This window comes from Panicum virgatum, chromosome 5N, assembly GCF_016808335.1.
Source record: "Panicum virgatum strain AP13 chromosome 5N, P.virgatum_v5, whole genome shotgun sequence".
In the NCBI taxonomy this organism is placed as follows: domain Eukaryota; kingdom Viridiplantae; phylum Streptophyta; class Magnoliopsida; order Poales; family Poaceae; genus Panicum; species Panicum virgatum.
In genome coordinates this window covers 61877585-61947393 of record NC_053149.1, presented here as the reverse complement: position 1 = coordinate 61947393, position 69809 = coordinate 61877585, and the positions used below count along the sequence as shown (strand labels likewise).

At 47.9% G+C, this 69809-nt stretch overlaps 4 protein-coding genes, 2 long non-coding RNA genes and 1 pseudogene across 24 annotated transcripts; 5 read left to right on the top strand and 2 right to left on the bottom strand.

Moving 5' to 3' along the window:
* Window positions 1-13393: 13393 nt before the first annotated feature.
* Window positions 13394-14320, top strand: LOC120676204 (non-specific lipid-transfer protein 1-like). The gene is made up of 2 exons (XM_039957433.1): window positions 13394-13866; window positions 14027-14320. Exons 1-2 carry the CDS (start codon window positions 13508-13510, stop codon window positions 14034-14036), a joined length of 369 nt encoding a protein of 122 aa, XP_039813367.1. The 5' UTR covers window positions 13394-13507; the 3' UTR covers window positions 14037-14320.
* A 3558-nt stretch (window positions 14321-17878) lies between these two features.
* Window positions 17879-20821, bottom strand: LOC120673130. Of its 12 annotated transcripts, none has more exons than XR_005674522.1 (5): window positions 20399-20786; window positions 19838-19912; window positions 18417-19705; window positions 18249-18308; window positions 17879-18124 (listed from the first exon to the last, which is right to left on the bottom strand). It is a non-coding gene; the product is annotated as an uncharacterized LOC120673130 (long non-coding RNA). The 12 variants fall into 12 exon arrangements; XR_005674524.1 differs by having other exon boundaries at window positions 19895-19912; XR_005674520.1 differs by lacking the exon at window positions 20399-20786 and having other exon boundaries at window positions 18417-18554; window positions 18834-18909; window positions 19034-20392.
* Window positions 20822-38029: 17208 nt separating this feature from the next.
* On the bottom strand, window positions 38030-45169 carry LOC120675037 (annotated as a pseudogene).
* A 925-nt stretch (window positions 45170-46094) lies between these two features.
* LOC120676121 (RING-H2 finger protein ATL74-like) lies at window positions 46095-47533 on the top strand. The gene has a single exon (XM_039957345.1). The coding sequence runs from the start codon at window positions 46586-46588 to the stop codon at window positions 47180-47182; it is 597 nt and encodes a 198-aa protein (XP_039813279.1). The 5' UTR covers window positions 46095-46585; the 3' UTR covers window positions 47183-47533.
* A 9084-nt stretch (window positions 47534-56617) lies between these two features.
* On the top strand, window positions 56618-60674 carry LOC120673464 (probable serine/threonine-protein kinase PBL1). Of its 4 annotated transcripts, none has more exons than XM_039954308.1 (5): window positions 56618-56768; window positions 57609-58276; window positions 58969-59226; window positions 59355-59474; window positions 59791-60638. In XM_039954308.1, exons 2-5 carry the CDS (start codon window positions 57629-57631, stop codon window positions 60409-60411), a joined length of 1647 nt encoding a protein of 548 aa, XP_039810242.1. In that variant the 5' UTR covers window positions 56618-56768; window positions 57609-57628; the 3' UTR covers window positions 60412-60638. The 4 variants fall into 4 exon arrangements, with proteins under 4 accessions (XP_039810242.1, XP_039810240.1, XP_039810238.1 ...); XM_039954306.1 differs by having other exon boundaries at window positions 56629-56768; window positions 58966-59226; XM_039954304.1 differs by lacking the exon at window positions 56618-56768 and adding an exon at window positions 56915-57498 and having other exon boundaries at window positions 58966-59226; window positions 59791-60674.
* Window positions 60675-61461: 787 nt separating this feature from the next.
* On the top strand, window positions 61462-64497 carry LOC120674280. Of its 4 annotated transcripts, none has more exons than XR_005675038.1 (6): window positions 61462-61810; window positions 61926-62111; window positions 62221-63195; window positions 63288-63347; window positions 63997-64074; window positions 64174-64497. XR_005675038.1 is itself a non-coding variant. In XM_039955435.1 (6 exons), the coding sequence occupies exons 1-6, from the start codon at window positions 61714-61716 to the stop codon at window positions 64202-64204; spliced, it is 543 nt and encodes a 180-aa protein (XP_039811369.1). In that variant the 5' UTR covers window positions 61462-61713; the 3' UTR covers window positions 64205-64497. The 4 variants fall into 4 exon arrangements, 3 of the variants coding, with proteins under 3 accessions (XP_039811369.1, XP_039811371.1, XP_039811370.1); XM_039955435.1 differs by having other exon boundaries at window positions 63105-63195; XM_039955437.1 differs by having other exon boundaries at window positions 61462-61820; window positions 63105-63195.
* Window positions 64498-66377: 1880 nt separating this feature from the next.
* Window positions 66378-69433, top strand: LOC120676957. Of its 2 annotated transcripts, XR_005676050.1 has the most exons (4): window positions 66378-66765; window positions 67342-67442; window positions 67551-69086; window positions 69194-69433. It is a non-coding gene; the product is annotated as an uncharacterized LOC120676957 (long non-coding RNA). The 2 variants fall into 2 exon arrangements; XR_005676049.1 differs by having other exon boundaries at window positions 67551-69433.
* Window positions 69434-69809: the final 376 nt, after the last annotated feature.

The window sequence follows — 69809 nt, the reverse complement described above, 5'->3', positions numbered from 1 at the left end:
CTTTTTATTTGTCAAATTTATGTTGACGATATTATCTTTGGCTCAACTAATGATTTACTAAGCCATGAGTTTGCCACCATGATGTCTAGGGAATTCGAGATGTCCATGATTGGCGAATTGACCTTCTTCCTTGGTTTTCAAGTCAAACAAATAAAGGAAGGGACATTCATCCATCAAGAAAAATATACCAAAGATATCTTGAAGAAGTTCAAGATGGATGAGTGCAAGCCAATCAAGACACCCATGGCAACCAATGGGCATCTCGACTTGGATGTGGACGGTAAACCGGTTGATCAATCCCTCTATCGTTCTATGATAGGGTCTTTGCTTTACCTTACCGCATCTAGGCCCGATATAATGTTTAGTGTGTGCTTGTGTGCCCGCTTTCAAGCTAACCCAAAGGAGTCACACATTTCGGCTGTGAATAGGATCCTTCGGTATCTCAAGCACACTCCTAGCATAGGCTTGTGGTACCCCAAAGGCGCTAGTTTAGATCTCTTGGGATACTCGGATTCGGATTTTGCCGGAAGCCGTGTGGATCGCAAGAGTACCTCCGGGGGTTGCCACTTGCTTGGGCGTTCTCTAGTTTCTTGGTCGAGTAAGAAGCAGAATTCCGTGGCTTTGTCCACCGCGGAAGCGGAATATATAGCGGCCGGTGCATGTTGTGCCCAAATCCTATATATGAAGCAAACCCTTTTGGACTTTGGTGTGAAACTAGATAGGATCTCACTCCTTTGTGACAATGAAAGTGCCGTAAAAATTGCCAAGAATCCGGTTCAACACTCTCGCACAAAGCACATTGATATTCGCCATCACTTCTTGCGTGATCACGAAGCCAAGGGGGACATTTCCCTTCAAGGTGTGAGATCCGAGGAGCAATTGGCGGATATATTCACAAAACCTTTAGACGAGAGTACCTTTGTTAGGCTAAGGAATGAGCTTAATGTGTTAGATGCGGCAAACGTCATGTAAGTTGCCATGTCATATAGAAAAATGCATACATATAGGACACTTGTCTAACCATGGTAAGATAATGATGAGCAAGGGTTTAGCTAGAGGTGGTGGTCCTCTTGTTTTCCTCTAGGCTTGTAGAAAGGCTCATCATGAAGAAGCTTCCCGTGGGTTCAAACTTGACAAGTAGATCTTAAATTCTTGTTATGCATTTCTTGTCATATAGATGTGCACTTCATGTTTACTTTACTTTCGCATGTGGTTGTAGTTTGCATCATCATTGCATGCGTAAGGGTCACAAAGGAGATCACTTGATGAAAATGAGACTTGTTTTCATATACAAGATCTTAATTCATGAAAAGTGAAAAGAGCAAAGTGTTAGGTGCGTTATTGCCTAGTGAGCAATGTCATGATGAGTTTGAAGCTTTCTATCTTCAATATTCCTATGACATGGCTCATACATTTTATTTGGCGTTTTGTCTCTCTTGCGGCTTTTCCTTGTGTTTGAAAAGAAATTTATTTAAGCAAGTGTGCTATCCTATTTATTTTGAGGGGTAAAGTCGCCTATGCAAGTCCATTAACTTGAGTTTATTTGAATTTTATAAGTTTATTGGACTTAGCATAGAAGAGTGAGCTGAGTGTGGGGTTTTTGGCTTCACCGGTTAAACCGACGTTCAATAGAGCATCATCATCGGTTTAACCGGCGTTACTAAAGTTTGTCTCAGCTCAGTCAAGTTTCAGGCGTTCAACCGGCGTATACAAAAGTCACATCATCGGATCAACCGGTGATCATAAATGCAAATCAGACCTAGCAATCAACCGGTGTTTTGATCAATCAACCGACGAGGTCACTTTTGACAGCATCGGTTCAACCGGCGTTCAAAAACAGATCTGGTAGAGTCTCGGGTGAACTACACCGACGCAATCAACCGGCGCTCAAACCCTAGGCGTCGGATCGACCGGCGTTAAGAAAAATCGCGGGCCCACCTGTCATATATGTCTCTTGCCCGCGCTGACCGGCCTCTGTTTCGCCCGACTCCCTCCGCGCCGCCGCTTGCCCTCAACCTCGCGCCGCCGCTCGCCTGCACGTCGAGTCGCCGCCGCCGCGCCCTCGCGCTCGCCCAGCGCCGCCCGTGCGCGCCTGCGCCGCCCGCGCAAACACCCTGCGCCGCCGCCTGCGCGCGTAGCCGCCACCGCCGCCGCACCACGCCCTCACCGCCGCTCGTGCCTCCATCGCCAAGCGTCGCCGTGCTCCACGCCTTCCACGCCGCAGCCGGAGCACCACGCCGCAGCCGCAGCCCCACGCCGCAGCCGCAGTTCCACGCCGCAGCAGCACCCGATCAGCGCTCACCAGGTGCTCGACAAATTTGCTTGTTCGAGATGGGTCGCGAGAAGAGAAAGGGAAAGGAGGTCGTGGTCGAGAAGCCCGCTCGCAAGCGGACTCGTGCAGAGAAGGAGGCCGAGAAGGCCGAGATGGTGGCCAAGGCCGCCGAGGAGCAGGCATCAGGCCGCGCTCGTCCGTTCCAGATCAGGGAGGACCCCAGAGGCAGAGGCAGAGGCAGGGGCATGGGTAGAGTCAGAGGTGCCAGGGCCACCAGAGCCGCGACAGCAGCAGCAGCAGAGTCAGATCAGTCAGATACAGCTGCAGATTCAGATACAGAGGCAGAGCAGTCCGAGCAGTCTCAGGGGCAGAGCACACAGGAGTCACCGACTCTACGACGGTCTGGCCGCACTCGGCAGACATCCCCAGCAGCAGAGACTTCACCAGCGACCGAGCGTCGCACTGGACCGAGGACGCGAGGAGGTCACCAGCCACATGAGCCTCGCAGGTCCACAGCTGCAGCAGCAGCAGCTCGTAGAGCCGAGGCCCTAGAGGCCGAGCGCGCAGTGTTCCGTATGGACACTGTTGTGCGTCTGGAGCCTGGTGTGCTGCTCCAGAACTTGACCCGAGCCAATGCGGCCAAGGTCAAGAGACTCAGGTGGAGTGTTGACGAGGAGGTCTGGTTCCCGGTGACCCGAGACAGCAGAGTCGACAGGAGGTTCTGGACTTTGCTACAGGCCAGTTTCTACGAGACCTACCAGAGGCGGGGCCACCGGATCTTTCAGCACAGGGTTCTTGACTGGGTCTCACTGAGGACAGCCGCAGGGGGAGCAGATGTGAGAGCACACTTTGCTCACTTCAGAGGTCTGCCTAGACTGCTAGAGATGGAGCAGAACCGTTATATCGAGGACTGGGTCAGAGTGTTCTACGCTACAGCTTGGATAGCCCCCGAGCGCAGAGCTGTACACTTCATGTTTGGAGGGCAGGACTTTGGTTTGTCGAGGGCGACCATTGCTGGTATTCTTGGAGTTGACCTGGTCGACGTCTCGCTGCACGAGAGGGTTTACGGGGACTCAGATCCACCCCGCAGGGCGATGGTTGGCGGGATTGCTCCTTCTCACGAGGCGATCACTCAGTGTTTCCGCCAGCCGTTCCCAGCCTCTTACGCCAGAGTGCCGAGCTTGCTGACCCCAGAGGCTTACGCTGTTCACATGGCACTCCGGAGGACTCTGTTACCGAGGAGTGGCTACCCAGAGGGGTTTACGGGACTGCAGCAGCTCCTGCTTCTACACATCCTCACTCACGAGCCGTTTGACATAGTTGACTTTATTCTGGCTGAGATAGAGGATGTGATCACAGACGGGATGGGTGTGGTGCGACAGTTTCCCTATGCGCACTGGATCAGTTACATATGCTCTATGATAGTGCCAGCAGAGTCACCCATCAGTGCTCCTTACCGTCACGACGAGGCTCCCAGGTTCCCTGTCTACCGACCCACAGCTCCACAGGACAGGAGGAGGGGCAGACACGCAGATAGAGCAGCGATGGCTCGACTATCACCGGAGGTTCAGGCACGAGTGGCAGAGGAGGATGAGGCACTCCTAGCAGCAGAGGCACAGCTTCCCGGGGGAGATGATGAGATTCACTGGTCTGAGCTTGAGTCAGACTCCTCCGACGACGTTGAGTACTTTCCTTCAGCTGCCCCAGCCAGTCACGATCACGAGGCAGGAGGTTCAGGACAGCCAGCACCTCCGACTTCAGCAGCTGCTACAGTCTCTGAGTCTCAGGTGACTCAGCCGTCCGAGCTCACTTCACTACTACAGCAGCTCGTGACCCAGCAGAGAGAGGACATGCTTGCTCAGGAGGAGGCCAGCAGACCCCATGAGGCCCAGATTGCTGCTATACAGAGAGAGGCCGCCCGAGAGCGGGCTGCGACCGAGGAGCGTTTTGTCGGGCTTATCGACAGAGTTTCACAGAGGACAGACGCTCAGTTTCAGCAGATGCAGCAGGGGATGATGGCGATGTTCGGGATGATCTCACAGCTTTACTCTCACACCGGACTCGCCCCGCAGCAGCCAGGACAGTCAGGCCTTCAGGGTGTTGGAGCACCTCAGCTTGCCGTCACACCAGCTCCTCCTCCTCTAGCTCCTACTGCAGCTCCAGCTACCTCAGCGACACCGGAGACCACGTTCTCGATGTCAGCACTCTTTGGGTCTGCCGGTCGTCCGCTCTTTTCACCACTGCCGGCGACCACACTCTTTCAGGACTCACCGTCAGCGGTTCAGTCGGTCGCCCTCCCTTCCTCACTTCAGGCAGCACCTTCAGGGGGAGGAGCAGTAGAGGAGTCCCTGCTTCCACAGTCGACGCAGCCGGCAGCCTCAGCAGTCACCTCTTCAGATATTGATACTTCTTCTGCTGACCCGGTTACGACTTCTACGGATCCTCTACCAGGCAGTGCCAGCACGAGAGCCTCCACGACAGTTACTCCCCCAGTGAGCTCAGACCCAGACCAGCAGCTTCCGTCTGTCACCGAGGGTGAGAGTTCTCCGTCCGACGACGACGACCCGGACCGCTTCGTCGCCGTACCACGACAGCACGACCCGTAGCTCGCCTTTTGGTGCTTTGATGCCAAAGGGGGAGAGGTGTTAGGGGGAGCACCAGAGTTAGGGGGAGGGTAGAGCTAGAGAGAGCTCGTAGTTATCAGGACTTTGATTCTTTGTATCTCATTTGGTGTTAGTTCATGGATATGTACATTTGTCGCTTGAGTATGCCGTTCTTTGAGACATATCTATGGATTTCGTTTGAGCCTTTGAGCTCTTTGGTCCTGCTTTCGAGTTTGCTTGTGTTTATCCTATTTTATCTTTCTCGCTCTCTCGTTATTTATGTTTGTGTTGTCATCAATCACCAAAAAGGGGGAGATTGTAAGCATCTAGGCCCTCAAGGTATGTTTCGGTGATTAATGACAACCATTATTGTGACTAATGAGTTTGTGCAGCTTAAAAGATCATTATCGCTCATTTGGTCATATGTCAAAAGAGGCCCCTCAAATTTCATTATTCAAAAAGGCGATCTCGGTATTCAACTCAATTTTATGTCAAGGCTAAGGATCTTTCTAGTCCTAAGTGTCACAAGGTTGAGAAGGACACTTAGGTTAGTATAGGTTTTATAGTTTTGTAGTGATCGCACTATTAAGAGGGGTTAAAGCTTAGTAACTTGAGCATGGACATGGTCATTTGAAAATGGATGCACACTATGGTCACTCAGGTTTGTAGAAGTTCAAATAAGTGGTTCTCAAACTATATCTCAAGAATATTTGGATTTCATTCAAGACTCAAATCAGAAAAGACAAAATCAGAAAAAGTCTATACACCGGTTTAACCGACGCTCTCAATTTTCCATACGGCGGTTAAACGAAGTCAGCAGAGTCTGGACAAATTCAATACACCGGTTAAACCGACGTGTTTGAATTTAACGTCGGTGCATTGGTCCAGAGTTGGTTTTTCCAGGGAAATTCAAGTTCTATTCACCGGATTAACCGACGCTGTTTGAATCAAGACGTCGGTGCAATTGACCAGTGAAATGGTTTTTCAGAGGAATTCAAAAGTTGTACTCACCGGTTAAACCGACGATAGGTTTGAGTTAACGTCGGTGCAGTTGTCCAGAGACTTGATTTTTCAGTGGTTCAGTGGACAACTACACTCACCGGTTAAACCGATGCTACGTCGGTTAATCTGCCCCAGTTGTAACGGCTAGTTTTCAGAAGAGGCAGTTTACATTCACCGGTTAAACCGACGATGACAATGGGGGGTACGTCGGATTAACCGGCGCTACGCAGTTTTCTGGCAGCTTTTCTCCAACGGCTCTATTTGTGTGAGCTGCCTATATATACCCCTCCAATGGGTCATTTCGCCCACTCTTGACACCAGGCAACATCCAAACACTCATACCATAGTCAAGAGCCACCTTGAGCTTCATCATTCACATACTTGTGCATTCAATCAATCAAGAAGCAAGATTAAGGACTTGAGTAGAGAGAAGCTAGTGTGCATCCGCTCTTGGTGATCGGTTCTTGCTCAAGTGAAGGCCTTAGCTTGTTACTCTTGGTGATTGGCATCACCTAGGCGATCTTGGTGATCGAGGTGTTTTCTCGCGGAGCTTGCCAAGGATTGTGGGAGCCCGGAGAAGAAGATTGTACGTGGCTTGATCTCCACCACGCCGGGATGGTGAACGGAGACTCTTAGTGAGCGCCCTCGTCTCGGTGACTTGGGAGGTGACAAGACTCTTTGAGAGTGTCACAACGTGGATTAGGGGTGTGTGCCAACACATCGATACCACGGAAAAAATCCGGTTGTCTCTTGTCCACTCTTTATATTCAAGCATTTTCTTTCATGCAATTTATTCATGAGCTTGACTTAGAGATCATAACTTAGCTCTACCTTGCTAGGCTTTACTTTGTTTTTCTCTCTCTTAGCTTGTGTAGGTAGCTTAGTTATCCGGTTGGTGAATTGGTGCCCTACTAGCTTTGCATAGGTTAAGGTTGCCTTACTTTGTTTTAGAAATTGAAAAAGGCCCAATTCACCCCCCCTCTTGGTCCATCGATCCTTACACCTTGTCACAAGAAGAAGGGCCCTACGCCTCCGGCACCACCGCCTGCACCACCTGCAATGGGTGGATACTGCGGAGAAGGCTCAACGCAGTTTGCTACGTGGGGGTACGGCTACTAGGACTTCACTAGTGGTAGTGACATGCTGCATCGCTGTGTTTGTTCTGTTTTTTTATTGAATTTCCTAAGGCATGTTAGGTTAGTCCAGAATCTGTTTACCGTAGTTTGTAACGGGTTCTGACATGCCACTGCATGTGTGATGTGTTTTTCATTATCGTTGTATTATGATGTAAAATTTGGTGGTTCACATTACGTAATGCATTTCTTAGTTTTTATTTCTTATTTGTGTGATGTTTATTTGTAATGAGATAGCTGTGGACCACTTATTTATACACTTCAACGTTCGTCACTGATCACTCTCGTATTTTCCATTACATACAATAGATGGTATGTTTATACTTCGATGCTCCATTACGACTAAGTACGATTCAAACTCGATATTATGTACATGTCCAGTGAATGCAAGTTAGGTACGAGACATATATACAAGCATAATACAACATTAACAATACTAAATGCGAATACATCTTAAACCGATGAACATCATATGTTATAGATCATGGCATGAAATCATCTAGGTCGTCATCCCAGTTGACAGATGGTGGTGCTGCAGGTGTAGTATGGCTCGACGAACCTCTTGGCTTTCCCTTTCTCTCTTTTCTGGATCTACGTTCATGTACAGGGGGAGGAACATCATGTGTTGGAGGCCATGGTTTGGGGGGCATGAAGTCATCCATGTCGTCATCCCAGTTAACACAAGTTTGTGCTGCAGGTGGTGCAACATGACTTGACGAATCTTTTTGCCTTTCCCTTTGTATCCTTTCTGATTCTAGGTTCATGTACAGGGGGAGGAACATCATATGTTGGAGGCCATGGTTTGGGGGGCATGAAGTCATCCATGTCGTCATCCAAGTTAACACAAGTTGGTGGTTGAGGTGCTGAAGCATGACTCGACGAACCTCCGGGCATCTGTTCTTGCGCAGGCCAAGTACTATCACCCGAAGATCTTATCCACCTCCTTCGTCTAGTTTGCGGCATAAGTCCACCACCGAAGATACATACCAATTTACGGAAATTTGGTATCGTTTTGTTAATCAACTCCGTGTCCTCGGGGTAATCCTAGCATATAATTAAAAAACAATGTTACTGTTTCATAAATATTGATTCGAAATGACGGACGGGATTAGAACTGAATGAGAGTTACCTTAATGTGCATCTCATACACCTCTGGCCGCATCCATATCTTACAAGAACTTTGTAAGAATCCAATGATATTAGAATGATTTGCTAGTTCACATACTCTCATGTATATCTTCCGACGTTTTAGCAGGTGTCCCATTACATCTTGCGTCGTAATACCTCGAAATAATGTGAAATCTTTAAACTCTACTACTTTGGACAACACCATCTCTATCGTACCATCCGCTAACGGATCCAACTTCTTACTGATAACAAGATGGGTCATGATATCAAGTATTATACTAGATTTTTCTTCAGTCCATGAAAATCCTCCATAATTTGAGGTAGCCATTGCCTTATGCTGCAATATCAATAAGATACTGTCATAATTCTATTCTAATGTATAATTATTTTATTTGAAAAAGTCTGTAATAGTACTTAAATTGTAATACTAAACCAGTGTTCTAAAGCACCAAATCTAATTCAGCTAATCCACTAATTAAATTAAATTGTTATACAATATCAATGGATTCATACGGAAGTTACCTGTAGATTAGGAGTACGCAATTCGGCAGAGTTTCGCCGCTTTTCTTCTCCTCACCACTCTCTTTTTTCCTGAATTTTTAGGCTCAAATGACAAAGGGAATGACAGCAAATGGCGGCCAAGGCTTAAATAGAGGGGAAGGCCCTTGTCGCCCCCCCAACGGGCGACAGGGGCCTGTCGCCCGTTGGGGGGGCGACAGGCCCTCTCTTTTTTTTTCTCCAGAGACTTTGTTGCAAATTTGAAGAAGAAAAAAATTACATTTGAGCCCTGTCGCCCCTCATAGGGCGACCGGGGTATATTTTTGAAATTTTCCAAAACGGACATATATTTTTAAAATTTTATTTTTTTTAAATATAAAAAAGAAAAAACCGCGGTTCTCGCGGTGACGCTGTTTGCAGCACTGGAGGTACTATGCCAATGAACTCATGATGGGCTGCCACAAAGAGTTTCTCAAGGAGCCCAATGGCATTTTCGTGGAGACACTACTGGTGCAAAGGAGAGAGCTGCTTTGAAGGAAGTTTCTAGCCCAATAAGCCCGAACCTGGCCAACCGCGCACTAGAACTGGAGAACTGTCGGCCAGCTGAGCATTTGTCTCAGTACCCACTTAGCGGTACAGTGGGCCCGTAACACACGCAGCTCCCCGGGTTCCAGCCCAGTGTGCCAGATCATATCTGGGTCAGCCAGCACGACGTGATTTATGTTTTTTTTTGCGGGTAGTTTTTCTTTAGATTAAGTGAAAACCCAACCATCAGTGCGGGAGCCGGGTAGTGATTTATGGTTTGTTTGGAAGGATTATTCCGGTTTGGCTTCAGTTTTTCTACGCAGATCTAGCTAATAGCATAAAGTTATCTTCATATCTTAGTCTTAAAAAATGCATTACAAGCCGGACAAAATTAGTTTCTTTTTAACTTCTTCGCCTTTGGCCGTTTCGGGAGCGCTCTCTCAAACATCTTCTCCTTCTAATCCTCGAAAAACAGGCATCTCCTCCTCTCGTCGCGCTCTCCAACCATCCGTGCAGAGGCTACAGTGAGCGCACCTCCTGGTTGGCCGGGGCTGCGGCGTCAGGATCGAACACCCCTCGTCTCGAAATGAATGACGGTGCAGTTGGGGCAGTTAATTCTCCGCCCAGGCAGCTGCCAACGACCTGCGAACGACTGCCATTATATCAGGGCCATGTGTGGTGCTTGCACAATTCCGTCAGAATCGCCATTAGCGTCCGTCTAGAGCTCCACGATGGATCTAGGGCACGAAACGATAGATGCCAATGCCATGCGAGTTAAACGAAGAAGAAGAAGAAGAATTAGAGGCCCCAGGGCCGGCGGGGTTTCTGAAGCTACTAGCTAGAGAGAGATTGGCGCGCGCGAGGGCATGTAGGTCCCGGGGGCATTGACGGCGCCTGCCGCCCGTCCTCTGCCGACGGAGGCAGCGGAGCAGCAAGAGCCAGGCGCCGTAAATGGCGACGCAGCGGAGTGGCTCTCACATGGCTCCATAATCGCCGGCTGCCCCGTCCGTCCAAGCCTGAGATCGATGAGAAACACACAGCAGCAGTGTCCGCCCAACCTTGCCTGCGACCCCATTTACGCTCTAGCGCCGATCGAGACGATGCAGAGGCTGGTGCGCGCGACCGCAGCCGGCCGCCGGAAACCCGGCCCGGGCGACGAGGGAGCGATTCGGCCACAGACCGATCTAGAGAGAAAGGTAAAAAACGTGAGCCCCACCACTACCCAAATAAGCACCCTCCGAGGGAATAATTTTTTTCTAATCACCCTGTTTAAATATTTTTGGGTTAGACAACCCCAATCTAACTCTAACTCTAACTCATAGATCCAAACAAACTCTAACCCATAGATCCAAACAGAGCCAGTGGGTAGCTGTGCGGAGCCGCGGATTAGCGATGGATGGTTGGGGCCAAATCGCTATGGGATTATACCTGTGTCGGGCCGTCGCTCAATAGATAAAAGTTACTCTAGAGATAACAGGCTGATTTTCCCTAAGAGTCCACATTGACGGAAAGGTTTGCCATCTCGATGTTGGTTCTTCGCCAACTGGAGCTGTAGGTGGTTTCAACAGTTAGACTGTTGGTCCATTAATACGGTACGTGAGCTGGTTTCAGAACATGAGAGACTGCTTACTACGATCGTCTCGTCGTTTATTTAGAGTGGGTTAGTACTGGCGACACCCGTGGTAAAATGCCTCCCCCAAAGATGAAACCATGCTCGCGAGAAGTTCAAGGAATAGATTTAACACTCCCCCCAAAAGGTTCGACGAGCACTAGAGGTTGTGTTTAGTTCATGAAAAAATTTAATTTTAGTACTATAGTATATTTCATTGTTATTTAATAATTATAATATCCAATTATGAATTAATCAAATTTAAAAGATTTACGTTGGATGAAACAGTTAAACTGTATAATTAATTATTTCTTCAACTGCATTTAATGTTTCATACTTTCGAAGATTTAATGTAGAAAGATCTTAAGAAAAGCTAATCTCATCTTTACTTTAGTAAAGAAAAAGAGATGGGTACTATAATTTTTTTTGAAACTAGGACCTCGTTAGTTCCCAAAAATTTTCCAACAGTACCCGTCACATTAAATCTTTGAACACATGCATGAAGCAGTGGCGAAGCCAGCCCAAAAAATAACCTAGGGCGGAGTTCAATATCAAAATTTTCGCACGGCCAAAGTGATGCGCCAAAGATTGCTGCCCGGTTGCAAGCGCCCACGGTAGCGGTGCACGGGATCCGCTGACGCGGCTAGCGGGTGTCGAGTTGGGGTTGCAGGACAGACTGACGGACGGACGCGGAGCGCCATCATGCAACGACAGCAATGCGTCGGCGTGAGTGCCTGAGCGGGACTGCAGGCAGGGGGGTGGATGGTGAACTGCCAAAGTCGCCAGCAGCGTCTGATGGCAAGAAGACGCAGCGTTGGGCTGGGGCTAGGCTGAACCTCTTAAGAGGCTACAACCCACTCGACCGGACGGTCCACGAGATCACGAAGTCCTCTCGTGCAGTGCTCCATTGGCCCAATCTGAGTCTCGCAACTCTTGGCAGTAGATGACCGTCGTCCTCACATTCGGGGGAGGGGGCGTCATCGCACCGTCATGAGCCCCGATCGGAGTTGAGAACGGGGGATATTGTCAGCACCCACGAACCGGAGGAAGCATCTACCACTATGGACAGCCCCACCAGAAAGCTAGTGTTAGTTTTGGTGGCAGCGAATGGGTTCGCTAGATGTGCCTGCGCGCACGTATCAAGCCCAACCCATATAAATGCAAGAGAGTCGCTGGTTAAAATACCGAGTGCATACGAGGAGGAGTATCGAATAACTTATATGAACTCTTACTCTTTACTCAAGTAATTTGTCCTTTGAAAGTTAATTCCTTGTTCTCCTTTGTTCTTCTTATGTTTCTCAGATTCATCCTACTTCTTATTCTCCGCTACCTTTGTTGTTAACAGTATGCTCTAAATCTCGTCTAGAAGCACCTAGGGCGGCCGTCCGGCCTCGCCCTAGTGGTGGCTCCGCCACTGGCATGAAGCATTAAATGTAGTTGAAAAAATAACTAATTATGTAGTTCAACTGTAAATGACGAGACATATCTTTTAAGCCTAATTAGTCTATGATTAGACATTAATTGTCAAATAACAATGAAAATGCTACAGTATTTAAACCTAAAAATTTTCGCAAACTAAACAGCTTAACATGGATATGCGACAGCCTGAAACATGAAGCATATACAGCGTACGGGTTACGGTAAAAAGTCTCTGAAACTTTTTAGTATTTAGAAGTATTAAATAAATGTTAATTATAAAACTAACTGTAGAACTCTAGGGTTAAACTGCGAGATGAATCTAATGAGGTATATTAATCTATGATTAGCGAATCATTGCTATAGCATCACTGTAGCAAATTATGAATTAATTAGGCTCATTAGATTCGTCTCGCGAATTAGCACTCAGCTATCAAAAAACATTTATAAATAGATTTTATTTAATACTATAAAATAGTAAAAATCTTTTTGATGTAATAGGGACCTATGAAAAAAGTCTGGAAGCCAAACAGGGCCTAATAGTCCCAAATCGGCTGCCGGCTGGGAGGCTGCCAACGCACCGTTCGATGAAGGAGGTCCCACAGCTATTCAATGTAGCACTCCTCACCAAGCTAATAGCAGTGCGCACAAGCCTCTGCGCCGGCGGCGGAGAGCGAGCACGTAGCAAGTCGTCCGCCCGGCTTTCTCTCTCCGTTTCTCTCACCTCCACGTCGGATTTCGGCCGTATCTCACCCATTACTATACGCTCTTAGCTGGTTATTTCTCGCCCAATCCGGGGCAGCCAAGTAGTCGACCGGACCCAATCCGGAGTTCCGGACCGGGCCTTGCCACGAACCAGGCCTTGGCTGCCCGGCTCGCTCATCAGTCGAGGGCGTGTGGATCGTCATCGCACATGATGATGGGTTCTTTCTATTTCAGGGTTCTGTTTTCTGAAAATCTTTTCAAAGCACAGGTGCTAGAAGAGAGGCCAGGACCTATTTGAGCTACCCAAAAACAAGCCATGACCAGACGTTGCGAGACAGGTGCAGCACCGAATTGAAAGATGCTACAGCTTCTCGTAGTAATTTACCCCAGTGATGCATCTACCAGCGAACCACATCTTTAACTCCTCCCCTGAATGCACTCAACCATCCCCGTAATAGTAACATCCCCCTCCGCTATATAAACCCCTCCACGGAAACCCTCGTCTCCCCCACACCGCAAACCAGCCAATCACAGACCACACACCCCACTGCGCTCAGGCCATCTTCTTCTCGTACGAGTAGTGACCGAGGGAGCTAGAGAGCAGGCAGCAGCAGGGATGGCTGGACCGAGGCTCGCGACGCTGGCGCTGGCCGTGCTCCTGGCGGCGGCCGTGGCGGCTCCCCCGGCGGCGGTGCGCGCGGCCATTTCGTGCAGCACCGTGTACAACACCCTGATGCCGTGCCTGCCGTACGTGCAGATGGGCGGCGCGATGCCCCCGCAGCCGTGCTGCGGCGGCATCCGCAGCCTGCTGGCGCAGGCCAACAACACCCCCGACCGCCGCGCCATCTGCGGCTGCCTCAAGAACGTCGCCAACGGCGCCTCCGGCGGGCCCTACGTCACCCGCGCCGCCGCGCTGCCCAGCAAGTGCGGCGTTTCCCTGCCCTACAAGATCAGCACCGACGTCAACTGCAACACGTACGTGCCGCCGCGCCCGTGGGCACACCCACAAGCTGCTCTACGCCGCTATGCTGTCCTCATCTTGTTCTGAGATCGTCCTGCTATGTTGCTGCGTTTCTGACGTGCTAGTTGTGACTGACCTTTTGTTTTTCTTCCTTCCTCTCTGTGCATGATGCAGGATTAACTGAGGCGTCCGGTGCGAGGAAATTCATGGCGGAGAATGAATAAAATGATGCTAGTATTTAAGAAGATAGAACGGATGGACTAGTGGATCGAGGTGTGCTTGTCTCTAGTCTTCGTCGTTGATGGTGTTTAGGAATCGTCTGAAGAAGTTCCCCCTACTGGAGCGTCTCGTGGATGTTCCCGCGAGCATAGTCATGAACCTGCGTGTGTGCTTCTGTGTACCATGGCTATGTATTTCCTCGTCAAGTACCTATTGTTGCAGTATCATCACCGCCGTGTGCTTTGTTAACGTTACTCTAAAAAACACCCCATGCATGAAACTAAACTATGGCATTGGCATGGTCCATTTCAACTTGCCATAGTTAGAACACACCGGACAACAAGGTCCTCCGATGCCCAGGAAACACATCTGAACTTCTTGGTATAGCTGGCTCCCCCTGTAGTCGAAGTTGCAACGTATGCAAACTTTATCTCAGCTCAAGTACCCTTTCTCGGTGAGCCGGTGCTCCACGAAGCTAGCATGCATCCTAGTGTGAGGTCATCTTCATCTTCCCGAACCCAAAGGACGCCGACTTCCTTGAGAACGTAGATTTGAGTTGCATTTCAAATTTTGCATGATGGTAGATGTTTGCATGATCTATCCGTTCATATTGTTGTTGAAATTTTAGATGCAATTAAAGTTGATAACACGGTAACACTGAATATGTTCTCGTGTTCACGAAGCAGCTTCGACTTCCAAGTTAAGGCCAATTTGGGCCGGCCGTGTCACGGGGGCTTTCCGTCAGCCGATTTCAAAAATCAAATCCACAGACGTCGTCCACGTGCTTGCAGATTGAATTTTCAAACAGCGAACGGCTAGTTTCTTTGTTTCCCTTGTACTCTCATACTAAATCAGCGAACGGCAGCCCGCCTTCTTTCCTGCGATGCATCGTGGAGGGAGAGACGTTCAGGTCGTGAACCAAGCTCACCCTCTGCCCCGGGTTGGGTTTTTTCATTTTGTCATTTGTTGTTTTCAGTCCTGGGCTTTTTTTTTTTGCTTCTTTTTGTTTTACTAGAATTTGGGCTTCCATTCGTTTTAGGCCCAGTGTGTCCGTCTTTGCTGCCGGAGATTCCTACATGTGTTCCGAATAAATATTCTTCTACAACTTCTTCCATTGTTTAACATTATTATAGCATTTCCAAGAGTACCCAAAATACACTCCTAAAAATCAGTTTTACCGAAATAATCTCAAAACATCTCGCGCTCCAACGGTGCCCAAACCTGGTTGCTATTTACTCGCGTTGCCCAATCCTTGCGGCAACCGAGGCCAAATTTCCACCGCTATCTCGCCCTTCCATATGCTTGATTGTGGCCGGTGGCTGGTGCTAATTTGCTATGAGAGTACAGTATTATTGACTAGTTGGTAGCTGATAGTTGGTGCTGATTTAGTATGGGAGAACAGTACTGCTGGCTGGTTGGCTGACAAGCCAAACGAACAAAGCGACCATATCACCGTCTTTTTTTTTCTTTCTGTAGCCTATCAGCCCCTCAGCCCTCTCCGCTCTCACACCGAGCTGACGCCCCCATCTCGCAGGCGGTCGCGGCGGCCATCCCCGGCAGGCATCGCTCCAGGACAGCCTGCTAGAGACCCAAGCTACATGGCTACACATGCGCAAGCATCACAGGAGCTAGGAGAGGAAATTTGTTTCCCTAATGCATCTAGTTCTTGCGCAAGCCTGGCACCAAGGAGCGATGAGATGCAGCTCGAGGAGTTAGGGTCACTCGGTCGGAAAGAAGAACGCCGGGATGCACTTGAGGCCTCGTTTATTTTTTTAAGTTTAAATAAGTCCTATCACATCACATGTTTAAACACCAATTAGGAGTATTAAACATAGACTTCCAATATGACCCTGATTTCAGAACCACGATATATCTTAGAATTAATGTAACGAAATGAGTTCCAATATAAGTATTTTATAATTACTAAGATATTCAACATTTGTAATAACAATTTTAGCATTTTAAATAAACTATTTTCAACATTTTGCATTGAAAATATTGAACTAGTTTTTGCAAAATGTTGAATTACGTCAATAGAATTGTTGAATATAGTCTTTCAAAATATTGAAGGTACAATTATATTCACCATTTTGACAATACTACTTCAACATATTTGTATAATAAGATACCACCGTCGTGGCACAGGGCGAGGTTGGTGGACTTGGACAACACGCGCACTGTTGTGCCATCATCGAACATGGCTGCGGCTCTGACGCCGGCCTCAGCCCAGATCGAGGCAGAGCTCTCGCTTTCAAACGCCACTGCCGTTAGTGGTGGAGCCAACCCCAACAGCTAGGTGCTCATTCCTCTTTCTCCTCCTTTCTTCTTTCCCTTCCCTCCTCCTCTTTCCTTTTTGCCTCCAATGGAATTCTTGGGGTAGGGGGCTCAAGCCCCCTCTGCCTCCACATTGAAAGAACCCCTGAAAAACCTGACTGCACTTATTGGATCGTACTGCGGATGTTGCGTTCGCTTCCATCTGTGCCCAAATCGAGCAATCTTAAGCTACCTAACTGTGAACTTTGTCACGCGACACCGGACCTGATCAAGCCAATGAATGGAAGATGGGCAATCTGAAGTGCAGCCCTGTCGAGATCCGACAAGAACAAGCAACTAATCTAAAAAAATACCGATTAAACAAGGAAAGGTGCATAGCTAATGTCCTGTTTAGTTCCTAAAATTTTTTGCAAAGTACCCGTCACATCGAATCTTTGAATACATGCATGGAGTATTAAATGCAGTTGAAAAAATAACTAATTACACAACCTAACTGGTTAGCACGAGCTGAATCTTTTAAGCATAATTAGTTCATAATTGAATATTATTTGTCAAATAATAACAAAATGTGTTACAATAACAAAACTCAAACTTTTTCACTAACTAAACACACCCTAAGATGTAAAGCGAAACCACTCCTACATACTCCCAGTTGCTATAGGCTGTGTTCAATTCGCGAAAAAGTTTGGGTTTTTGGTGTTAAAGCATATTTCGTTGTTACTTGGTAATTAATGTCCAATTATGAACTAATTAGATTTAAAAGATTCATCTGGTATAAAATAGTTAAATTGTGTAATTGATTATTTTTTCAAATATATTTAATACTTTATGCATGTGTTTGAAGATGCGATGTGACTGATACTCCAAAAAATTTTCTAGGAGCCTTATTCGCCCGGCGGACTGGGATTATAACCCTGCTACTCCGATTTAAAGTCACAAGGTTTACTTCTTGTTTTCACATACACGATGAAATTTTCACTCTCCCATACAAGATAAAGGGTAGAGTTATTTTAACTCCGCTACATTCGTAACCTGCCAACGCTTCAAGAGTACGTCCTCTTCAGAGTTTAACAGTTTAGTTGAAACCCCGTCAGTCACGTGCCTGACAGACTTTTTTTTTTTAGAAAATCGGGATTATATTTCACATAAATTTTTGGTAGTTTACATCTCAAAACTTACAAACATAATTCTGAAAGTAAAACAAATTACATCCAAATACTTGCAAGTTTCACTATATAAGAAAGCCTCATAGGAGACGCGGGTTTTTTTCGTCTCCAAATTTGTGTCTCTGATGTGAAGCCATAGGTGACGCGTTTTTACAACCCGCATCTCCAATGACCCCTCACATAGGAGACGCGAGATGTGAACCCGCATCTCCTATGAGAAGTCATAGGAGACGCTAGTTGTGAACCCGAGTCTCCTATGACATCATAGGAGACGCGAGTTATGAACCAGCGTCTCCTATGAGAAGTCATAGGATACGCGAGTTGTTAACAACTGTCTCCTATGATGAATTAAAAAACAAAAAAAATAAAAAGCATAACAAAATATACCCTTATATACACCATATATACACATATTTTATCATTCTTTACATCACAAAATCACATATTTTATCCACTGTATACATTACAAATGCAATCCTAATCTATTGAACTCATACAAATTCACTGTATACATCAAGGGAAAAAACAGTCTAGTATATAATATCGTACAAAGCAAGTGGGGAGATGGCATTTCTTGTATGAACCACTGAAAGCTTTCTCTCATTTCTCTTCACTGCAACAAACATTCAGCAGAATATAACCTAAACTTAGAAATTAGCTTTCGAAATAGCACACCAGAAAATCAGCAAGTTTGATCAATACTGCCTGCACATAAAAGATAATGGAAGGAAACTTACCGACAAACCCAAACCCAACCAGACCCCAATAGTTGTAAGGCTGAGGAAATAAACCCTTCCCTGAAATTAGTAAACGAGCCAAAATCCTTTTCAGTCTGATGCAAAACACCTCCCTCAGGTAAGCCACCACCTTCTGGTAGAGAGAACAGTAGGCATAAAGACACTTACCGTTAATTGATCAACTAATCTGGTAGTACATTTCTTCAAACCAGGAAAGGAAGTGATCTTCTCAAGGACTATTGAAATAAAAGCTGGTAATTCACCCAAGAATTGCTTCGAATCAAACATGTTCACCTAGTCATCCATCTGACACAAGCGAAAGCAAATGGATTGTTATTCACACCTTAAGACATTATATATGTGTTATGTGTAAAAGAATATTAGGATTCTTTTGCTGAGATGGACAAGTATGTAGACATGAGTTTAGAGGAAATCAGAGCTGGACATGTATGTAGACATACATGTATTTATGTAAATAGGCAGTATATATATATATATGAGTTTAAATGACCAATGCTATTTACTGATAGACAAGGACAAATGAAAAATGCTCTCCCTTTTGCTGGCAAAAAAAAAAAGAAATACTGGAAAAGAAATGGGCCACCCCGCTGCCAATCTGATGCCCTCAAGGCATGCTGCCATTTCTGCTTCCTCGGCATGCCTGCAATGAAACAGGATCCACCAGGCTGAGTTTAGGATGGCCTTCATAATCTCACACAACAACCACAATACGACATCCTCTATTTCAGGTTTAAAGGCAACATCAACATTAATTTTGAGAGTACCAGTAAGGGGTGGAACCCATCTCTTGTGTACAGTTTGTTCATGATGTTTTACCTCCTTTCTCTCCATGACAAGGAGGCTCTCTTTACCTTTTTCATCCACCAGTTGCTCTGCTGGGTGCCCATTCACCAGCATGAGCAACCATTCAGGACTTGTGTCCTCTGCTGGCAGCACACGATAATTCCACATACCAGAGGATAGTGCCAACACATGTCCTCATCTCATGTGGACACCTGATACAAGCATGAAATGCATCTTAGGCCTACTGTCGACATATATGAGATGTATCCTGCTGCCAGAGCTTTTGATTGATAGTTCAAAAATTAGATTTAATCAAATCATGTTTTCTATCGTATATATGAATCAAGCATCTTACCATGATGCCAACGCATGCTAGAAACATGAGGACAATATATATCTTACCAGAGCTTTATTGGATGGATGAGTTTCTGCCATTTCAATCATAATCAAGGTTTTAAAAAACACTAGACGCTAGGTGAACGCTAGCCTATGGTTTAGAGTTTTTTGTGATTAAACGTAGATTAAACGTCTTTTGTGATTAAACAACACTGTGATTGAACGCAATGCTAGGCCAAAGTTTAGAGTTTAATCAAGATTAAACGTAGTTTTAAAACGTTTTTTAAAACAGGGAATCATATTATTGTGTTGTTTACCTGATCAAGAGATCAGATGAAATTAGTAATTCAGATAAGAGCATTAAATCTATGGATATAGAGAACAGCAGGAAATATAATCTCAATAATTCAATGAATAATTTCAGGAAATGATGATTACTGAAATCCAACCTATCAACTTTGATTACTGAAAAACTGTAACAAACTATCTGAAAGCAGGAGCTTTACTTCTTTTTCCAGTTAAATCTGCAAGGAATGAAAGGCTTCTAGTGAGATACTCTGAATAGATTCCCAGTTAAAGTCATCTGAAATAATACAGTCAGACACTTGTTGTCATATGCCCCAGCTAGAATTAACAAATATGGCTATGGTACAAACTAATATTAACCATTAGAGCTCAAACTAAATTAATATCTTAAAGGAACCAATATCCGAACAGGCTGTGGCTATTACAAGAGACTGGTCCCAATTTCTAATTAGAATTGTCGGTAGGAATAGGAGACTGATTATACTAAAATTCTCAACCACCTGATGATCATTGCTGAAATGTGCAAAGGAATGAAAACTGAAAGCTCAGTTCATCACAAAAAGGCCTAAATTGAATGGCTCTACACCCAATTGACCAATGAGCTGTAAAATCCAGATTTCCCCAAATCTGTAAGAGCCCAAAACCTAACCCTAGACACGAAACCTCCTGATGGGATTGGGATGCGAGGCAGGGAGGGTCCTTACACTCCGTGTAGTGGACGTAGTACTTGTAGTCGGTGGGGGAAGAGGACGAGGAGCCCTTGCGGCACTCGATGACCTTGACGGGGTGGAGCTTCTGGCCGCACCACCGGCACATCACGCGCGTGCACACCTCCAGGAGCAGGTGCGCCGCCCATGACGAGGACGCGGCCGAGGACCACAGCCTTCTCTCCATACCTCCTCCGTTCGGCGTTGCGCTGGCCCCGTTGCACGCAGTGCCCCCGTGGAGGGAGGAGGCGTGGGGATGAGGTGAGGAGGGGAGGAGGATGCAGCGGAGCGGGGAGAGGAGGGAGGGTCGCGGTGGCGGGGAAGAGTGGAGACGGCGCCGGCGAGGCGGGGAGAGGAGGGGAGGAGGCGGCGGACGGGAGGAAGGGAGGCTGCGGCGGTGGGGGAGGTGGAGAGGAGAGGGAGACAGAGAGAGAAGGGAGGGGGTGGGGCGGTGTGCAGTTACTGCCGCTGACACGTGGGCCCCACGGCGCATGGGCCCACACGTCAGCGGCAGTAACTGCACGTGCAGTACGTCACTGAATCTCAATCCGTGGAAGTGAGGGGGAGCGGACGCAAACCAGATTGTATAAAAATTTCGGGTCCGGGCTACACGTATAGGAGACGCGTGTTAGGAAGTCACGATGAATTTATAAGGGGGCGTTTAGTTAGTTGGTGAAATATTTTGGGTGTCATGTCAATGTTTGACCAGATGTCGGGAGAGTTTTTCGAACACTAATTAAAAAAGTAATTTCAGAACTCACTTGGAAACCGAGAGACGAATCTTTTGAGGCATTTGACCGCACTATTAGCACATGTGGGTTACTGTAGCACTTATGGCTAATCATGCACTAATTAGACTTAAAAGATTCGTCTCGTCATGTACATCCAAACTGTGTAATTAGTTTTGTTATTTAATTACATTTAGTGCTTCGTACATGTGTTTAAAGGAGAGGTGAAAATTTTTGGGTGAAAATTTTTGGGAACTAAACGGCCCCTAAGAGACGTCGGTTTACAACACAAGTCTTCTATATATATACACATACACACATAGGAGACGCGAATTATTTGTAGAAGTTTTTTGGCATACTAATAGGAGACGCGGGTTATCAACAAGTGTCTCCAATGAGTTATAGGAGACGCGTCTAAAAACCGTGTCTCCTATGTTAGTGTCTCCTTTGTGCGTTTCTTACATAGTGTTTCTCCCTTTCGTCCCCGTCGCTGACGATCGAAACTGCCGCCCGTGAAGCCAACCACCTTTCCGAAGAAAGACATCAAAAAATTTTATTGGCACCATAAACAGCACATCAAGGATACCAACATGTCTTGTGATCGCTGAACGAACAAGTCGAATCACATCGCCGGTGTATAAAGAAGCTGGCGTCTCAATCACCAACAATCCTGGCACGCCGGACGACGAGCCACCCAGAAGGGGAAGCAAACCACCAGCGAGTCGGCAGGCGAAATTCAAAGGTGGATCAATGAAACGGACATCGCCATGACCACCAAAGAGGAAGAAAAATATCCTCTGACCTCTCGTAGCTATTTCGCTGGCATCAAGGCCGACTAGGCTGCTAAAAGCATGGGCACACCCGGCAACAAGAAATCCACATAGGATTGGAGCACCGACGCATGGGCTGTGTTTAGTTCCAAAAAACTCCCCCCAAACTCCAAATTTTCCATCACATCTCCATCACATCAAAACATTAAATATAGCAAATGACTCATGCATGGAGTACTAAATGTAGTTAAATAAAAAAACTAATTATATAGTTTTGATGTACGTTGCGAGACGAATCTTTTGAGTCTAGTTAGGTCATGATAGGACAATATTTGCCACAAACAAACGAAACGTGCTACAGTACGCTACAGTGACTGATGTGACTTTTCGCATCCACTTTTTACACTCTTTTTACACATCTAAACACACCCATAAAGAAAAACCAACGAAAAGCTCGCCGGTGCTGAATCCTCTGACTGAAACACCAAATCTGCGCTCCACATCGATTATGAACTGTACTCTCTGAACCTTGCTCATCTTCCTCTGCTACTCTTGCTGCTACTAAGATCTATATGAGATTCCTCTGAACTCTACACCAAATTCATCTGGACGATTGAAGCGTCCCCTCATAAGAGAAGACTTAAATGTGATACAAAGCACCAGTCCCAGGAAGCTGATGCCACATTTATTACATCAGATGGTTCAAAACCGTACAAACCTTGGAGGACACTCGATACAGATGATGACAATTATTAACCAAGCTACAACATAACACCAGACCGCAAACCACATAGGGTCTACCACGGGCTCAGAGTACTGCGACAGCGGAGGCATCTCAACAGGGCCGGTTCCACAGGCAAGGTTGGGTGTAGAACGATAACCCTACTCGGCGTCGTCTGGAACAAAGTCTGGGTCTTCTTCTGTAAAAAGTGAGAATGGGGTGAGTACGAACGTACTCAGCAAGTCCAACCACACCCACGGAGGGGTTAAATCAGAATAATATGCATAGGTAAAACAAGGATAAGGTTACGGTTTAATTTGCAGAAAAACAATATTTTAAGCAGGGGTTTATTTTAAAGAAAAAAAACCCTTTTAGAAATCAGTTTTTGTAGCAACACGGAGTTCACGTCTTAAAACTGCTACCGGACTCCCCGTCCGTCGTAGCACACGGCACCACTGCCGGACATAATTCCAAAACAACTCACACCAGCCCATCCCAAGAAACACTAGTTGTGAGACCACACCGTAACTCGCCCAATACCGTGGGCACGGACTATTCGAATAGATTCTTAACTCTGCAGAGGTGTGCAACTTTACCCACAAGTAGGATGCCACAACTCGAACATCGCCGTGTCGGTGTAGATCCCAACATAGCCATTACCCACCATAGCTAAGCCTGACTAACCATCACGGGATGCACCAAGGGGTCATCGACCATTCACACAGGTATAACCGGGCATAAGTCACTCTGGGCTTATCCCTTTTCCTTAGTCACCCGTTGCTCTCAGCCCTCCTGATGGCTGTCACACCAACTAGTGGGATTTATGCTACGCCATTGCCCATTCAACGGTCGAGTGGTTTGCACGAGAGTGGAGTTAGGTGAGACGTAACACCAACTCGGTCCTTAGACACGACAAGATGGATATCTCCCTTCCTTGCCCTGCCACGCAGGCATAAGCACACCAATCGGCAATTCCCACAGAAATGCCGTCCATCCCGTCTGTACTCATCTTTCGAAAATCCACATTTTAACCCGCCCCACACACACATTTTCTTTATAAATCAAATAGTATTATGAGTAAAGTCCTAAGCATTCTAATATCGATTAACGTCCAAGCGAAATCAGACATTAATCTAGGTAGTCAAGGAATGGTCATCACAAATCAAGGGGTGGCTATCCAACCGTGTTTTCATGCAAGTAAAATCATATGCAATTTTATAAAACAGGCCATTGGGTTGTATTTATAAAAACTAGGACAGAAACATGTATCAAAGGATGGGATTGAACTTGCCGTCTTCGTAGCCTTCGGGGAGGTCCTGTCCTTCGGGTTCGGGGTCGCGGAACTGGTCCTCGTTCCCTTATTCGCAGTACTGCTCGTTAGCGGGCTCTCCTTCGATCACACCGTGGTCTACGACGCAAACAAACAAGCACACAATCAAGACACAGAAAATAAAGATTTATCGTTGAGCTCGAATCGGAAATAATTAAGATATGGAGATAGGAGTAATATTTTCGAGTGGTTTCCTAATGGCATGGCCGAAACTAAGTTATGAGAGGCGTGGTAAAGCTTCGGGTCGATCAGAGTTATTTTGGCGCATGAAATGATAAGCCCATCGAGTTAAAGGATTAAATCCGGAGCTTTAGGATTAAGCGGTGATTACTTTATAAATGAGAAGGGCTTTGTTGGGATTGTTAAAGATGCTAGTGCTACTCTAAAAATAAGCCCGACAGAGACTAGGGTCACTGAAAATGATGGTATAATAGTTGGGTGGAATTTAAGAAAAAGAATCAATGGAATCGGAGTTGAATTGGAAAAGATACGTGGGACATATGGCTGGCTGTCTAAATAATTCTGAAAATTGGAATGACCAGCAGCAGAGTGCGTGAGTATTTGGATGGTTTGTGTGCGTGAGCGTGGACATTTGGGCTGAGCGGCCCACCATTCATGACTTAAATCCACAAAGGATCAAACCCACTCGTGCCCACAAGATAACAGAGCGGAGCAGGTCGTGCTTCTTCTTCCCGGCCACGAGCCCACGACGCCATGGCCAGGGCACTGGAGCTCGAGCCGGCGGCAGCTCCGGCCACCATCCTCAAAACTGAGAGCACGGTTAGAGAGAGGAGGGAGAGGGGGTTCGATTTTGGTGACTCCGGGCATGGGAAACAGAGGTTGGCTATGGCAGCCGCTGCAGCCATGGCTATGGCGTCCCGGAGCTCGTGGGGAGCTCTGCTTGGGCAGCGAGAGGGGCTGCCGCGAGTTGGGGTAGGTAGAGGAAGGCGTGGAGGTGCTCACCTTGAAAGGAATCGGACCAAAATAGCCTGGGCGAGGAGATCGACGGTGGTGTTTGTGGCTCTGTTCGTGGGGCAGGGGAAGAAATCGAGCGAGACCGAGAGCTGGCTGAGTGGCGCGGCTTGGCGAGCTTGGTGGTGGCGTGGAGAGCAGCTCGGGGCACGTTTTATAGGCAAGGAGAGGCGGTGGAGGAGGGCGGCACGGCTGCGAGCTCTGCAGCTCATTAATGGCAGTGGGGCACCGCGTGTGCGGCCAGCCCTGCTCGCCGGCGAGCGCGAGCGCCTAGGCAGGGATGGGACGGGGCAGGGCCAGCGGCCGCAAGCGGGGAAGGCGACGTCCGGGGGCGGTGGCCGGCTAGCGAGCATCGCGGGGCACTTTCTCGTGTCGCGACGCAGCGGCGCTGTTCGAGCAGTGCGCTCGGCGGGCGGCGCGGCGAAGCAGGTGATGGGACGCGTCGAGCAGCGGCGTGCGGCGCGGCGGGCGTCCTGCGCACGCGGAGCGCGTGGGTACGAGCGCGCGGCAGGGCGAGCACGCGCGCGGAGCAGCTCAGGGACGAGCGCGCTCAGCCAGGAAACAGGGGAGAAGGAAGGGGAAAGAAGAAAGGAGGAGAAAAGAAGAAAAGAAAAGGAAAAGGAAAAGGAGGAGGGGAGAAAAGAAAAAAAGGGAAGAAAAAGAAAAGAGGAGCGCGGCGGGATTCGCGGCGGGCGGTCGCGCGTGGGCGACAGGCAGCCGAGCGGCGCGGGATGGGACGGCGGCGAGGAAAAAGAGGAAGGGTTTGGTCGGTGCTTTGAAGTCGGATGACAGAACAGCGGGTGAACTGGGAGAGGATTAAGGTTTGGGGCTAAATGAGCTCAACGATGAAAACGGTTTTAGCGTGCGATTTAATTTAGTGAATTTTGGGATGTTACAAACCTACCCCACTTAAAAAATGAATCTCGTCCTCGAGATTCGGCTGGTTCCTAAACAGGTGGGGAAACTCCTTCTTTAGAGCGTCTTCGCGTTCCCAGGTAGCTTCTTCCACTCCGTGTCTGCTCCACTGAACTCTACATATTCGTACTTCGGAGTTTCTGGTCCTTCTGGTGACAGTGTCAAGAATCTTGACCGGTATTTCTTGATACCGTAGGTCTGGCTGTAGATCAATCGTTTCTACTGGCACATGCTCTGCCTCGGGTACTCTCAAACATCTTCTTAGCTGTGAGACGTGGAACACTGGATGTATGTCTGACATTTCTTCTGGTAATTCCAAACGGTATGCTACTGCTCCAACTTTCTTCAGAACTCGGTATGGTCCAATGTACCTAGGGGCCAATTTTCCTTGTACCTGAAATCTTCGGGTTCCTCGGATGGGTGATACCTTAAGATACACGAAATCTCCTGGGTTGAAGCTTATTTCCCGTCTTTTCTTGTCGGCGTAACTCTTCTGCCGGGACTGAGCTGCTTTCAGTTTCTCTCTAATCTCAGCAACTCTTTCTTCTGCTTCCTTTATGAGGGCCGGCCCGACTAGAGCGCGTTCTCCAACTTCTGACCACATTAGAGGGGTTCTGCATTTTCTTCCGTAAAGGGCTTCGAACGGCGACATGCCCAAGCTTGCTTGATACCCGTTATTGTATGAGAATTCGGCATAGGGTAGACTCTGTTCCCAATCCTTGCCATAGGTGAGGACACATGCTCTCAACATATCTTCCATAATCTGATTCACCCTTTCTGTCTGACCATCAGTCTGGGGGTGATAAGCGGAGCTAAAGTCTAGCTTGGTGCCCATGGCTTTATGCAAACTCTTCCAAAATCTAGAGGTGAACTGGGTCCCTCTATCTGAAACAATACGACTGGGCACACCATGCAACTTCACTATATTCTCCACATAGAGCTTGGCTAGCTTCTCCCCGCCATAGTTGGTCCGTACGGGTATGAAATGAGCTGATTTAGTAAGTCGGTCCACTATTACCCATACGGAATCGTGTCCTTTCTGGGTTCTGGGCAAGCCTACTACAAAATCCATCCCTATTTCATCCCATTTCCAAACCGGAATGGGTAGGGGCTGCAACAATCCTGCCGGCTTCTGGTGTTCAGCTTTGATCCTCTGGCAAGTATCGCAATGGGCGACGAATCGTGCAATATCTGCCTTCATCCCATTCCACCAATATTTCTGTTTTAAATCCATATACATTTTGGTGGATCCTGGGTGAATAGAGTAGGCTGAGTTGTGGGCTTCATCCATGATTATTTGCCTGAAATCTCCTTTCTGGGGCACACAAATTCTATCTTTATACCATAGCGTTCCTTTATTATCCACTCTAAAGTCTGGTGCCTTATTTTCTCCGGTCTGTCTCCGGATTTCCATCAGTCCCTTGTCTAACCTTTGGGCTTTCCTGATCCTTTCTTCCAGAGTGGATTGAACGTTCAGCACTTGGCTAGAGCCTCGAGGGATAAGGTGCACATTTAATCGTGCCATTTCCTCTCGTAAATGGTCATTCTTGGGCCCGTAGGATTTCCGACTTAGGGCATCGGCTACCACATTGGCTTTACCAGGGTGATAGTGAATTTCCAAGTTATAATCTTTGACTAATTCTAGCCATCTTCTTTGCCTCAAGTTCAAGTCTGGCTGGGTGAAGATATACTTCAGACTTTTATGGTCGGTAAAGATTTCGCACTTATTTCCAATCAAATAATGTCTCCAGATCTTGAGTGCATGCACTACGGCTGCAAGCTCCAAATCATGAGTCGGGTAATTTTGCTCATGGGTCCTGAGTTGACGGGAAGCATATGCAACGACTTTCCCATCTTGCATCAGTACACAACCCAATCCTTGTCGGGACGCATCACAATAGATGACAAAATCCCGATGAATATCCGGCAGGGTTAGCACTGGGGCTGTCGTCAATCTTCGCTTCAACTCTTGGAAGCTCCTTTCACACGACTCCGTCCAGGTGAACTTCTTTTCTTTCTTGAGCAGCTCTGTCATGGGCCGGGCTATCTTAGAAAATCCCTCAATGAATCTCCGATAATACCCAGCTAATCCGAGAAAACTCCTGATCTCACTGACATTGGTTGGTTGCTGCCAGTTGGAGACTGCTTCGACCTTCTCGGGATCCACTGCTACTCCTTCCGCGGTCAGGATATGACCAAGGAAAGCTACTTTCTCCAGCCAGAACTCACACTTGCTGAATTTGGCGTATAGCCTATGCACTCTCAGTTTTTCCAAAACTACCCTCAGGTGTTGCTCGTGCTCCTGAATACTCTTCGAGTAAATAAGTATGTCGTCAATGAAGACTACGACAAACTTATCTAACTCGTCCATAAACACTTTGTTCATGAGGTTCATGAAATAGGCAGGTGCATTTGTCAGTCCAAAAGACATTACCGTAAACTCAAACTGACCATACCGGGTGACAAAAGCTATTTTCGGGATGTCGCTCTCCCTGATCTTGAGCTGAAAATAACCGGACCTCAGGTCAATCTTGGAGAAGTACCTGGCTCCTTTTAACTGGTCAAAAAGGTCATCGATTCTGGGTAGGGGATACTTGTTTTTGATAGTGACTTCGTTTAGTGCCCGGTAGTCTACACATAACCTCATACTTCCGTGCTTCTTTTTGACAAATAGAACCGGGGCTCCCCAAGGCGACGAACTTGGCCTGATGAAGCCAATCTGTTGCAACTCCTCTAGTTGTTTCTTTAACTCTGCCAACTCAGAGGCTGCCATCCTATAGGGTCTTTTGGCTATGGGGGCGGTTCCAGGAACAAGATCAATGACAAATTCTATGTCCCTATCTGGTGGCATACCGGGAAGTTCTTCGGGAAAGACATCGGGGTACTCATTCACTACTGGGACTTCTTCCAAGGACTTGGCTTCCATGCTGAATACCATCGGGTTTGCTCCACTTTCCCGGGTATGACAGGTCACTCGGACTCCCTCTGGGTTTGTTAGATGTACTACCTTGTCTGTACAACCTATGAGGCCATTATGTTTGCTTAACCAGTCCATTCCGAGGATCACATCTATACCTTCTGACTTAAGTACTACTAGGTCTGCTAGAAACTCTACCCCACTTAAATTGATCCTTACCCGTAGACAGCCCAATTGACACCTGATGTCTCCTCCGGGCGTCCGGGTTAATAGGGGTGTTTTTAGTAGTACTGTAGGTATTTTATGTTTCTCCACAAAACTTGAGGATATGAATGAGTGTGATGCTCCAGAATCAAACAGTACTGTTGCAAGAGTTGAGCTGACTAGGTACTCACCGAGTACAACGCCCTGGGCTCCTTGAGCTTCCTGTGCGTCGATGTGGTTGACGCGGGCTCGTCCAAAAGACTGCTGGGGTTGCCTCTGCTGGTTGTTGTTGTTGCTGCTGTTGCCGCGGAGGGGCACTCGGTTGGCACCGGTCAGAACTGGTTTGGGTCCGTTCACTGTATTGGAGAAGGCTGAAGTAGCCGACTTGTTCTTCGCATAGGGGCAGTCGGCAATGAAGTGACCCGTCTCACGGCAGTTGAAGCAGGCCCTAACGTTGTTGTTGTTATTGGTGACCTGGCTTGCATTACTCTGAGGGGCCCTCATGGTGTTCTGGTTTCTGGGCTGGGTGTTAGGGGCCCGTGGTCCTTGAGACTGAGTCCTGTACTGCATTGGGGCTTGGGACCTTGGTGTGTTGTAGCTGAAACTTCTGGGCTTCTGGAAACGATCCTGCTGGCGTGCCTTGCTCTCCAAAAACTTGCGCTTGTTATCCTTTCTTTCATCGATCTTGGCCCTCTCCGTGAGGATTGCCTTGTTCATCAGGGTGTTGAAATCAGGGTAGATCTGAGGAGTGAGCAGGGTCCTGAGTTCTGGATTTAGTCCCTTCTTGAACATGTCCTGTTTCTTTTCGTCGTCGTTCACCTCTTCTGGTGCATAGCGAGCCAATTCCATAAACTGGTGTGTATACTCCTCTACCGTCATATTCCCCTGCTGAAGTGCGCGGAATTCATCTGCCTTGCGCTTCATGGTAGCTGAGGGGATGTGATAGCGGCGGAACTCTCTCACGAATTCATTCCAGGTGATGGTGGAGGCATCTCTGGCAGCAGCGCAGTAATTTTCCCACCAGGCTAAGGCGGTCCCGGTGAGTTGATGTGCTGCCAGGAGGACTTTATCCCGATCTTGGCACCCAAACGGCTCGAGCTTCCTCTGGATCACGCGGAGCCAGTCATCTGCGTCCAAGGGGTTGCTGGATCCGGCAAAAGTGGGTGGCTTGGCCCTCAGAAAGGCTGTTAGCTTGTCGTTGAAGGTCTGCTCTCGTGGCTGCCTGTTCATTAGAGCATTGGCCAGTGTCTCCAGTATGAGAGTCTGGTTATGGATCACTTGTGCCAGGTCCACCAAGGGTGGTGGTGGTGGTAGCTGTGCATCCTGATTTTCTCCTCTGCCCTGACTCACTTCTTGTTCTTCCTGAGGATGGTTTTGCCCGTTAAGGCGTACTCCTGCATCAGCGGCTGCAGGGTCCCTGACACGGGAGGCCCTCGTGACGCTTCGGGAAACCATCTGCAGATTTGGTAGGGTTTTTGTGAGATTGGGATTAGGTGATGTTTAAGTTATTTAATTCGTATTTTTGAAAAAAAATAGAATTAACCTTCTGCCGAAAGGCACACACACCACAAGCACACAACAAGGCAAACAAGCAACTTTTACTAAAGCGAGGTAGGGTACAACACAGGAACAAGACTAGAATGCGTACTACACGTCCGGGTACAGGTTCAAACTAGGAATACAACTTAAACTGGAAGGACTAGAAGGGTACAACAACAGGGTAGGGTTGGACACTCTACTCGCGGGGCGAGTCTTCTTCTGGAGTGGTACGTGCTTCCGGGGAAACAAACGGCTCGTCGTCCTCCGGGTTCCCGTTCTCTTGGGGCTGAGCAGCAACTTCCCTTTCTCTGACAGCAGTAGACCCTTCGGGGTTCTCGGGTGGAGCTCGAGGGCTTCCAAAGAGCGTTCCCCATCCTATGACGGGTGTCCCAAGTAGAACATGGTCTTCTCTGATGGCCGGAACTGGGGTCCCACTTCTGGTCCATTCTTGCATGCGCCGGTCTCGGGCCTGTTGGAGCCACACCGCGAGTTCAGCTTGCTCGGCACGATTGGTCTGCTCCCTCAGCAGGTGGGCCTGCTCATCGAAGAGTTGGTCCAAAGCGGCCAGATAGTTAGCCACTTGGTACAAAGGGTCTACTTCATGGCGGCGCCGTTCCAGGCTTCTCATGCGGGCTTCCCAAACAGGGGTTCTGATGGCCGGCGGAAAGAACCTCATTGGCGTGGGTGCTAGGTGTTCTTCGAAAATCCGGCATAGGTACCGAAGTGCCTTTCTGACAGCCAAGGGATAGGTGTCTTGGTGCCTGAATCCCGTAGCGGTCACTCGCCACGACTGGATGTTGGGGTGGCGCTCACTTCTGGCGATGACTATGATCACCCTGCAGCGGAGAGTGCCATGATGCTCGTACTCTCTGCTGTAGTACCTTGGGCGTTCCGTAACGCCAAGGCTTTCCAGGGCGTTGATCAACAGGCTGGGGAAGCCAGGTGCAGCTTGGCAGTCGCCCTGGGTCCATCCTTCCTCAGCCATCTGAAAACAAAGATAGGGGGAAGATCTTGCACGAATATTTGCGGTACAAAGGGGTAGATGGTTTTTATTTATGTCATCATGATGGGGTACAACTTCATGGGTACATGATTAAAGGTTCTAGCTTAGAGACTACTCCTATCATGGGGATTCTTCCTCAATTCTAAAGGAGCGCTTCTTCAGTGGAAGGTACTGATCCATCACATCATCCTCGGTCTGAGTTCCTTTATCCCAGTGGGTTTCTTCGGGTTCTTCTTCTTCAGTCTGAGTGCCAACGTCCCAATGGGTTTCCATGGGTTCTTCCTCTTCTTCGTCTTCTTCTATCCATCCACCTATTCCCCAGCGAGCCTCGTACCTCCGCATCTGAGCTTGGAGAGCGGCTAGCGAGTTCTCGGCACGTGCGGCCCTTGTCCGCTGCTCTTCCAATTCTGCCTCTTTTTCATCCATTTGGACTTGGAGAGCAGCCAGGGAATACTCGGCGTGTGCGGTCCTTGTCCGTTGTTCATCCAGCTCCTGGGTTGCCTTTTCTGCTCTATGAACTTGTTGCTTTAGTTGTGCTGCTTGCTCACGGTAGAGCTCATCCAGGCCGGTGAGGTAGATGGACAGGTGGGATACAGTGTCTTCCAGATCTTCTTCTTCCCTCCCGAGTCCTCTCATTCGGGCGATCCAGGTGCGTCCTCTTCCTTCAGTTGGCGGGAAGAACCCCATGGGAGTCCGCTGAAGGTGATGCTTGTAGATCACTCGGAGCCGTCGCAGGGCTTTACGGGCGGCTTTCCGATAGGTATCCGGGAAACGGAATCCAGTGGTGGAGATGAACCAAGGGTCCACATCAGGGTAGCGGGTGCTTCTTGCTATGAAGATCATCAGATCACACCGAAGAGTGCCCTTGGAGTCGTACTCCCGATAGAGAAACTCTGGTGGATCCACAACTCCGATGCGTTCCAGGCTGAGCATCAACAACTTGGGAAGGCCGGGCTCTGCGAAACAGATTCCGCCAATCCATCCATTGTCAGCCATCTGGAACAGGGCAAGAACCAAAGGTAAGTGTTTGTGTGAGGAAAGGATTAAGGATAGAAAAGTCCTAAGGTAAAGGGTCTAAAAACGGGTTTCGCTCCTAGGGTCACGTCCTACGGCCAACCTACGGCTCTGATACCACCAGAAGCGTCCCCTCATAAGAGAAGACTTAAATGTGATACAAAGCACCAGTCCCAAGAAGCTGATGCCACATTTATTACATCAGATGGTTCAAAACCGTACAAACCTTGGAGGACACTCGATACAGATGATGACAATTATTAACCAAGCTACAACATAACACCAGACCGCAAACCACATAGGGTCTACCACGGGCTCAGAGTACTGCGACAGCGGAGGCATCTCAACAGGGCCGGTTCCACAGGCAAGGTTGGGTGTAGAACGATAACCCTACTCGGCGTCGTCTGGAACAAAGTCTGGGTCTTCTTCTGTAAAAAGTGAGAATGGGGTGAGTACGAACGTACTCAGCAAGTCCAACCACACCCACGGAGGGGTTAAATCAGAATAATATGCATAGGTAAAACAAGGATAAGGTTACGGTTTAATTTGCAGAAAAACAATATTTTAAGCAGGGGTTTATTTTAAAGAAAAAAAACCCTTTTAGAAATCAGTTTTTGTAGCAACACGGAGTTCACGTCTTAAAACTGCTACCGGACTCCCCGTCCGTCGTAGCACACGGCACCACTGCCGGACATAATTCCAAAACAACTCACACCAGCCCATCCCAAGAAACACTAGTTGTGAGACCACACCGTAACTCGCCCAATACCGTGGGCACGGACTATTCGAATAGATTCTTAACTCTGCAGAGGTGTGCAACTTTACCCACAAGTAGGATGCCACAACTCGAACATCGCCGTGTCGGTGTAGATCCCAACATAGCCATTACCCACCATAGCTAAGCCTGACTAACCATCACGGGATGCACCAAGGGGTCATCGACCATTCACACAGGTATAACCGGGCATAAGTCACTCTGGGCTTATCCCTTTTCCTTAGTCACCCGTTGCTCTCAGCCCTCCTGATGGCTGTCACACCAACTAGTGGGATTTATGCTACGCCGTTGCCCATTCAACGGTCGAGTGGTTTGCACGAGAGTGGAGTTAGGTGAGACGTAACACCAACTCGGTCCTTAGACACGACAAGATGGATATCTCCCTTCCTTGCCCTGCCACGCAGGCATAAGCACACTAATCGGCAATTCCCACAGAAATGCCGTCCATCCCGTCTGTACTCATCTTTCGAAAATCCACATTTTAACCCGCCCCACACACACATTTTCTTTATAAATCAAATAGTATTATGAGTAAAGTCCTAAGCATTCTAATATCGATTAACGTCCAAGCGAAATCAGACATTAATCTAGGTAGTCAAGGAATGGTCATCACAAATCAAGGGGTGGCTATCCAACCGTGTTTTCATGCAAGTAAAATCATATGCAATTTTATAAAACAAGCCATTGGGTTGTATTTATAAAAACTAGGACAGAAACATGTATCAAAGGATGGGATTGAACTTGCCGTCTTCGTAGCCTTCGGGGAGGTCCTGTCCTTCGGGTTCGGGGTCGCGGAACTGGTCCTCGTTCCCTTGTTCGCAGTACTGCTCGTTAGCGGGCTCTCCTTCGATCACACCGTGGTCTACGACGCAAACAAACAAGCACACAATCAAGACACAGAAAATAAAGATTTATCGTTGAGCTCGAATCGGAAATAATTAAGATATGGAGATAGGAGTAATATTTTCGAGTGGTTTCCTAATGGCATGGCCGAAACTAAGTTATGAGAGGCGTGGTAAAGCTTCGGGTCGATCAGAGTTATTTTGGCGCATGAAATGATAAGCCCATCGAGTTAAAGGATTAAATCCGGAGCTTTAGGATTAAGCGGTGATTACTTTATAAATGAGAAGGGCTTTGTTGGGATTGTTAAAGATGCTAGTGCTACTCTAAAAATAAGCCCGACAGAGACTAGGGTCACTGAAAATGATGGTATAATAGTTGGGTGGAATTTAAGAAAAAGAATCAATGGAATCGGAGTTGAATTGGAAAAGATACGTGGGACATATGGCTGGCTGTCTAAATAATTCTGAAAATTGGAATGACCAGCAGCAGAGTGCGTGAGTATTTGGATGGTTTGTGTGCGTGAGCGTGGACATTTGGGCTGAGCGGCCCACCATTCATGACTTAAATCCACAAAGGATCAAACCCACTCGTGCCCACAAGATAACAGAGCGGAGTAGGTCGTGCTTCTTCTTCCCGGCCACGAGCCCACGACGCCATGGCCAGGGCACTGGAGCTCGAGCCGGCGGCAGCTCCGGCCACCATCCTCAAAACTGAGAGCACGGTTAGAGAGAGGAGGGAGAGGGGGTTCGATTTTGGTGACTCCGGGCATGGGAAACAGAGGTTGGCTATGGCAGCCGCTGCAGCCATGGCTATGGCGTCCCGGAGCTCGTGGGGAGCTCTGCTTGGGCAGCGAGAGGGGCTGCCGCGAGTTGGGGCAGGTAGAGGAAGGCGTGGAGGTGCTCACCTTGAAAGGAATCGGACCAAAATAGCCTGGGCGAGGAGATCGACGGTGGTGTTTGTGGCTCTGTTCGTGGGGCAGGGGAAGAAATCGAGCGAGACCGAGAGCTGGCTGAGTGGCGCGGCTTGGCGAGCTTGGTGGTGGCGTGGAGAGCAGCTCGGGGCACGTTTTATAGGCAAGGAGAGGCGGTGGAGGAGGGCGGCACGGCTGCGAGCTCTGCAGCTCGTTAATGGCAGTGGGGCACCGCGTGTGCGGCCAGCCCTGCTCGCCGGCGAGCGCGAGCGCCTAGGCAGGGATGGGACGGGGCAGGGCCAGCGGCCGCAAGCGGGGAAGGCGACGTCCGGGGGCGGTGGCCGGCTAGCGAGCATCGCGGGGCACTTTCTCGTGTCGCGACGCAGCGGCGCTGTTCGAGCAGTGCGCTCGGCGGGCGGCGCGGCGAAGCAGGTGATGGGACGCGTCGAGCAGCGGCGTGCGGCGCGGCGGGCGTCCTGGGCACGCGGAGCGCGTGGGTACGAGCGCGCGGCAGGGCGAGCACGCGCGCGGAGCAGCTCAGGGACGAGCGCGCTCAGCCAGGAAACAGGGGAGAAGGAAGGGGAAAGAAGAAAGGAGGAGAAAAGAAGAAAAGAAAAGGAAAAGGAAAAGGAGGAGGGGAGAAAAGAAAAAAAGGGAAGAAAAAGAAAAGAGGAGCGCGGCGGGATTCGCGGCGGGCGGTCGCGCGTGGGCGACAGGCAGCCGAGCGGCGCGGGATGGGACGGCGGCGAGGAAAAAGAGGAAGGGTTTGGTCGGTGCTTTGAAGTCGGATGACAGAACAGCGGGTGAACTGGGAGAGGATTAAGGTTTGGGGCTAAATGAGCTCAACGATGAAAACGGTTTTAGCGTGCGATTTAATTTAGTGAATTTTGGGATGTTACAACGATCCACCCATAATTGCAGTAAACTATCTATGACAATGTCAATCTTAACCCAAATATAAGACACTACTTACTTGTCAGCTCTTAGCACACGTACTGAATTATATCATATAACGAGATGTTCTACCAATGCCCTCTCCAAAACAAATGCTGCGAGAGACTAGAGAGCAACACCAAGCAATCTCACCCATCCACCATAGGGCAACGTAACTCTGATCACCATATCCATAACTACTGGCAGTTTTAGTCGAGAATTTATTCTGATTACTACAGTACCTCATGAGGCCGTCGGCGCTACCTCTCGCCCCTGGCCCGCTCCCATCAGCAGCAATGCCCGGCGAGGCAGCACGCCACAGAGCGCGCCCCTCGCTCGGCAATGCGGTCGTCGTCGGCGCCTGCTCCGCGCTTCGGCTGGCGGCCGTCGGCGTCGTCGGCGTCTCTGGCCGCCCAGCGCTCGCGCAGCTCGGCGCCCGCTCCGGGCTCCCGCGGGCGGTCGTTGGCGTCCCTCGCCGCTCGGCGCTCACGCTGCCGGTCCTCTCGCCATGCCTTGGCGATGCCATCAGCGACGGCATCAGTCACCGTGCGGCGAAACCATCGAAGCACGACGGGGAGAATCCAGCCGATCAAACAAGCGACCAGAACGCGCCCAACCCAAATATCCTCCACTCCTTCGGCGACGACGGCAGCGGAAGGAGCGGGTCGGCTGCGGGCGGCGCGGGAGGCACGTCGTGAAAGAACTCTGGAGGAGCTGGTGGCGGTGGAGGCATGATGCGTGCACTGTGCAGGGAGCAAGGAGATGTTGAAGACGAAACAGACTCTGCAGAGCACTGATTGGTCTGCTCCGGCGATCAGCCAATACAAATACTACGGCGCACCGGACGTGGCTGACGGTACACCATCAGTGCCCAGTGCGGTGACTTGTCGACGATTCCATCCCACACAGGTTGGCTGCGACACATTCCGGTTACAAACCTGGCACTGAAACAAACACCGGAATCCTCGTCCGGCGGCAGAGTGCAAAATTCCCTGATCGCGCCGGAGCAGACCAAACACCGGGGACCTCCTCTGCGTCCACCTGGGCTGCTTGTTCATTACAGCCCAATTAACTCCAGCAGTCAGTCCTTCGGAAAAAAAAAAGTACATGGCCCGGTCCAAAGTAGGCTTGTGCTCCATTCTGGTGAGCTCCATCATTTTGCCACCGCGGCAAGCACTAATGATGCGCAGTCAGCGGCTCCGTTTGTGCCACGTGTCAAGCAACCACAACATCTTTGACCTGAACTAACGGACAACCGTAAAATGGGATCCGAAGAAATTGAAAACAAACTGGCCTTAGTATCTTTACCCTATATACTTATCTTTACTTTTTATTTATAAAAAAACATACTATTTCTGCGGTATATTGATTTTTGGTAACTCACATGTTGTTGATAGGTGGACTCGGAAGAACCAGAAGTCCGAAACAATGTAGAATTGATGCTTGATGAGTAATACCATACATATCAGTTCTAAAGTAAGCAATGATTCCATGGTCCTTCAATTGAAATTCTAATCAGAACACGGACAAATCAATCAGTTTCATTATCAGAAACGAACAAATCACTGATCGGAACCTGGACAATCAATGCTTCGCGCGGTCACGGCACAAAGTTGATGGTCCGCTCATATATGTTCAGAAAAAAATTATATTACCAGTGGCAACGCACAAGCATCTTGCTACATATGCACGAAAGAACTGGTCAGTAGCAGAGACCATCTGCTCAATAACCTTCATTTAGTCCAATCACTAAAAGATATGAGATTGTCGTGCACCGTCGCCATGTGAATATTAGGTTAATCGGATCGCTATGAGCCAATTTCAGAAACACCGGCCCTAAACATTTTCTACTCTTTGATTAAAATAAATAAAAGGAGGGTTATTAAGTGTGATGGTGCAAATTGTATTACCAAATTGAAGAGGTGACATGGTTATTCTGCATACTAGTATTGATGAATATCACTAACCACATGTTAATCATAAAGATAAGCTGTAAGCAAGGATTATGTAATCTTATTCCAGTTCCAATAGTTAATATGGACTTTGCTTGTTTCTTATCCTAAAGGCCCACCATAGGTGAACTTCCCCTCAACATTGATCGGGGATGCCGAATATATATTCCCATCATCAATAACTACAGGATGATCTCGTTGAACCTTCGATGCTTGGCCATTCTGATCAATGAGTTGTATATTGCTCAATGATGCAGATTTTATATTGTTGGGTAGGAATCCACTCCCCATTGGGGCCAAATGGGGTATATGTGTCTGCACAAATCCAGCAAGTCTTATGGTATATGCTTTATCTCCAAGACCACCGAATAATGATTTAGGAAATCACCCAAATAAATATGGTTCTGAGTCAAATCCAACATGCAATAACCAATCTCCAACGCCATCCTAGTTTTGTTAAAGATGTGAAGGGGGTATTGATGAAAAGATACATCAAATCATAATGTTTACTGTGGAAGATAATGATAAGTATGTTGACCTCATAACTACTGTTAGGATAGACATAAGTTTCTTAGTACCTTAAATAATTTTACGATGATGGTGCGCTTGACTCCATTAGGGTCAAAAACTGCATCGATGGTAACTCCGGGAACTATATTTACATTAGCTTCACGCACATAACTAGGACAATTTAAATTGTAGCAACCTGTCTTTTGGTAACCATCACGCTAGAATTTGAATGTAAGGAAGTTAGCTCTAATAACAAAAGGAAACATATTTAACAAAGTAGAGAAGGTGTCTTACTGTCCAATAAACATAAAAATGAGTCTCAGAATCACCATATAAGGCTGGATAAACCTATAGAAGACAACATAGATAGTATGACCATGAGAAACATAGTGGAAAACTCAGTATTGCTTTTCGCAAGAAATAAGTACTGATGTGGATGCAAGGATTTCTTTTCGCAAGCTATAAAATAATTTAGGTGTACATGCTCAAAGCGCAATCAAATAAATTAGCATCAACGACACTTACATGTCATCCAACACTTATAGCATTATGATTTGATCTTCCATATCCTTGGTTGTAAAGTTGAACAAATATTCCACTCTTTTCATCTTTGTCTACTCGAACACCGTACACATCACTTGTTGCTTGAATTCCATAGTAACTTTGTGAGTTCATTACATGTGCTGCCATCTGAATAAAAAATATAATAAAAGTTGTGTAACAAACTATTTTTTATATCAGCTCGACATTAGCTTCTAGTGTCTCCACGTTTTAGTTTTTGAATCATTTCATTGACAACTCTTACTACTAAGAAAACAATCCAAGCTATAAGTATTAAAAGCTTACATAATTGGGCACTGCCCCAGTCTCAAATTGTGTTGCATTTTTATCATTGGATCGTTGCATTGAGCATGATTCATTCATGATCGTATGGAAAAATAGATCCATATAGTGTGATTGGTCAACATCATCCCCTAGAGAAGCACCACAAAGCTTGCCCTACAATCAAGCCAATGGATAAATATGGAAATAATTTATCTCTTCACTAATCTCAATGATAGTGGGTTCAATTTGAAGTTTCAAATTAGACTAAGGCTATGATATACATAAATTAGTATTAATTCATATTTTCCAGTATGTAGTTCAAGATATCAAATTATATAACCAAAAATGAATACTTCTAACAAAAAAATAATAATTATATACGGTTATGCACCTTTTTTACATAATATTTGAGAGGGGGGATTGATTTATCATTTATGGACTTACCTCATTTGAAGCATAAACACAACAAGCTACTGTGTTGTGAGCAAAAACTAGAATGGCCGAAAACACTAGGCAGAGGAGAAATTTTCCCATGTTGATGATTATGGAGTAGCAAACAACCCAAATGCAAACCTATGTAATGGAATTGTCCTATTTATATACAGATTAGTTCTCAATATATGCACCCCCCATACTATATATTTTATTTATGGTATAATTAACATCCGATTAAACAATAGGTTTACAATCTTCCTTCATTATTTGCAAGGATTTAAGTATAGCTTGTGTCTACATGAAATCCTAACCAAAATATTTCATGTACTCAATTTGATATGCAATATCTTGCTATTATCGTCCTACGAATGGCTGACAAGTAAGCTCCCTTTGAACACTGTTAATTAGGGATGAGGAATTCACCCTTTACTAATGGCCCAATAGTAATTCTATGGATGATGATATATTACTGTCGACTGCTAGATGGTCATATTTACAAGATGAGTTTGACATGTATTGTCGATGGGTTTCCGGTCAGGAGTTTGTGTCCTTGACAATTTGCTTAACCCACCAAGGAATGTATTGTCGATGGGTTTCCGGTCAGGAGTTTGTGTCCTTGACAATTTGCTTAACCCACCAAGGAATGTATTACCCAACATTATTTTCTTACCTGTCAGGTGATTGAGTATTGTTGGTTATATATACACGTGTTATCTTTACATGCAGTTGGCTACACCACTATGAAGCAATTTCAATTATCTACAAATATCTAAAGGTATTAAGTATCATCCAACAAAGATATAGATCCTGCTCGGCTGCACGCTGTAGTTGTGGCTGCGGGTGCTGCAGCCGCTCCTCCAACTGTAGCAGCCGACCGGCAGCTGCAGCTCCCAAGCTAATGGGCCGCGTCTGCGCCCTGCAACCGAGTGGCTGCTGGAGCCGAGCACACCATAGCCTAATATATATTTATACATCAATTCATACCAAAAAGATTTGATTTTATGAGTCGCAAAGAAAACAAAAAATTTGATTTTATAGTATACTTATATCGTGGACACCATCAAAGCAGTTCCCAATGTTGAATCTACAAGCGACCGTAAACATTTCTTCGAGTGGTCGATTTTTTCCCACAGACCCTCTCACATGGCGGGGCCCACCACCCACTCCCCCATCTCTTTTATCGCCTGCTGGTCGTTGCCCACCTTCCCTTCCACCTTTCTCCTTCCTCTGTTCTCCATCAGATGCCGACCTCTCCCGGCGGGTCTGGCGGAGGGAGGCGCGGCGGAGATCGGCGGCGGGAGGTGCAGCGGGGTCGGCGGGTCCGGCGGCGGGACGCACGGCGAGGCCGGCGGCGGGGCCGTCGCTCGCCCCCGGCGCCGGCGGTGGGTCGGCGGGAGGCGCGGCGCTCGCCCCAGCGCCGGCCGCGGCGATCCGGTTTTTGATTTTTTTTTTTTTTGCCGAAGGACCGCCGCGCGCCGTTCTCGTCCGTCACCGCGCGACAAGACGCCGGTGAACGTTTGCCAGTGAGACGCTGTTACAGTCGGTGGACGTCGTTTTCCCCCGCTCCGGTACTTACCTACGGTGGGCGCTGAGTAGGACTTGTTTTACCTCCCAGCCGCCGTACCAGCACACCGTCGAATGGCCGACACGGAAGGATCCGGGGAAAGGGCCCTCCCCGCGCCTCCTGGCCAAGAGCTTCCATTGCCAATCCGACGCCCCTTTTTTTGGCAGATTGCGAGGTCGGGGTTCGAGGGGATAATCCCCGACGCGATTGATTTGCCGCCGGGAAAGCAGATCGACGGTGCCGCGACGGGACCCGGGACGGGAAGTAGTCGAGTCCGAGAGCGAAGTTTCTGGGGGCGCGATCGATCGGCCGGCGACGAGACCACGACGAGACAGCCACCGATCGATGGCCGTCTCACAGCCACGAGCTGCGGCCTGCGCGCTCCGCCACAAGCTCGTTTAGCTCATGCCCGTCGCCTCTGGTAATCCGAGTGATCGGCCTCTGATCACCCTAGTGGGTCCGCTAGCGCTTCGAGTCGGGCCTCGAGCCTATCTATCTCGATTCCGAGCACAAAGCAGCTGGGGGGCTGTTAGAATATTCTGGAGAGGACGGACGCGACTTGCTTCCGCGTGATGATCCTTATTGAACACAGTCGCTGCGGATTGCGAAACGGGAATGGATTCCTCGATCAAGCACTCACCTAGCTCCCTTTTCGCTTCTTTTCCCCAAGTCGATCGGTCGGTTGGCGTGGCGATATACCAGTGTTCAGCCTACTTGCTACAAACAATCATCGGCCTCTGTTTTTCACTCCCTCCGCTAGCTCAGGTTCAGAGCACCACCCAAGTGACACGTTCTGCCATTTTTTTCATTTTTTCTTGCCACGAGTTCGATCTCCTGACTCCATCATAGGAGTAAAAAAGTTCCCGCAACACAAACTGAGTACTTTATGCCAACTACACTTGCTGAGGTGCGAGGCTGTGATGCGTGGCGGCTTCTGAATTGCTGGCACGGATTCTGACACGTAAGAGGTATCGCGTTCTGTAGGGGCGCGGCCAACGGAACGTGCACACATCCAACATGGCCCCACGTAATCCCTCCTCGAGGCGGGGCCCGCGCCCTTGGCCCGGTACACGCAGGATTTTTTTTTTCATTTTATTTTATCCCGGGGAAAGGGAAAGAAGCAGTAAGATACAAAACGCCCCGGCCCCACCAAGAAATATCTCGCCGGTGACTTGGAATACCACAGCAAGCCTGGCGTAGCAGCTGTGCGGAGCTTACACGCGACAAAAAGGCGACGGTAACAACGCTCTCGGGGGATCTGTATCCTTGTTAAACTAGAATTTGGTGATCAGCTGATCCTTATCGGAGATTCGCTTGAGATTATCCCTGATGCGTGCATGCATGCAGCTTGGATACTTGATGAGAAAACTTGGATATTTGATGAGATAAAATATATTATTGTGATATGTTTTAATCTTGAATCTTATCTTTTCTAAAAGTGTTGATAGTATTCATGGTTTAGGATTATAAAAAATATTTGGGTCGACTCAAAATACCCAATAAACCATCAAAACCATAACATCTAGGAAAAATGGGTCAACCCATGACCCCTAGAATTGGCCTCGAAGCCATAGGGCCGGGTCCAAGGCGAGGGCCGGATCGGCCCATTCCCATCTTGAATGTCGTCCAAACAAATTTTGGCTAAGCTGTGCTTGCACACGAGGAGGCAGACTAACAAATGAACTACTAATAAGGAGCAAGCTGATAAGCCCAAGGTCACTGTTTCAGCTTTCAACAGCACCACCAAAGCCATCTTTTAAAAAGGAACAGCGCCATCACAAAAATGACATTGCCATCAGTAGTTGGTGTCCATGTCCATGCACGGCTTTTCAACCTCGCAATCCGAGGTGAACATATGCAGGGGCTCCGGATTAGGCCCTGTTTAGTTCCAAAAAAAATTCAAAATTTTCCGTTATATCGAATTTTTGGACACATGTATGGAGCATTAAATGTAGTCTAAAAAAATAACTAATTGCATAGTTTAGCTGGAAATGATGAGATGAACCTTTTGAGCCTAATTAGTCTATGATGGGACACTAATTACTAAATAAAAACAAAATGGCTACAGTAGCCAAACTCAAAAAAATTCGCTAACTAAACACACCCTAAACAGGCACACACACACAAACATCTAACCTGACCAGATAAACTATGCAGATCACGACAAGAGGTTGCTGATCCTGCCCCTGCATTTGATCGCTTTGCTAGTTTTACTGCGCACACGTTTAATCTGGAAGCTACGAGTAGGAAAGGAGGAGTTCGTGCTGCACTGACGACGGCGCTTTTGTTGTGGCTCTGATTCAGTTGGGGGTTCAGATGAGCATGCACTACGGCTGCGTGCGTGTGCGGCCATATCTGTATTGGCGCTTTGCCATCGGACCGCGACAGCCTGATCTGAGGAGTAGTTGAGTGAGGCGAGAGATAAGGCTGCGCTGGGCTGGGGCTGTCTCCGGAAAAGCATCCTGTTGCTACCTGAAGCGGCTGATGGCACCGCCTATCACAGGCGTATTGGTAGGTAAGCAAAGATTAGCTTTTCTTTTGCCAGTGCGCCTCCTAGGGTTTAAGGATAGACTAGACTAACTTTGCGGTAGATCCGCGGAGTGTCACGAGCTGATACGATGATGCAATGGAGACGCGCTATGCAGAGTAACCTTCGATGAAACGAACTGCTACGGAGCTGACAGGAGCATTTGCGGTTTGCGGCCGTCTTTGGCCTGTTCTGAATCCTGATATTTTGAACTTTTTTAACATTTACAAAAGGTAGATATCTGACTGGCGCAGCGGATATTTCATACGAGAAAAAAATTGCAGGTTCGGAGGATTTTTCACTAGATAGTGGCGCTCCCGCTCCCCATCCATGAACTTCCAAAACGCTTGCTTGAGCGAGCCTCTACACTGCACTACGCACATCAGCAAATGTTTGTGTGTAGGACTTGCAAATGCAAGCCAACACCCTTATTAGACTGACTCCAACAGCAATCCGCAAAAGGATATATGCCTCCGAGATGATACTGTGCATCGCCGATCCCTCGTCCAACAGCACCTGCAAAAGGCGACGCATTTTGCTTCGTGAGGAGAGAGGAGAGGTAAAAATACCTCTCCTCTCTCCTCGAAGGCATACAGCCCGCGGGGCAGGCGAGCCGCGGTCGCCGCCGACCCCTCCCTCCCTCTCCGCGCCGGGCCTCCTCCTGTTCCTCCGCCGCCGGCCCGTCCTCCCGCCGCCCCCTCCCTCTCCGCGCCGGGCCCCTAGAGCTCGAGCAACGGAGGCCCATGGCGGCCTCGAGCTCCGCCCGCAGCGGCTCGGGTCGGCCGGCCTCGGGCTCGCCGGCCGCGGATCCGCGGCAGGCCTCCTCCTGTTCCTCCGCCGTCGGCCCGTCCTCCCGCCGCCCCCTCCCTCCCTCTCCGCTCCGGGCCCCTGGACCTCGAGCAACGGAGGCCCATGGCGGCCTCGAGCTCCGCCGCCTTGAGCTCCGCCCGCAGCGGCTCGGGTCGGCCGGCCTCGGGCTCGCCGGCCGCGGATCCGCGGCAGGCCTCCTCCTGTTCCTCTGCCGCCGGCCCGTCCGCCGCCTTGAGCTCCGCCCGCAGCGGCTCGGGTCGGCCGGCCTCGGGCTCGCCGGCCGCGAGCTCGCCGGCCGCGGATCCGCGGCGGGCCTCCTCCTGTCCGCTCCCTCCTCGCTGCTGCTCCTCTTCCGCTCCGTCCTCTCCTTCGTCTCCCTCGGCGGCGGCGAGGCGGATGGGGACGGGGCGCGGCGGGAGCCCGCGGCGCCGGTGCTGCGCGGGGACGCGCGCCTCGCCAAGGAGGTCGTCGCCGTCGCGGCCGCCGCGGCTGGCGCCCCCGCGCCCAACCCGGAGCGCAGGAAGAGCCGCGCGCTGCCGTTCCTCGGGCGCCTCGGAAGCCGGGAGCCCATGATCTTGCGGCGAGGTCGTGGTGAGGCGGTCCGACGGCCTTCACGAGCGGCGCGCGGGAGGAACACCGGCAGTTGTCCGGTTGCTTTTGCCTTTGCCTCCGCCTCCGTCTGTTGGAGATGAGTTTTTTTGCGTGGTTGAAGAAGTCACTGTGTACCAGGCAAACGGAGTTTATGCATATCCATTTTGCATCTTCTTGTTGGCCTCAGTCTTACAGCCCGCCGCTCGGCGGCAGAGCCGGCGGTACAGCCGAGCGGAGACCGACACGCCGGAGCCCGGGCCGGGCCGGGCCGGCAGCCAAAGCAAACCAAAAGGCACCCGCGTGGCTAGCGCCTGGCGCGGACAAGCCGAGCGACGACAGGCAGGATTTAGTTTACCGACCGGACCGGCCAAACCGCCGGGGTTCGGTACCGGTATACCGGTCCGGTTTGACCGGAAACCGATCGGTACCGATCAAATTCAAATTTGAATTCAAAAAATCCAGTTCAACCGGTTCGTACCGGTATACCGGCCGGTTTGACCAGTTTGAATTTAAATCCAAATTTAAAATCGCATGTGTAACCGGTTTGGAACGGTATACCGGCCGGTTTGACCGCTTTACCGGCCGGTTTGAGCTGTTTACTAAGTGGGTTTTAATGGGCCGTCTCATTTTTTTTCTTTTTTTTTTTTGGTTTAACTTTAAATACCCGAAAAGTATGTTAAACGAACGAATATTTGAGAAAATTGACACCATTAGATTTGTCGCACCTTAAAGTATTTTTAGGAATTTTTTCATTTTTTTAATACAAATTTAAATTTTGAATTTGGACCGGTTTACGGGACCAAACCGGAACCGGACCGGACCGGTTCCCACTGGTTTGGTAAACCCTGGCGCCAGGTGCACGCGCGGCAAGCGTATCGGACACAGATATTTCTCATGTGACTATGTGAGGCGCGGCCAGCTTTCGGGGTGCCGACCGGCCCTCCGCCCCAACCGCCGCCGGCGAGCGGGCCCTGCTCCGCGCCCCCGCGATCCTCCCCGGTCCTCGCCTATAAAATCTCCCTCCCGCGGCCGCTTCCACCGGGGGCGGGGAGCTTTCCACTTCACGGCCGTCGCTACCTGCAGCAGCCGGCCCGGTTCGTCGCGGGCGACGCGAGACCGATCAAAAGGCCGGCTCGATCACAGTGATCACAAGCATCAAACTTTTTCGGGCCAAGGCGGATAGATACGGAGCGGGTGCTAAAGCGAAGCGAGAGCGCCCTCCGCTGGTGGCGACCCGCCTGTCGTGGTGGCTGCAGCAGCATCACCTGTACCGCCGGCGCGTGATTGCACCACGAGCCGTGTTGGTGGAGCCGGAAGGTGAAGAGGGAGGAGGACGGGGGTGGGCGGGCTGGTGGTACGGTGGTCCGGAGGAGAACCAGCGGCGGCGGCGGCGTCCATGGGCGTGCACGGGCGGTCGATGGGCTGGTACCTGGGCCCGCCGGGGTCGCCGGCGCCCGGGAGCGCCGTCGCGGAGGCGCAGCACGCGCTGAGCAGCAGCCCGGGGGGCGGCGACGCCAGCTTCGACACCAACATGGTCATCATCCTCGCCGCGCTGCTCTTCGCCCTGCTCTTCGCGCTCGGGCTCAACCAGCTGGCGCGGTGCCTCATCCGCTGGGCGCGCCGCGCGTCGGAGGGGGAGGCCGGCGCCAGGGGGGGAGGGCTCAAGAGGCGCGCCCTCCGGAGCATCCCCGTGGAGGTCTACGGCGCGTGCGGCGCCGACGGGGCCGCGGCCGTCGCCGCCGACGTCTGCGCCATCTGCCTCGGCGAGTTCGCGGACGGCGAGAAGGTGCGCGTCCTGCCGCGCTGCGCCCACGGCTTCCATGTCCGGTGCGTCGACACCTGGCTCCTCTCGCACGACTCCTGCCCCACGTGCCGCGGCACCGTGCTCGAGGCCGCCGCGCCCGGCAAGGACAAGGCCGCTGCCTCCGCCCCCGCCGGGGGGAGCCGGCGGCAGGGCAGCGAGGCTGCTGCAATCGCGGTGGTCATCGGGTGACGTGGACGGGAGTGCCCCACGAGCCTATTGTTGGCGGGGCGCCGGGGCCACAGGTATGCGAGCTTTGTTCCGTGGCCGTGAGATATTTTGCGATCAGAAAGACAGAAACTGACAGGTGGGCCCTGTTCAGTTGTTTATAGTACTCCTAGTTTCCTAGGTCGCACTCGAGTCAACATTGCATGTCGTTCCATTACCCGATCGGCTTGTCCTCTGCTCTTCTCGCCTCCTGTGCAGTTGTGCTTGGCTTCTGGCGATTGCCCCTGTTTGTACATAGAGAGTGAAATTTTCTTGTATGCCATGCAAAATGACAGCTATCTCACGTGCTAGCTCCCGTTAATTGCTTTTGCCAAACAGTGTCTCTGTAACGGCCATTCTGGGTTCTGGCCGTGTATGGACCGACGAACTGAACCCTCCACCCTTCTCTGCACCAGTTCAATGCTCACCCCAAACCTTCCCAATGCACACCATGCATGTATGGGAGATTCTTTTTTCAGAAAACGTGCGCGCTAGAATTTTAGCGTGATCCAAACAAGACCCTCAGCTCCTTCGTGCAAGGTGCCAGGTTTTCCCGGCGGCGGTGCGCCACAGCCTCCAGGGCTCGTGTCCACCGGCATGGGCGCATGGCAACAGAGGGCATGGCATCACGGCTGCTTCCGTCCTTCGCGACGGCGAACTCCTCGGTTCCACGCTTACCATACCACGGCGCCGGTGGGAATGGCATCAGAGGCGATGCTAAACTCAAAAACACCCTGGTGCACTCCTTTATGTCTATAGTAATCCTATAATTATCAAGTAATGTTTCACTAAGTAGCTTTAAATTTTCCATTTGAACCCTAGTGCACATGCACCAGGTAAAATGCATGAGGATTCGCCCCTGAATGGCATAGTACATCGCAGCGGGCTCGCGGCGGCGGCGTAGGCACGGTCGGCTCCCGTGCGCCAGGGGCCGGTTCGATGTGTGTAGAGTACAGCAGATCATGGAGCTGCAAACGCCATCCGGTCTTTCCCGGTTTCGATCGATTCAGTCAGAAATGTTCACAGGAGTATTTCAAATTCCCAACCGACACTCCTATGAAAGTAAATCGTATCTACATGACTACATGTGATGTCCCTATTTTGGCTGCAGAAGAATTAGCCAAAACATGTTTCATGCTATCGTAAGGGCAAAACTGTCTTTCCAGGTGACGGGCATACAAATTGTAAATGGGCGCGAAGTTAACCATTGGCGATGAAGGGAAAATGAAGTTTTTAAGCGCCAATAAATGCTTTTAAGTTCAAAAAGTGCCAATAAATGTAGCTATACTTGTGTAGCATATAGGAATTTTCTAGCTTTTATGGATTTCACTCGACTAATAATTTTCGTGACTTCAGTCTGATTTTTTATTTTTTATCATTCTTTTTTTTAGAATCTTAATGTTTTATCATTCAATCTCCATCTTCTGAACACGACGGGGCTTGGGCCTTTGGGAGGTGATCCGAGGGGAGAGTCCGGGCCGCGATGGATCTCCGGAGCCCACGTTGCAGTAGAGGATGTTTTGTCGGGGAACTGTGATTATTTGCGACTTTCACGCTGGTTGGGATGGGAACCGTAGGCCACCGGGGCGTTGGCGCGGGGACGGAGGCTTTCGTGGGCCGTGCTATTTTTCGGCCTCTGCTTAAATCTCGTAGAACAAAAAAATTATTTTGATGGTTTATTGTAAACTAAAAAATCTGAATGCATAAAAAATCAAAATATATTCATGTATGATCTTGTTTTCTTGTATTAATTGCGCACGATAATATGGTGCAAACACTTTTCAAAAATAGATAAATTTTCTATAAGGATATTTGTGTTGAAGATCGGGATTCCAAACCATTTTCTGACCAACAAATGGTCATGTGTTCTCGCGCCCCCCTTGCGTGGGAGTAGCTGCACGCCGTGCACTCCTCGTGGGCCATAGTCCATAGGGGCTATCATCGAACCTGCACGCATAAAAGCTCGGAAGTGGCCAGGGTGGAATCGGGAAGTCTTCTGTGTCTGCGATAGGTCGAATCCAATTCGCGCGCGCGATAAATAGAACTGGCCATTTTTCCGGTTTCGTTTCAAACTTGGCATGGATACTGCATGGGGTTAGTTACAAATTAGTTGTGGCCAGTCAGCAGTTGGGCACGTCGCTGCCTGTTGACCCCGAGGACTAGGATTTGGACCTTGCACCGCGGTTTTTTCCAACTCGTGTTTATCCTCCTCACCTTATCTTTTAATTATCACACAACGCACGCTGCGGGCGTTCAAACGTGGCACGACTCGGACCGAGCCGCGCGCGCGCAATGATGATTCTGAACTTGGCTGGAACGGCGCAGGTCCAATCTAGCATACCTGGTCAACAGAAACAAAAGAAAGGCTGGCGACGAATTTCGCGACATGCCAGAGCGTGGAGGAGGTTGCGAACTGGATTACTGCTACCGTTTGTTAGCCCGCTAGCTACGCCGCAGGCACGGAGCGTGACTTTCTCCGGGGCGGGGCGCGCCGCGTCGCTCTCTTCCCGAGCCTTCCGAAGCCCCGCTACGCTGCCAAGGGAACGGTTCAACGGCCGGTGTTACTGTCGGGCAGGCGCCAGTGGCTGCCGCGAGAACCTCCATGCCCCGGTCCCGGCCGCCGCCGACTCGACGCGAGCGGAGAGCGACCGCGGGCGGAAATGCGGCGGGTGACTTGACAGCCACGCCGCCGAGAACGCCCCACCCGCACCCTTGTTTCTGTCGCCTGCCTCCGCCGACGAATCCAACGGGGACGGCGGATGCGCGATCGGAATTCGGAAAAGGACCCGGAAACCGGAATCCGCTGGGCGGCGCTTGCCGCCAGGCGCAGGGAGGCCACAGCCATTCCGCTGCTCCCTTCTGATCCGCTGCTGCTGCGAGCCCGCGACGTCTGGACGCGCCCCGTCCCGTCTGCTTTTGTTGCGTAACGCACGGGAGGTCCAGGAATCTTTCTCGCGGTCGTCTCTCGTTGCCTCCCGCCCAGGGCGCTCGGCTGACCCAGCCGATGATGAAATGACTTTTTTTTTTTATACTTGATGCAATGGCATTTGGCAGCGGAGAGGAACCATGTGGAAAACCAGCGGTCAGGTTCCCGAGACGCCGGGGCAGTGGTGAGTGGGGCTCGAGCCGCCGGCACTGACCGGTGGAGAGGAAGCGGGGAGGGGCATGGCTGCATGGGCGACCGGGCGGGCGTGACGGTTGTGCGTGCGCCACGGGAACGGTGAGACGGCGACACCCGTGAGTTCAGTGACACCGAGGGGTCGGGCGGCGCCACACTGCTCTAGCCGCAGACAGAACAAGTGGCCGTGATTGGCACACGACCGGAAACATCTTTTGGCGGCAGGTGACAGGCAATGCACGTACTACATTTTGGCTGGGCGTGTGAATGTGTGATGCACGTCGTCCCGGTACGGTGCGTGCTAGTACTACTCCCTCCTTCCCCCATTTCTTAGGCGCATGACCATTTTGCGTTTTTCTTCCAATATAGGGCGTGCAGCCTTGGGATTAATGCTGCAGTAATCACCATCCTTGTTACGAGGAATTAACTCACGACATGCAGGATTTCTCGGCGGAAATTACATTTGCATGCGGCCATGCAGGTTTTCTCGACCGGAATTCCATTTGCATGCGGCCATGCAGGGCCAGCAGGCTGCGTGCGGCCATGCAAGATCTCTAGGATCCAAGGGATGTCGTTTGGTCTCTATGTAAACTTTCACAACATTAATACAAACCTTGGTACCTGTGAAAATGCTCTTGTGCCTAAGAAATGGGGAAGGAGGGAGTAGATGTGAATGGAAAACCGAGGCAAGCGCTAGTCTAGTCTGAGAACGCCGGATTCTTTTAATTCCTCGATCGGGTCTGGTAGTACAAGTTGTAGTTGTAGTATCTCAACATACAATCAAACACACGTACGCACACTAATATATGAAAACACGCATGCAACTCTATTCCTATGGGTACCTCTGTGAGATCATCGAGATTAACAAAGTCAACACAAACGTCTCGCTGTGAACGAACACGTCGCCTGCCACTAAACCATGCAGAGAATACTCAATATTAGGCATTCTTATGCATTTTCAACTTATACTTTTGGTGTTCCTGTAATAATATAATCGGAATCACCAATTGTTAAGGGAGCTTGAGCGCCTCCAGACGTTTGTCTTTCATATAGTTACCTGCTGTGATTTTAGTACTGCCAGCAATAGATAGTGGAAATGATGGGGACGGAAATGTTCCACCTTAAGGAACATGCACAATAAGTAATATCTGATTCTCTTCAATGGGCTATCATCAACATCATATCTTTTTGGACTTAATAAAGGTCTTAAACAATGCATGCATATTGTAAATAGTTCAATATACAAACCCCATACAACTAACTAGCGTACTCTCCCGTTTTAAAACATAGATTAAGCCAAACTAATGAGTTCTAATTAAGTTGTCATAGAGGTTGTATACTGAAAACAAAAACAAAGGGAGTACTCGCATATAGTCATAGAGGTTATACTATTCTTTTTGTTTGTTATATTGGCTCGTTAAACAAAATCTGACGGGCATGTCTTGCAGTACTGTACATGTATCCATTTGTTTCAACAGTCAACAAGCCTGATTGGTCACACCAACCCGATCCAGTCGGTGGTCCTGCATCACCACGGCGCGCCTCGAGATTCGTGCGGGCGCCGATGATTGCCCAATCATGGCGTCCCGGCCAGGCAGCTCCATCAATGCGCGCGCGTCCCCTCCTCGAGCGGTCCTGGCTAATCACGGGCTCACGGCCGTCGGTCACCGCCCGGACGGGCTGGATGCGGTCAAAGGCCTAACCCCTATCGCCCCATTCCTTTCTTTGACTCCAACTACGCCCTTGGAAAACTAGAAAATTACTTTTCAAAAAAAATAGAAAATCCCTTGTCTATTTTTTTCTCGTCTTTGACCGGCCTGTCAACATCCGCGTGGGCCCTGCTGCCACTGTGCATATCTATGGCTATGCAGCATGGTAGAGAGTTAGCGTACGGCCCCCTTCGAATAGGATATTCGCTTCGATGCCCTTTCCTGCCTCTTTGACTAATTTGTGAGGAGGGGACTTCCGCATGTGCGCATTTGCATCGCGGTCCTTGGATAGCAGCCTAGCAGGAGTACTTCTCGCCGCTCACGCACTTCACTTGGACTGTTTCTGGGATTCGTGGAAAATTCTACTCTGACAACCACTGCTACGTTTTCCTTGCAGAAATTTCTGCTGAAACCATTAGTATAAACCATTAGCTCTGTCAAAACACGAATTCAAAATCGCGCTAGATTTTGCGGCGGTGTCGGTCTGACCACAATTTGCATTTAGGTTCTCCTCCTATTTGTCGAGAAACACCTGTACAATCTGAAACGCTGGCTGATATCAGTTGGTCTGCAGACTGGCTGTACAGGGCAAGGCAGCTCTGGTCAAACCTAATACTTGCCGCTGGTAAGCTCACTCCTAATCCTATTAAACGTCAGTGTCGGGCTGGTACCATTCGATTAAGACAAAACAATAACTAACGTTAAGACCAACACTTCACGCTGTTCTGGTATCTTAAGTGTAGATTACCAAGGTCACCAATGCATGATTTTCTATAAGGATAGCTGTGTGTTCCAAGGCATGGATTCTTCCGTTCAATTCAACAAGAGGGGCATAGCAGCGCAGCAAGGACTTCAACGAGAGATGCCTGCACGCGATCCTTTTCATAGATGGCAAGTAATCCTGTGCTCCGACGTCAACAGTGCCTTTTCTTTACTAACCATGTCAGTGAAGAAGAACGAGGCTGTGCTAAAAATTTTCACCCAAAAATTTTTGCCTCCCCGTTTGAACACATGCATGGAGCACTAAATATAGTTAAAAAGCAAAACTAATTGTATAGTTTGGATGTACACGACGAGACGAATCTTTTGAGCCTAATTAGTGTATGATTAGCCATAAGTGCTACAATAACCCACATGTGCTAATGATGTGGTCAAAGACTTCAAAAGATTCATCTCGCGGTTTCCAGGTAAGTTCTGAAAATAGTTTTTTAATTACAGTCCGAAAATCTCTTCCGATATCTGGTCAAACATTCGATGTGACACCCAAAAATTTTCATTTCAACAACTAAACACACCCTAAGAATGTAAGATCAGTCTTAGGTGGGAATACCATCGCACAGTTACTAAAACTATGAACTAGATAATCGAGATGGAGGAGTGTCACCATGACACTCCTCTCATATCCTATGACACTATTTTTTTCTGATGTATTAGCAAATTTAATGTCTATAATATTTCTATTGAGATCCGTCTAAAGCGAGAGGCCTGATAAAAATTCTTATTTGAATAAGGCGGGACGAGCTAGTGCACTTTGCTAGTTCCTCTGTTTCTTTCGAATGGAGAAGACTGAGGCCATTAAGCCGTGAGCTGTAATTTTCAAAGCCGCCCCGGTTGCATTTTTAATTTGCTTTAACCACCTCTAGGAAACAAAGGGAAGATTGAGAGAAAAGACTTGATAATTGCGTAGGTAGCCTTCTAAATTTCGAAAACTAAGCAAGTAGCAAGGCCCATCGTTCTTCAACGAGCATAGCGGCACCAATTTTTCCAAGGAGAAAAATAAACGTAGAAAAAAACTAAATCATGAGTGCTTTGCTTGTAGTATAACCACAGAACTTGGACCAATACCTTCGTGTTTGCAAGGAATTACAATTATCCTTTTTCTTATTAGGAAGCAGCTATCGTGTGATAGGTGTGACATCATCGATATCTAACATCATCTATGAAAAAATAGTACGAGATATGCATTGTCCCACATCTCACATACTACTCGGTATAACAGCCTTTACTCTGGTTATTATTCATATATAAGATGGGCCAACAAATTGGTTCCCTTATTGTTTTGTTTTTAGTGTTTTCAAAATCACCCGGAAAAAAAGTGTTTTTCAAAATCAATGTACTAGTTCACTCCATGTCCTGACCCTTTTATTGAAAAGCTGCCATGTCTTAACCCTCACGGCCACAGTCTCTTGTGCCATGCACTTTAGTTTAGATGTGTAACGAACATGGTATTATTTATGCCATTTCGAGTGATTTTGGTGATCATATGACAACATAATCAATGGGATTAATGGTTTTGTTGAGTAAACATTTCTAGATCCCAGGAATGATGTAAAAAGGCCATACAAAACAAAACACGAAGAAAAAACTCAAAAAATGCTAAATTGGACGAGTTCTGCAGAAACCAGTAGCACCGAAAGAACCAATGCCTAAGCATCGGTGCATCCGATGGTTGTCGGAAGATCCGACGCCCTCGCTTTGGTACAAGTCTGAGCTCCAAGGGAAGATCAAGTGAAGCACCGGTTGAACCGACGGCTTCAAGTTAGACATCGGTGCATTCAACGTATTATGTTCCAGAAATGATGTCAAGCGCGCAGAAGCCAAGTCTTCAGCACCGGTTGAACCGATGGTGCATGGAAGCATAGCGTCGGTGCAATTACGTCAGCAGAAGTGGGAGGTCCAACGGCTAGTCCTGGCGCTGTGTGTGACCGTTTTAACCGACGCCCTATGCATCGGTTTAACCGATGGTCCCTGGAGTCGCTGCAGATGTGTCAGGAAGCCAACGACTACTTCAGTTGCTGTGAGTGATTGGAAGAACCGATGCCCCTGCACCGGGAGTTCTGATGGCTACGCAAAAAAGTTGCTAACGGCTACAAACGACTAGTTCGACTTGGAGGCCTATATATATGTGATCCCCCGGCCATTTGAAGATTGCTGAAGTCCCAAAACATCACACACATATCCAAGAACACTTCCAAGCCATCCAAGATCATAAAAATCAAATACTTAGTCCTTAGCACAAGCTTTGTGAGTGTTAGTACTAGGTTAGTTCTTGAGTGAGTGATCAAGCAAGGTTTAGATCCTTGTGCTATGGTTCTAGAGTGAACCAAACTTGTATTTTGGTGCGCCGGCCTCCTTGGAGCATTGGTGGCTCGCCGGCATGTCAACGAACCTCTGGCTTGGTGTGAAGCGGTGTCGACAACTTTGTGCGGGGGACGGAGACCCCTCCCTCGTGGGCAATCTCCCTTAGTGAAGATCGGGATCAAGGTGACTGTGATTGTGTTCACAGAAGAGACTTGATTGCCAGGAAGCGATACTCTTCGTGAGTGCTACAACAACGTGGACGTAGGGGCGTCTTTGTGTCAATCTGAACCACGGGATAAATTCTCGTGTCGAGAGTTTGCTTCCTCTCATCCCTCTCTTTAAACTTCCGCATTTCATATTGCAACTTGTGTGCTTTTACTCTCTTAGTGTAGTATTTTGTTAGGATTGACTATAGGTTGCAAAAAAATTTTGGAATTAGAGTTTTACACTAAGGTGAACCGTAGTTGCACATCTAAATAGCTTGATCTAGTTTAAATTTTGTGCAAACTAGTTGAAGCCATATGATAAGATTTTAATAGTGCCTAATTCACCTCCTTTCCCTCTTAGACTAGTGCACCCGATCGCTTTCAAGATGCACCTTGCTTTCTACAAGCCGATGTGGATATGCGATGTCAATAGGGCAAAGTCGATGTGATATAGGTAGGGGTGGTAAAGGGCCCAACATTTTGAACTAGAAAATCTAAGGATCGGGCCCTAAAAGGGCCGGGCTCTAAACATATGTATTTTTGAACTAAAAATTTTAAGGGCTTTATTGGGCTGTGAAGAGGCCATTAGAGCCATGACCCATTACCACCCCTAGATATAGGGATATCGATGCATTGATGATGTTTTAAAGTTTATGGTTGAAAGAAAATGTCCGACGTAAAATACTGGGCAAACACCCAATTTCCGGTAGTGTATCATATATGTTTAATGGAATGTAACAAATTTCTACAATGTATCACGCATGTCGCCCATATGATTCTGCGTCCATACCCTTTATAGGAACAAATTTTCTACACGGTGAATGTTATGAGGTTCCACATGCCAGAAGTACATCAATAATATGTGAGGAGTTATGAGTTTTCTTGACGGTATATTTGTATAGAGCTTAAATACATTCTCAACAGTTATAGAAGAAAAATACAATCTCAACCTTCGTGAAAAAATAAATGTCTTTCCGTTTCAAAAAAAAAAATTGGAAAAAAATCATGTCTGGTCGAGCTACCCTGGAGGCCTGGACAGCACCTCCCCCATTTTAACATCGGTTGCGTCTAATTGTCACCCTTTACCCCTCTTCTTAGTACTAGTCGCCAAATAAACCCTACTGGTGTTTTTTAGTCATATAACAAGACAGGCATGGTTAGGAGGGGATTCTTGAAAAAGCATCATTAAAAGGGTGGAATATGGAAGGCTGCCTTAGAGTTGCTATCTCTCAATCTCTCGACCTTTGACCGGTGCCGCTCTTCTTCAAGTTATTATCGCCCTCTCTCTCTCTCTCTCTCCAACTCCATTTACTTTTCTCGCCCTTGTTTGCCCCTATATCTCACGCCCTACCATTTGCTTTCCTCTCCGGCTCCCCTCCCCATTCCCGTCCTCCGCCCCCCTCCATTCGCAGGTGCCGCCGCCGCCGTGCCGGAGGAGTCCCAGTTGCGCTGCCGAGGTTCGTGCCCAGGCCCCCGCGCCGCGTCCTGTCTGTTCTCGTCCGGCTGTGAGCTGTTCCCGCTTCGGCTTGGATCCTCTCCCCGACTGGCTAATCTCGTGACATTCGGTTCTCCCGTGCTGCGGCTTCATCCGAACATCGGCTGTCCAGCACCTTGCATTGTAGATTTCGCGGACCGGGAGCTTTGGACTTGGGCGTATAAGCTCCGGGTGGCCATCTGTATAGTATCGAGGGCCGTTCCTATTGCATACAGGCCGAGTTCGCCGGGTTGGTAGAGTCAATTGCTTAGTTGTGCACGAACGCTTATTTTAGATTTTTAGTTGGTCGATTGACCGAAATTGCTAGTTTGGTTTGGGTAGGTGAGAGTTAGATTATTCAATCTCATCGGTCTTAATGCTGGAGTAGTTGCGGTCACGCGCAGTTTCTGCGAAATTGAGCTGCATACCAGCTAGCGATGTGTTACCCACCCGTTGATGTAGTATGTATGGTCGCGTCTAGACAGTTTGGTGAAATTACTCTGCAAGGAAAATGGTCTTTGGTACTTCAGTTTTTCACTCCGTTCGCTTCGCTTCTTTCGGCTTCTTTCAGCTTCTTCCCTCCCACGTAAACCAGCCGAAACCAGCCGAAATCAGCACAGTGATTTTCCTGGTTGGATTATTCAATCGAGATATTTCTTCCTGCAAGATTTTGACTGTTGTTGAGGATTTAGCTTCAATGGATGCGGAACACAGTACATGGCATTAGTTTTGTGCTTTTATTGACTAAGTATCACAATCTAACAAGGATCTGCCTAATTTTTGCAATATGTGCTAATTTTTCTTTTCTTTTTTATTCATGCAGAAATTTTCCCTGGTGTACGGATGATGGGCTGCTTCACTGTTCTCAGATCCAAGAAGAAGAAATGCCCTCTTGATAATCCTTTTGTTCCGAGCAAGAAATCGATTGATGCAAGGGAAAGTACGTCCTCTAGACTTCCGGAGCCAGAAGTTCATGTACCATCCTTGCAATCAGCTCCTCCTAGTTTTAGGGACAGGGCTAAAATCTCTCAGTCGGCAAATAAGGTTTATAACAGCAGAGCTCGTGTCTTGTCTGCTCCATCAACCCTTATCGTGGTTGATCAGTTTGGCTTTCCATACACTGAATATAGAGATCAAGATGACTCCAGGGATAAGGAAGGTTCCACAAAGGGTCACCGCTTTTCAAATCCTTTGCCCCTTCCTCTTCCTTCACCGGAAGGACATTCTTTGAGGAACTTTGGTAGCTTCAAAGCCAACAACGTAAGTGGGCCACTGGAGATGTCTGGCCCTCTCCCACTGCCTCCAAAGAAATGTGATGGACTTAGAATCTTCTCTTATGATGAAGTTTCATCTGCTTGCCAGTGGTTTTCTAGTGATCAGTGTGTTTCAGAAACACTTGGTTCAACATCATATAAGGCAACCTTCAGGGATGACTTTAGTGATACAAAGACCACTGAAGCAACAGTAGCTCGATTACTACCTTCCACTCAGGTACCATATGTTCCTGACACAATTTAGTTACATATTTTCTTAGCTGTTGTTGACATTTGGCTTTTGGTGTGTAAATTGCCGACAGAGATGTCTGGCATTTTATGACATAGCTTGATACTGCATGGGTATATCATTCAGTAATTTTACATCATTTATTATTCTGTTAAGGACAATTCAGGCTAGAGTATCAGACTCATTTTATAGACAGGTGACCAAAAACCTATTCCACTGACATATGCTATGCTGGGCCCATAATAATAATAAATATACCATTCCATTTTTTGAATGCTAATTAGGATTTAGGACCACTGCAGATGTGGGGTTGGGTAACATGTTTCTGAAGCGACCATGTGTTTGTTCTTGTTTCTACTATTTACTGCAAACTGCTTTCTATACTTTTTCACTTCATGTAATTTATAATGCATGTTCTTTGATGTAGAAAACTTTTGGTCTAGTACCCACTCCTAGGCAATGCCTTTATTTGCGTCAGAAAATATTTTGAAGTAAATGTAGCTACTAGCCTGCATTGGCTGATAGAACTTAAAATTCTATGTGATAAATTGAATATCGTTCCCTTTTATGATAGGCTGATGTGTCAATCAAGTTTATTGTATTATCCTAAAGTAGTATTCACAGTCGAGCTCATTATTTCTGCTGATGCAACACATTGACATACTGTTTATCACCAGCAGAGTTTGAAGGAGTTTAAAGCACAAGTGAACACATTAGCATCGCTTCAGCATCCCAATTTATGTAAATTAATTGGCTATTATGCAAGAGAAGATTCCAATGGAAGGATGTTGGTCTATGAGCGGCTTCATCATGGCAGCTTAGATAAGCTACTCTTTGGAAGACCGGATGGTCGTTTCATGGACTGGTCTAAACGTTTGAAGGTTGCTCTGGGTGCTGCCAGAGGTCTAGCTTTCTTACATGACGAAGGACCCTTTCAGGTGAGAACTACTTGATTTATTGTTTTATAACATTACATGAAAGTTATGGTTTTAATTTTGCGTGGCTTCAACCACCTTATCCTGTTGTTTTGGCTTTAACTTGTACTTGTATTTCTGTTTGTTTCCAGGCCATGTACAGTGAGTTCTCAACTTCGAACATCCAAATAGATAAAGATTTCACTGCTAAGCTTTCAGGCTATGGTTGTGTTGGCTTCAGTACTGAGGAGGAGATATCTAATGCACCTGCGGTATGTTCTTGTCCTAATGCAATGTAGATGTTTGTATTATCACTTGAGTGGCAGCAACCTATTCACTATATCATATCTTATCCTTCCATTGGATTGAATAGTGTGCTCAGCAATATCTATTTCTTTACTCAGTTTGCATGGGTTCTCTCATATGGTTTTTTATTATAAGAAGCACTCGTGCAGTTAACAAATATATAATGCTGTGAGATAAAACTAGCTGTAATGTACCTATTTATTTATCAGTACCATATTAATCACTGGATATTTGTTTATCAGTACCATATTGTTCATTGGATATTTGTTTTTTTCTTTTCAGTCTGCAGCAAACCTTTCAGTGGAGACCTTGGAGAAAGGTTTACTCACTCCCAAGAGTAATGTGTGGAGCTTCGGAGTTGTATTACTGGAGCTAATAACAGGAAGAAAGAACCTTGATGCCAGTTCGGCCAAAGAAGAACGCAATATTGTCAAGTGGAGTAGGCCTTTCCTTACCGATGACAGTCGCCTATCCCTGATCATGGACTCCCGTATAAAAGGGCGCTTTCCTACTAAGGCTGCTCGGATAGTAGCAGACATAATTCTGAAATGTTTGCATAAAGATCCATCAGAGAGGCCAACGATGAGGGATGTTGTGGAGGCTCTAGCAGGAGTCCAGGAAATAAAAGTTCCATGCCGATATCCTCTGCAAGAGCCGTCTGCCGCACCAAGAAAAATAATGTTGAAATCTACATCCCTCAATGGAATTGTGCCTCAGCATCCTATTATAACCTTCTCTCCATCGCCACCTTCACATAACCAACACTTGATCTCACCAAGGTCATCGACATCTGCTTTGCTTCATCCAAGGATGTGCTCCCCTACTCTGGATGATCCCAGGGTAAGGTCTACGAAGAAAACGCCTCCCCCTATCATGCGGAGGTCTAGCGTAGAAGGCTTTTGAATGTCCATATTGTTCTTTTATTTCCTTTTCTTTGATTTATTTGTTTCTTTGTTAGCCTAGTGATTTTTAGTGCTATGTGCTGTACTGTAAGACAAGTGGCCTTATGTAATGCCCTTGAGTAATAACTAAGCAGAGCAAGGTGAATTGTAAATAGGACCAGGTTGTAGATACCTTTTTGTGCTCTAATTGGATGGAAGCGAGCGTGCTGAGTGGGCCTTGTTACCTCATTATGCAATATAAACTCGTGTTACCCGGTTTCTGTTCGCCCGTACGCCAAACCTTTCAGCTGTTTCCTTTGGGCGCCAAGTGTTACGTGCCTTGTGCCAGTTGCTTGTCGGCAAGCACTTTGTGTTACCGAGTGTCGCTATCCACATGACGATCTCATGTGACATGTTGCAGCTGGTACAAGGAAACTGTTCGTGACATCTGTTTGGGTAGTTGGAGATGCTGAATTCCTGTCTGTGGAAAGTTTGTTTGTTTAATCCGTCGTCGCAATTGTTGACGCTGACCCAGCCTGATCGCTTATTTGCCCGAGGTTTCTCAATAGCGAGTCATGCTCATCGCGCGCGTGTTGTTCCGTTGCATTCTCGATTTCTTGGTGGTGTGTAGCTCATGATGTTGTAACGGTAGGTACTAGTGAAGATTTGTTGCACCGTCCCTGGCATCGACTTCAGCCGTTTCTATCGCATCGGGTTGATTAAAACATACCCCTGTTTGAGCTGCTCTCCGCGTCCCACGGGAAAAATGGGACCGTGTCGCGTCTCGGCGAGCTCTGGACGTTTTGCAAAAAAGCCCTTATATTTTTTGAAAATCGCATACGAACCCATTTTGTCCGGTCAGCACAGTAACCGCGTTCGTTAATTTTTCACTCAGGTCCTCTAACTAATGTTTATTTCAATACAAAGAAGAAATTCGACAATCCTGTCGTTTTTGCGGAAACCCCCCGCATGGCACTTTTCCATTTGCACCCTCCCGCCGCACCCGAACCCTACCCCCTCTCCCTCCCGCCCGCCGCCGCGCACACTCTCCCTCCCTCTCCTGCTCCCTGACGCCGCCTCCCCTCTCCTCCCCGGCTCCTCGGCACCGCCTCCCCTCGCCTACTCACCTCCTCGCCGCCGCCTTCCTCCCTTTCCTGCTCCCCGCCGTCGCCCTCTCTCTACATAGGACACCACCCGACCGACTCCCCCACCGTGCTCCTCGTCCCCATCCGCCGCCGCCGCCGCCTGTGCCACGGGGGCCGCTACCTCGCCGCCCTCTTCCTCCTTGCGCTCGCAGGCTTCCTCCTCAGGCCCGCTGACCCAGATGTCAGCCTGGGGCAGGGGCGGCGCAAGGTGGCCGAGCAGCACGGGGCGGGATCAGCTCAGTAGCGGCGGCGCAAAGGGCACAAGAACTCAAACTTGTACATCCACGTGATTGTGGCCCTGTGATCTCTCTGTTTACCCCTTTCTTTTTCTCTCGTCCTGATCTCATTGCTTCTCCAATCTCCTTTTTCTTTCTCTCTCTCTCTTCCTCAGATCCAAGCTGCGGGGTGAGCAAGACGATGAGGGAAGATGATGGTGGCGCGGTCCCTCTCAGCTCTCTCCTCAGATCTGTTAAGGCGGCGAGGAACCACGACAAGCCCACGTTCGAGCAGGCCCAGGTGCTTCCCCATGACAACTCTGCTGCGAGCGGCAGTTTCCTTCCCTCCCACCTCAGACTTGGTGAGATATTCGTCCTGCACTCTGTCACTCTCTCTTATTCCTTTTTAATTCTTTTCATCCTTCCATTTTGTTTAGATTAGATTCATCCATGTTTCTTTTTTGGATGTAGCGAACCATTCAAATAAGACATGGGATCAAATGACAAAGAGCATAATACAAGTTGCTGCTCCAAGAAGAACAAGGGGAGAGAACACAAATTTCTCTCACGGGTCTTGATTTCACCCATCAATTGCGTCCTGTGAGAGGAATATTGATAACCGAGGCTGCTTGTTTCGATTTCCTCCTCTATGACCTGATCTGATTGCTTGATGATTTAATTTTCAATCTTACAGTTCATACTTCAAAGTTCATGATTTTGGTTAAGCGATTTAATGCCAGGTTTTTGCAATGCTTGAATAGGGTTCCATGTTAGCTACTTTTGTAGGGATAATCCTATAGGTTTAGTTTGTAGAACTTCTACATGTGACCTCTACTTCCATTACGCTCAAGTCACAGATTGTAAACCGAAAGCGTAACTGTTTTTTTTTGTCAGGCTCAAAACCATACTAGCAGCCTTTTGTTCCAAACCTCAAACTGTGTTCTTGCTACATGGATTTAAAATGAAAGGAACAACTAGGACATAGAATTCAAATTATCAAATGTTTCTTTGTACAATCAGAGTAATAAAAGTATAAAATTGATCTCATGTTGTCATGAGCTAAGCCAAGATTTCTGTACTTTGCAGAATGAATAAAACACATACTACAGAGGTAAATAATGTTTTCTTTTGTATTTCTATTTCTTCCTCTTGCTTCAAAGCTACGAGTTCCGATTGGGCGGTACATGTTTAACTGTTTTAGCTGTGGGTTCTGATTTCCGCTTTCACTAAATCTTGAATGATTGTGCCTCAAGTATTCAATTTGTTCTGCATGTATATTAGTTAAATTAGCCATACAAGGAAAGTTTGTTATTTTGGGTGCTCCTGCCCTCTCTAAATTCCCCCTGCATATATAGTAGTTGGGTACCCTGGAGCTCCTCAAACTAAGCCCCAAGCATCGCCGCCTGGGATCTCCAGGATCGACACACGTCCATCCTTACCCAGACCGTACGATCGATCCCTGCGTCTTTGTCCATTCCTACTGCTTCGGATTTGAAGTGGCTTGATCTAATATGCGGTTCTCTGGTGTTCTTATGTAGGTGCATAGCTGGCCATGGCGTTCGTGATGTAGCCGTAGGAGCAGCCATCCATACAGGAAGGTGAGTTGTCTGATTTTTGTTGGGATCAGCCTCTTATGTTCCATCTCCTACAGTGGATATTGATTGACTGCAACTTTTACTCTTTCTTGTGCCAGAAGCTAGGCTCTTGGATTTAGAGCAATATGATTAGGATTGTTTTAGTCTGCTTTTTTTGGCTAATGATGCTTCTTTAACTTGTCTGGAGTGTGTGTCCTCCTTTTCTGAATTAATAGTTCTGTAGTGATTCTTTTTCCTTTCATAGTGCTGCTTGCTTGATGCATTTTTCCTCTTGTTTCTTTACATGTGCTAATTGGTTGATTGACTGCAACTTTTACTCTTTCTCATCCAGGCTCCATCCTAGGTTCAGGCTACATATTTATTTAGTCGCTTGCCTAGAAAGGTTGAATCTTAGTTTGCTTCCCACATAATTTGCTCAGTATTTAATACATAGTCCTAGGTTTACTAAAATCTGCATACTATTTTTCTGCAGATAGTTATGGATGTGAACTTTGCAAAACTTTTTACAAGATTTGCGGCCCTCTGATGAATCATGAAAATTGTTTATAGGCTTGACACACACTCGTGTTTGTGTTTTAATTAATGTGTTGTAAAGTTGGTCGTAAAATATTAATTATTGTGTTCATAGGCTAATTAAAGTTATTTGGGGCAGTACTAATGTGGTTCTGTTTGGCTCAATGTGCGGACTACGCTTCATTTGGATGGGGCGCGTTCTACACATCAACATCAGGTGATACTAATGAAAACAATTGGTTAAAGGTGTTAGTTACAGCTATAAGAGAAATGATATAGTTCCTCTGAAAGATCTCTTTTTTCTATTCATTGACAGAGGTGGTGTTCAGATGAGCAAAATTCATTAGCTGGTATACTGGGCTTCAAGATTAGGTGACTTTTGATTTAACTGTGAGTTTTCCTGTCCATGGATCAGTAGTATGCCAACAAGGTGAAGACCTTTGCCTGACACAAACTACAAATAAGAACGAGCTGATGCTCTACAAGAAAGCAATTGTTGGCTGTACCAGCACCAATTTGGATTACTCTTTTAATAATCTTTGAAATTATTGTTAGCTTCAAAATTTTCCACTGTGGAAAAATAGCTTGATGGGATACTAATGCAGGGCTATTTGAGTCTTTTGGTGTACTTTATTATTTAGTTGTGTCTACTTGTATGAGTAATTCTTTTTTGTAATGTATATGTTTGTGCTATAATCATCCTATTAGACCGCACTACAGAAATGGTCATTGATCTTCCTACACTAAATGGTTATCTCTTGGCAATTAGTAATGAAATTTGCAAGTGGTTGGTCTTGCCAATGTGCAGGTGAGGAGATGAATTGGTTCTTTTAGAGTAGACATTTGGAGTTTAGGTACATGAAATTTGTAATTACATGGTACTTAATGTTAACCTATTCTGAAATAATTCTCTATCTGTTCAACTAAAACCAAATGTTTATGTTATGATAGGGCGCGCAACGCGTGCCAAATGTTCCAGTGATATGAACGACGGCTGCAGAGTCACGCGCGTTCTGCAGTCAACTGCACGCCAGGAAGATTAGTCCACCTGCAGATTTTGTTTGATAAGGTTGTCTAATGTGTCCTTTTACCTTTTTGGCCTGGGGCCGGCAGGGTGGGTGAAAATTTTCTCTCCAGTTTCAATTCACGTTCTTCACCTGATCACCATCTGTCTGCCGGTTGGTGATGCGTGCTCTTTTTGACCGGTTTGTTCTCTACCGGGATGTGAACGACCAGAACTAACCGTGATTCAGTGAATCTGGAGTGCATGACCGTCAACGGAAAATGACCGAAACCGGTGTCGCTCGCTGCTGTGCAAATGCGACAGATCTTCCAGCCGAAGCCTTCGGTGACCTTGCGACAATTCGTCCCCTTTCGCCGCCGGCGAGGTTGTGACGGACATGGTAAGGTCCCCCGCTGTTCAATGCCATCATTCGGTCCCACCGCGGCCGATGGCCCGAACCAGATCATGTGGTGGTCGTGGGTCGATCAGGTCGGGTGTCCCTATATAACTTCTGGAAGATGAATAGTCTATGTATTTATAAAGTCCATTAGACTACGCCTGCTAATGGGGTTGAACCCACCCCAAATCCGCCCCTACCCATATTTCAATAGCCCTAACTACCACCCGCCCCGACCCACCCCGTCGGCTCAATGCCCCAACCCGCCCCAACCCGAAGTCACGATGGAAGATGATATGCGACTTACATGCCGATCTACTACCATAGCGCCCCAACCCGTCCCAACCCGTCTATGTCGTCAACCCAACCCGCCCCAACTCATTTCATAGTGTCACCCGTTTTCACCCGTCCAATAATACCCGTATTAAAACCCACCCAAAAAACCCATCAAGCCCCGCCCCATTAGCAGGAGTACATTAGACCCAAATTAGATTCAACATTATCTAAAAATATTTCAATATTTTGACATAATGGATTCAACATCTCTTATAAACTATTTCAACATTTGGATATAATAGATTCAACATTTATTAATCCTACGTTAACATTTTTTTTGGAGGGGGTAGGGGCTTCCTCTCCGGACTCCAGCGCCAGCGGCAGCGCTCTCCGCGGGCAGCCAGGCGCGCGCGGAGAGGCGGCCGGCGGGCGGCCGCGAGGGCGCAACGGCGGAGGCGATGCAGGGGAGGGCCGCGGGCGGCGCGGAGCGACGGGAGTAGGGGCGGTGGCGGCCGGGGCCGCGGCGGCGGTGCACGGGAGGGCCGTGTCGGCCGGGCGCGACGGGAGCCGGGGGCTGCGGCGGCCATGGCGCGGTGGCGGCCGGGGGCGACGACGGGCGGGGTGGCGGGCGCGGCGGTGCGGGCTTCATGGGAGGAAGGAGACGGTGGGCTAGGTTTTACTGTGGAGATCCAATAGTGGTAGATGTTTGCACGAATCTCAAACACTGGAAGATGATTAGAAAAAAAAACTTCCGAAAGATATATAGGCCGAGTGCCGCCAGGCCCAGCCATCATGGTACGACAGAAAGGCCCAGGAGGGAATTCCCACACCGGCCCACCAATTTAAACAGCGCAAAACCTAAAGCGCGGTTTGGGGGAACTTTCCCCAACCAAAAATCAACCCAGAACCGCAGATAAAGCTCACAAGGCACGCAAATTCTCAAACCCTGCAGCTGCAGTCCAACGAATCGAAGCACCGGGATCGAAGCGGAGCAAGCGCGCCGGAATCTGTCGGCCGTGGTGGCCGTGTCCGCCCGGATCCACCGCTCGGCTGAGAACCCCGGTATTTCCTGCATTAATTTTACCCTAGATCGAAGGGGTGTCTCGGATACCTTGCGCTGTTAGCTGAAATTGCTCCGAAGACGAAGGAAATAAGGAATCGCTGCCGCTGGATACAGATGAGGCCAAGCAGCAGCCAGCAAGCCTCTCCACCGCGGCCCTCTGCCTGGAAGGGTACTGCTCGCTTCGACTCGTATTTATGTTTTTTTTTTGGGAACAATATCGTATTCATAGTTTCCTAGTTCTGTTAGACTATGCCGGCCAATTACTGGAATACTGGATGCGGTGTTCGAATTCCAACCCAATTGCCAAGGCTTGTGCCAGGCCTGAAGTTGTTTGGGCTTGATACAGTGCTGGCCATTTGGTGATGTAGCACACAAATTAGTGACCATTATTGGAATACCGGCCGATCGTTTCTAAGTGTGATAAATTAGTCCTGGTTTGCTGCTGTTGCAGCTGTATTGGTTATATGAAGGCTAATGTCAAATTAAAAAAAAAGGGATAATCTAGCAAGCATGCTAATGGCCACCTGTGTTGGCAGCGCATTTGTTGGCTAATTTAGTCCATCAACATATCACTGTTGTTGCTCTATAGTTCCAGATCTTCAAGCAGTTAACTGGTTTAAGGCTTTAAGCGTGTACTATTTGGAAGCATCAGGCATCAACTACCTGAAGTCACATGATTGGTGGTGCAGACTGCAGAGTGCAAACTGCTCTCTCTACTGCTTATTCTCTACTCGTTTCGTTTCAGGACTGATACACATGCTAGTATTTGTTGGGGCTTTATGAAAATCTTCTATATGCATCAGAGGCAAGTAGCGATGTGGTCGTCAACAGTTGCTCTGTTACAAGGTACATGTCTTGTAGCTTCGGTATCCTTTCTTATCTGCAATTTTAGTAATGATTATTTCAAAAAAAATGTTTTGATGACTGTTTTTATCTTGGATTCCTGAACTGCAGCAATCTTCCTGCTATCTTCGTGGCTTTACCGTATCAGGCCCTACTGCTCTGCCATTGAAGTACTCTTTATGGCTTTATATGTTTCAGTCCAAGCAGATCTCTTACATGATACTGATTAGTCTGTACCTTCCTGAACCTGAACTAGCCTGTTGCATGCTGAACCTGTTTGTCTGGGAAATCACTTTAAAGCTACATTTAAAAGTTAAAACCAACGACGTCTCTTATATAAGTTTTAACCTCTTTGACTGTTTTAATTGAGATTTTGCGGAATTGAACATACTACTGTTATTTCTGGGTCCTGGGTTCGTATGCTAACGGGACCTACTTCAATTATTCTCTGTTAGTCTGTTATAGATGTGTGCTCTGATCCATATGTGCTTGTAAAGCTTGTGGTAGTCATATATGATACTGTCGCTTGGGAGGTGTTGGGAAACAGCTCTGGTTTCTCACTCTATGTCAGGTCAGCACTGGCCACTGGTCCACACATTCCTTTTCCCTTTTGCCTTTATGTCTCTTTGCCTCTAACATTATGCCCCCTAGGCCCTAACCCTGCTGTCCTGCTTTTGGGCAATATAGTTGTCATGATCCCTAATTGTGTGTTTGGTCATTGACTCATCAGGTCATACTGAAGCTTTTTGGACCAATATGTGCAAGCAAAGGGATTTGTGTTCAATTCACAGGAGTACTGTTTGCCTAACCAAATTCTGTATTTGAATTTTCCACTCATCACAAAAGATGTGAATACTTTTTTCTCTTTGGTTTCAACTCTCAACATTCGACCGATTTATCAATTTTTCTCTATTTGATGCAAGTTTTAGCATTAACAACTATTGTATTGATGTTGTGGCCTGCTATGTTTTTTTAACTTTAGATCTGCATTTTCTTGCCATCACGTCCTTGCATATAGTGACTGGTGGGTGCAGTGTGGCTCTCCTCTCATGATGCCTGCAATTCTATAGACTTCACTTGATATGGGCTGTTGGCAACAATAATTCTCTGAGCATCGGTTGGGCCACGACATTCTGTTTCCATATCAAATGTTCCTGACCATATCTATTTCGTTTGACATTTTCTTATCATTAGTGATACAGCATTTTACCAACTACTGGAACACATTGAGGATTTGAGATAAGATTTGGTGAAGCGCATGGATTTGTCTGTAATATACTATATAGTAGTAGGTAGTCTTCTTGTGGCTAGCATGTTCTTTCTTGTGGTAAAGAAAAGGATGTACAGTTAGCAGGGCTATTATTATACATGCACAATTGTCATTTGGCTGGTAGCTCACGCCTGCTACCTTGCCTTTTTTTTTTTGAGGACTTACCTTGCTTGAAGTTGGTTGGCACCAGTCCAGTATACTCTCCAATATTAGTTCCTGCAAACGTGACCTGGCTGGAAAGCTGCTTGCCTGATTCTCCAACATTTTGATGTTTCTCATTTCTGTTTTCCGCCGGTGCTAGCCCTCTCTATGGGGAGGCTTCTGGTTAAGCTTGCTTCAATGAAGTTGCTACTTTGTTGGAAAAGAAGATGCCAAAGGTGCGATCTCTCACAATGCTGTTGTATTTTGATTTGCTTTTGTTTCTGATTTAACCGTTGTAAGAATGGCAGGAACAGATAGTCCTTTTGCTAACAAAGTCTAACAGGAGCCGCAATGTTCTACTTTTACACTTGAAGTTCGAAGTGGTAGGAAGGCAGTGTGGTGCTCATAAAGCAAATCAAACCCCTTCTTTTACAAGAAGAGGACCGTATAACTATATCCTTTTCCTTTTTTAGTTTGTAAGATTCATTTCGTTCTTCTTTGAGGCAAGTTTCTTTTCAATGAGAATTCAGATTCTTGCAACTATCCATAACAATTTATTACCATTCATCCAATCTTGAAGCTACTTTACTGCTCTTGCTCCAACTATTACCTGACTAACAGTTGATACCAGTTTTCTCTATGACTGACGTTTTCTGAAAGAATTGACTGGGTTACAAATTTGACCAAATACTATCAGCCACTTACATAACGTGCCAAATAAATTTGCACATGCCACCTCTCCACACAAAGTAGCTACAGGGTACAGTTAGTGTTCTGTAAAGTCAATTAGTAGAAAATCTGCTGTTTACAATAGCACAGTTTAAAGCAAGGTGACAGAGCCTGTTAATGAATCATTCTTTGCATAAAGCTACAGGCAACTGCATGTGGGTGTGGATCTCAGAAGGTAACTTGTGCACAAAGACTAATTGAGACTGCATTATGAGAGGCATCAGTAACAC

Bases quoted from the DNA above. Each gene is read 5' to 3' on its own strand.
- LOC120676204 (XM_039957433.1), top strand. From the start codon at position 13,508: ATGGCTGGACCGAGGCTCGCGACGCTGGCGCTGGCCGTGCTCCTGGCG.
- LOC120676121 (XM_039957345.1), top strand. From the start codon at position 46,586: ATGGGCGTGCACGGGCGGTCGATGGGCTGGTACCTGGGCCCGCCGGGG.
- LOC120673464 (XM_039954304.1), top strand. From the start codon at position 57,297: ATGGTCTTTGGTACTTCAGTTTTTCACTCCGTTCGCTTCGCTTCTTTC. The intron at 57,499-57,608 runs GTACATGGCATT...TTATTCATGCAG, and splicing joins TTCAATGGATGCGGAACACA to AAATTTTCCCTGGTGTACGG. The intron at 58,277-58,965 runs GTACCATATGTT...GTTTATCACCAG, and splicing joins GATTACTACCTTCCACTCAG to CAGAGTTTGAAGGAGTTTAA.
- LOC120674280 (XM_039955435.1), top strand. From the start codon at position 61,714: ATGTCAGCCTGGGGCAGGGGCGGCGCAAGGTGGCCGAGCAGCACGGGG. The intron at 63,196-63,287 runs GTACGATCGATC...GTTCTTATGTAG, and splicing joins CGTCCATCCTTACCCAGACC to GTGCATAGCTGGCCATGGCG. The intron at 64,075-64,173 runs GTGATACTAATG...ATTCATTGACAG, and splicing joins GTTCTACACATCAACATCAG to AGGTGGTGTTCAGATGAGCA.